Here is a 72,089-nt window from a genome sequence, read left to right as displayed (position 1 = left end):
TGTCCTCATAGATTGTAAGCTCTTGCGAGCAGGGTCCTCACTCCCCAGGTTTGAATTGTAAATGAACTTTGTCACTATGTAATGTCTGATATTGTTTGTTTCATGTTCCCTCTAAATTGTAAAGTGCTGCGTAATATGTTGGCGCTATATAAATAAAGATTATTATTATTATTATTATTATTAGGTAGTGTGCCTCAGCAGTGATCTCCAATCCCACGTAACTGTAAGTGTTCTGCCTGTCAGGCAGTTATATTACTAAATCGAAGTTTGTTTTCTTTGTGCAGATCAGGCTGCCAAAGTCAATCACATATACGTGGGAAGGGCTGAGAGGAGGTGAGCCGCGGTCAGCTGTTTGAGTGTGCTCGCAACTCAAGCATAGCTCAGCTCCGTCCCTCCATGTATTGTGACCGAGTCTGCAGCCCAACATGCGGTATTGACGTGCTTAAAGGAACACTGTCATCACAATTTTTTTTTTTAATATGTTAAAGATGTTAGTGCTTTATTAAAAACGTTTATATTTATTTGTGTGTTTGTGTTTTACTTTTTCTTATTTTTACACTTTTTCTTCCCTATGGGGGCTGCCATTTTTTTTCCCATTTCTGTATGTGTCGATTAACGACACATACAGACATGGAATACGGCAGCCACAGTCCCATAGGGACTGCGAACGGGGCCCGTTCCATCCACTAACATGTACGCCGTCTGTGTGGGAACGGCGCATGCGCCGCTCCCACACAGTCCAATTTGAAATGCGCGCCGTCCGGCGCCATTTTCCTGTGGACCGGAAGTCGCGGCCGGACAGTAAGATTACTACTTCCGGTCGCGGCTTCCGGACTTGTGCACTTGGACCAGCGGCAGCAGACGGAGCGGACGGGCCGGAGGGAGCCGCGGCGGCAGGAGATGGTAAGAGATTTCTATGTATGTTCGTGTTTGTGTACGTTTACTACTGTATGTAAACCTACTACACTGTGTGTTAGCTCAAAAAATGGCGACACACAGTGTAGGAGGTTAGACCGTTCAAACCCCTCGTTTATCCCGGCACTAGCCAGGATAAAGGAGGGGAGGGATGCTGAGAGCTCACTAGAGCGAGGGCTTTTTACCCAATTTTGCAATGCTGCAATTTTGGGAATAGCTCCATCTAGTGACCAGCAATGGGAAATATTATAAATTAGAATTAATTTATAATATTTCCTGACTCGTGAAAAAAATAAAAAAAATTTGAACAATGTTTAATCACCCACACACTAAATGTTTAATTAAAAAAAAACAAAACATGTTTTTCTGGCAACACATTCCCTTTAAGTCCCTGACCAGGGCAGATATTCTGCCAGATAAATGATTGAATCAAATTGTTATTTGAACAGTACGGAGCAATGTGTGACCATCTAACATTGTGATGATTTTAAAAGACACCCGACTCGCGTTTCGCCGGTATTTCCGGCTTCTTCCAGGGGTGGCGACCGCCAGAATCAGAGGCCAGATATGCTAAAAAAATCCCTGATTGACAGGGATGGTAACCAATACAAACAGTTTAAGACTAGAAACAAAATAATAGTGCAATGTGATACTTCCGGCTCGTTCCAGGAATGTATCCATGTTAAGATAACACTGCCAAGGCTCAGGATGCAACAATTTATAACAAAAAGTTCAAATTGCAGTCATGTCAGGACATTGTGCTGCACATTTAAGTGCACATATAGCACTGTCCTGCAGAAACAAAAATATATAAATGTGAGTGTAATAGTCATAGAGAAGGGAGGGGGAGGGGTAAATGTCCGTTCTGGAATAATGCCACTACACAGTCTGTGAATACAGTCCATCAATAATTCCACTGATGGATAGTAACTTGATGGAAATTAAATTAATATCTCATCACAAAAATATGAGACAAGAAGATATAATTTAATATATTCGGTTGTATGTGGCTGATCAGTTATTCCTTCCTGTAGTTGTTCTCACGTAGCAAGTTACAGCTCTGCTATGTCGAGCTATGTTTGAGTTGCGAATACACTCAAACAGCTGATCGCGGCTCACTTACTCTCTACCCTTCTCATGTGTATGTGACTGACTTTGGCAGCATAGTCTGCACAAAGAGAACACACTCTTTCCTGTAGAATTGTCCTCACGTAGCAGTTACAACTCTGCTATGCCGAGCTATGTTTGAGCTGTGAATACACTCAAACAGCTGATCGCGGCTCACCTTCTCTCAACCCTTCCCATGTGTATGTGACTGACTTCGGCAGCCTTATCTGCACAAAGTAAACACACCTCGTTACAGCTCTGCTATGTCAAGCTTATACATAGAGGACTAGCTAGCACGCAACAGTCTCAACTCTGCTGTGCCGTGTCTACTTGCATAGGACACATGCACATACAACCCATATGGTTGTATTGATGCAGGGATTTCTCCACCGCAGGGCTTTAATCACAGCCCGTTGGAGGAACCTTTAGTGTCATATGCAGGTTGACTGTCTCGTCATTGATACTGAGGGGGACAGCCATTTGCTAGTATTTAACACTTTAATCTCTGGATCAGGGACTATTGCAGAGCCTCCTCGCATATACACAGGGGGAGGCTAGACACATATATCTTTAATAAAACGGAGCAATTAATTTAGACATAATATTGTCTCAGTGTGCCAATCTAGGGGACTTTGGCACAACGTCATCATTTTTTCATCTAACATTGTTTTTAATAATTATTCAATAAAGTATTTTTTATTTTTAACATTGATGTAACACACTACTTTTCCCACTCCCCGTTCCTTTGTTCATATATCGATAATTGGTGGTGTACACCTAGTGTGAATTACTATAGCATATTATATATAAAATTGTAAGAGGGTAATACCTATCTAAATATATCACCTTCTTAATAATGATGTATACATATCTGCCATTGAAAAAGCGCTCTCGGAATATTTTTCACTAAACAATGTTGACAACATCTCTACAACCACTCTGTGGTGTGCCCACAAGGCTGTTATAAGAGGCCACTTCCTTAAAATAGCAGCGCTAGAAAAATGTAACAGATTGGTTAACGTCAAGGAAATTTCAGATAAATTGGCAATCTTAGAAATCAAAAATAAATCCACCATTTCCTCTACTCAAACTGAAGAAATCAAATCCCTTCGGCATCAATTACACCTTATACTTCAGAACAATTACGAACTACATCTTAGAAAATCTAAACTGATAAATTACTGGCAAAACAATAAAGCTTCTAAACTCTTGTCAAATAAGTTAAAGAAAAAGGCCGCCAAGTCTAGAATCCCTTACCTATATGACAAAAACAAAAACAAACTCCTCAACCCCCTCGATATAGCCAACTAATTTGCCAATTACTATTCTTCTTTGTACAATTTACAGGACGACCTTAACACTCCCCAACCCTCCATAGAGGGTATAAAAGACTTCTTGAAAGGTATGAAATTGCCTTCACTTTCCAGCGACCAACTAAAAATCCTGAACAGAGACCTATCGTATAGGGAAATCACAGAGGTGATAAAATCCTTAAAACTCAACAAATCTCCTGGACGGTCTCCCAAATGAATATTACATAAAATTCTCACACATACTATCTCCTTATCTACTACAATGTTTAAAGGGAATGTTTTGCCAGCAAAACATGATTTTTTTTTTTTAGTTAAACAATTAGTGTATAGGTGATTAAACATTGTTCTAATTTTTTTTTTTTTTTTCACGAGTCAGGAAATATTCTAAATTGGATTCAATTGGATTCTAATTTATAATATTTCCCATTGCTGGTCACTAGATGGAGCCATTCCCAAAATTGCAGCATTGCATGTGGTAAAGCAACCACATTGCTTTATGCTGCAAAATTGGGTAAAAAGCCCTCGCTCTAGTGAGCTCTCAGCATCCCCCCTCCTTTATCCTGGCTAGTGCCGGGAGAAACGCGGGGTTTGAACGGTCTAACCTCCTACACTGTGTGTCGCCATTTTTTGAGCTAACACACAGTGTAGAAGGTTTACATACAGTAGTAAACACACACTGAATACAAACATACATAGAAATCCCTTACCTGCTCCAGTCGCCGCCGCTCCCTCCGGTCCATCCGCTCCGTCTGCTGCCGCTGCTCCATGTGCACAAGTCCGGAAGCCGCGACCGGAAGTAGTAATCTTACTGTCCGGCCGCGACTTCCGGTCCACAGGAAAATGGCGCCGGACGGCGCGCATTTCAAATTGAACTGTGTGGGAGCGGCGCATGCGCCGTTCCCACACAGCGGCGTACATGTTAGTGGATGGAACGGGCCCCGTTCGCAGTCCCCATGGGACTGGAGCTGCCGTATTCCATGTCTGTATGTGTCGTTAATCGACAAATACAGAAATGGAAAAAAAAATGGCAGCCCCCATAGGGAAGAAAAAGTGTAAAAATAAGAAAAAGTAACACACAAACACACAAATTAATACAAACGTTTTTAATAAAGAACTAACATCTTTAACATATTAAAAAAAAATTTGTGGTAACACTGTTCCTTTAAGGACTATAGTATCTACCGGCTCCACTCCTACTGAGATGCTACATGCAATAATTGTCACTCTCCCCAAGCCAGGGAAATCTCCAGATACACCGGCAAATTTCAGACCAATTTCTCTACTAAACTCTGATCTTAAAATAATGGCTAAACTGATGTCGAACATACTCATAACCATTCTCCCCTCCATTGTGCACCCCGAACAAGTAGGTTTTATAAAAAGTCGCCAAACCGTTGATGGAACGAGGAGATTTGTTGACTTAATTGACATTGTGCATTCTCGTGGGACGCCTTCTCTGCTCCTATCTCTGGATGCGGAGAAGGCCTTCGACAGAGTCCACTGGGGATATTTGAAAATGGTCCTTCAGAAATTTGGCTTCAAGGGCTCCTTCTAATCAGCAATACACTCCCTTTACTCATCACCAACTGCAACTGTATACTCTTCTGGGTTTATGTCCGCTCCTTTCAAAATCACAATTGGCACCAGACAGGGATGTCCCATGTCCCCTCTTCTTTTTGCGCTATTAATGGAACCATTTGCTCAAGCCATTAGATCCTCACCTCATCTCTCTGGGATTTCAGTAGGCCAAGAAGACCACAGAATAGGGTTATTCGCAGACGATGTGATACTTGCTCTCTCAAATCCTGATTCCTCACTGCAGACAGTTACCTCAATGATAACACAATTTAGTAGTGTATCATACTACAAGATAAACACATCCAAAAGCCAAATTCTTAATCTAGGGATACCCCAAAGAACAAAAAAGCTTCTAGAAGAAAGAGTCCAATTCAAATGGGTTAAATCAGAAATGACTTACTTAGGAATTAAACTCGCATTCCCTCCATCAAAATTGTTTAACTCTAACTTTTCTCCTTTACTGAACACAATCAAGCTAGACATAGCCAACCTCCGAACACAAGGTATATCGTGGCTGGGCAAAATTGCGGCAGTAAAAATGATAATCCTTCCAAAAATCTTATATATATTTCGTAATATGCCAATCTTTATTCCCATATCGTACCTAAAACAACTCCAAAATTTGATACTCAGATTTCTTTGGAACAATAAGAAAGCTAGAATCAAAGCAGACATATTGTATTTACACCCGAAAATGGGAGGTTCAGGATGTCCCTCCATACTGCAATACTACAGAGCAGCTATCTTGGACCAATTACGTTCACTGTGGTCTAATGACAAGTCCAAACGATGGGTTCAAATAGAAATGCATTCTTTGAAAACTCCCCACCTTAAAAACTTTCTACTCGCTGTCTCGCATTTACAATATGTACCTAGATCTCTGTTGTCCACTATAAAAGCCATATTATCCTTATGGCCTATTATAACCCACCAGAAGAACCTAATTCAAATGAATATTTATAAAAGCTCTTTGGAAGTGTTGGAAATCGCAATTCCTAATCTCGATCTTACTAGCTGGAAGGAAAAACAGTTGGATAAACTACACAAATTGTGGCATAATGGTGATTTCATTCTATTATCAGAATTGCAAAATACATACAATATTCCCATCGAGGACTTTTACAAATACCTTCAGGTCAGACATGCATTACAAAAAAATCCCCCCTCCTCCGGGAGACCTTCATTCCCCATCCCCACTAGAGAGATGGATCACTTATTCAAATAGATCTGATAAAGGTCTCTCTAAGTGTTATAACATTTTGAATACTCCTATTTCGGATCAATTATGTCATATTAAAACGCTGTGGGAAGCGGATTTAGCTCTATCTTTTACTAATGACCAGTGGACCTCCGCCCTCATGGCTACTACGACACATTCTAGATGTGCCAAACATATAGAAAATGCAAGAAAAATATTTTATAGATGGCACTTTACTCCAAATAGATTGTCACAAATTTTCCCGACTATGTCCTCCAATTGTTGGATATGTGATAGTCATAGAGGTACTTTTATTCATATGTGGTGGGAGTGCAAAAAAGCCAACACAGTGTGGCTCAAAGTATTCCAATTGCTCTCTGAGCTTTATGGCTCAAATATCACACCGAAGCCGGAATTAGCACTTCTATTCATAGGTTTGAATCTATTTCCAGCCTGTTTTCACACCATTCTTCAACACTTACTGATTTCCACCAGGCGTTCAATAGACTCCACTTGGAAGGAAAAGTCCTGCTTCAAGATAGGAGATATTGTTCGGAGTATGAATGATAGTTGCTGGTTAGAATGTATGTCTGCATCCGCAGTCCAAAAATCTGCCGTGTTTCAGAAAAGATGGGATGTGTGGCTTAAAGGAACAGTGTCATGGCAAATAATTTTTTTATATGTTAAAGATGTTAGTGCTTTAATAAAAACGTTTATATTCATTTGTGTGTTTGTGTTTTACTGTTTCTTATTTTTACACTTTTTCTTCCCTATGGGGGCTGCCATTTTTTGTTCCATTTCTGTGTGTGTCGATTAACGACACACACAGACATGGAGTACGGCAGCCACAGTCCCATAGGGACTGTGAACGGCTCCCGTCCCATTCACGTCCGTGTACGGCGTCTGTGTGGGAACTGCGCATGCGCCGCTCCCACACAGTCCTATTCGAAATTGGCGCCGTCCGGCGCCATTTTCCTGTGGACCGGAAGTCGCGGCCGGACAGTAATATTACTACTTCCGGTCGCGGCCGGACAGTAATATTACTACTTCCGGTCGCGGCTTCCGGACTTGTGCACATGGAACAGCGGCAGCAAAGGGAGCGGACGGGCCGGAGGGAGCCGCGGCGGCAGGAGCAGGTAAGAGATTTCAATGTATGTTAGTGTTTGTGTGTGTTTACTACTGTATGTAAACCTACTACACTGTGGGTTACCTCAAAAAATGGCGACACACAGTGTAGGAGGTTAAACCTTTCAAACCCCTCGTTTATCCCGGCACTAGCCAGGATAAAGGAGGGGGGATGCTGAGAGCTCACTAGAGCGAGAGCTTTTAACCCAATGTTGCAATGCTGCAATTTTGGGAACTAGCTCCATCTACTGACCAAAAATGGGTAGTATTATAAATTAGAAAAAATTTATAATATTTCCTGACTCGCGAAAAAAATAAAAAAAATTTGAACAATGTTTAATCACCCACACACTAAATGTTTAAATTTTAAAAAAAAAACATGTTTTTCGGGCAACACCATGCCTTTAAGAGCAAATATAACCAATCTACCATTTCTCACAAGATCTGATAGCATAAAACTCACACTAACACCTCCTATAGATGTTAAAAATTCTATAAGTCAGTGGAACTGACATCTCAGGTTTATTTCACATTACCAGGGTTTATAGATTTCGGTTTTCTTGTTCTCTTTTGTTTTTGTTCCAGTCCAACTAAATGTACGATACTGCTTGCACCACATGCAATGTTTCTTCTTTTTGATGTCAATAAAGCTGATACTGTATAGGCTTGCCTAACCTTTGCTTGTGAATCAATCGTTACTCAATTGTATCAATTGTATCTGTACATTTTCATGGAAAATGTATTTTCAATAAAAATTTAATGTTTAAAAAAAAAAAAAAGACTATCATATGGTAGACTTAGATGCAGGGTCCAACAATCAGTATCACATATGCACATGGGCCCTGTATCTAAGGCTCTGTTCACGTCAATATTGCCCTACCATTGAGGCGTTCCGTCTGAGGATTCTGTCGGATTAATCCCTCAACGGAAAGGCAAATGGAAACCTTAGCTTCCGTTTGCATCACCATTGATCTCCATGGTGACGGAATTGTTGGCTAAAGGTGTTCGCTTGTCACCGTTGGGAACAGGTTCCGTTGCTTTGGCGGAATCAATAGTTCAGTCGATAATGCAAAATAACGGAACCTTGTCACAACGGTGAGAAACGGAAACCATTAGCAACGTTTCCGTAACCATTGAGATCAATGGTGAGAGAAACGGAAGCTGAGGTTTCATTTTGCCTTTCTGTTGAGGGGTTACCTGACGGAAACCACCGACAGAACCCCTCAACGGAAGGGCAGTGGTGATGTGAACAGGCCCTTACTAATGTTTTTCTTTTTTGTGTTTGTGTTTTTTTACAGGTTCGGTTGTTAAACTTCGTCTGATTCGAGGACTACTTGATGATGGCTTTTTTTTATTATCAATAAAATGTTTAATGAGGGTTGTGTGGTGGCTTTTTATTGCAATAAACCAATTTTTTCTATGGCTTTGTATTTTTTTTAAACTTTATTGCTACCGCCTTAGTAATATCTGCTGGCAGATTGACAGCATCCATTTCTAAGGCGGGGCTTAGCGTTAGCTGGTGAAAAGGCTAACACTAACCCCCATTATTACCCTGGTACCCACCACCATTAGGGGTGCAGGGAAGAGTCGGGTATGATCCAGTATCCGACCATCTGTACTGATGGTAAGGTACTGGGGCAGCCGCAGGCTGGTATTATTAGGCTGGGAAAGGCCTAAAACACTGGCCCTTCCCACCCTTATAATGCTAACCAGCTGCTGCTTTATTGTATCTGGCTGGTTATGAAAGATTGGGGGAATCCCACATTATGTTTTGTTAAGAGTAAATAAATAATTGGAAAGAACGATGTGGGGTTCCCCCATTTTTATAATTAGCCAGATACAACACAGCAGCAGCAGGCTAGCATTACCAGGGTGGGAAGGGCCACTGTTTTGGGGCTTTCCCGGCCTAATAATAATAAGCCTGCGGCCGCGCCAGTACCTCACCATCACTACAGATCATGTCAGCGAGCTGGGCCCTATATCTAATCCTATCATGTGTGATACTGTCTGCTGAGCCACTGTATCTAATCCTATCATGTGTGATACCGTCTGCTGAGCCACTGTATCTAATCCTATCATGTGTGATACTGTCTGCAGAGCCAATGTATCTAATCCTATCCATACCTATAGGGTCGTAGTGCTATAGATATGCTGTCTCATATATACACTACCGTTCAAAAGTTTAGGGTCACTTAGAAATTTCCTTATTTTTGAAAGAAAAGCAGTTTTTTTCAATGAAGATAACATTAAATTAATCAGAAATCCACTCTATACATTGTTAATGCGCTAAATGACTATTCTAGCTGCAAACGTCTGGTTTTTAATGCAATAACTACATAGGTGTATAGAGGCCCATTTCCAGCAACCATCACTGCAGTGTTCTAATGGTACATTGTGTTTGCTAACTGTGTTAGAAGGCTAATGGATGATTAGAAGACACTTGAAAACCCTTGTGCAATTATGTTAGCTCTGCTGTAAACAGTTTTGCTGTTTAGAGGAGCTATAAAACTGACCTTCCTTTGAGCTAGTTGAGAATCTGGAGCATTACATTTGTTGGTTCGATTAAACTCTCAAAATGGCTAGAAAAAGAGAGCTTTCATGTGAAACTCGACAGTCTATTCTTGTTCTTAGAAATTAAGGCTATTCCATGCGAGAAATTGCCAAGAAACTGAAGATTTCCTACAACGGTTTGTACTACTCCCTTCAGAGGACAGAACAAATAGGCTCTAACCAGAGTAGAAAGATAAGTGGGAGGCCCCGCTGCACAACTGAGCAAGAAGACAAGTACATTAGAGTCTCTAGTTTGAGAAATAAACGCCTCACAGGTCCTCAACTGGCAGCTTCATTAAATAGTACCCGCAAAACGCCAGTGTCAACGTCTACAGTGAAGAGACGACTCCGGGATGCTGGCCTTCAGGGCAGAGTGGCAAAGAAAAAGCCATATCTGAGACTGGCTGATAAAAGGAAAAGATTAATATGGGCAAAAGAACACAGACATTGGACAGATTGGAAAGATTGGAAAAAAGTGTTATGGACAGACGAATCGAAGTTTGAGGTGTTTGGATCACACAGAAGAACATTTGTGAGACGCAGAACAACTGAAAAGATGCTGGAAGAGTGCCTGACGCCATCTGTCAAGCATGGTGGAGGTAATGTGATGGTCTGGGGTTGCTTTGGAGATGGTAAAGTGGGAGATTTGTACAAGGTAAAAGGGATTTTGAATAAGGAAGGCTATAACTCCATTTTGCAACGCCATGCCATACCCTGTGGACAGCGCTTGATTGGAGCCAATTTCATCCTACAACAGGACAATGACCCAAAGCACACCTCCAAATTATGCAAGAACTATTTAGGGAAGAAGCAGGCAGCGGGTATTCTATCTGTAATGGAGTGGCCAGCGCAGTCACCAGATCTCAACCCCATAGAGCTGTTGTGGGAGCAGCTTGACCGTATGGTACGCAAGAAGTGCCCATCAAGCCAATCCAACTTGTGGGAGGGGCTTCTGGAAGCATGGGGTGAAATTTCTCCCAATTACCTCAGCAAATTAACAGCTAGAATGCCAAAGGTCTGCAATGCTGGAATTTCTGCAAATGGAGCATTGTTTGACGAAAGCAAAGTTTGAAGGAGAAAATTATTATTTAAAATAAAAATCATTATTTCTAACCTTGTCAATGTCTTGACTATATTTTCTAGTCATTTTGCAACTCATTTGATAAATATAAGTGTGAGTTTTCATGGAAAACACAAAATTGTCCGGGTGACCCCAAACTTTAGAACGGTAGTGTGTGTATATATATATATATATATATACATACACACACACACACACACACACATATACATACACATATACACGCACATATTCACACATGTACACATTTTCTTGGGGGGACATATGTATTGAGGCTATTTCCCCTGACGTTTTAAGACTTTAGTTACGCCCCTGGCTGCTAGTGCTGCATTGTTCGATCACTTAGGAGACCCAGCGATGCAGCTGAATGCTGCGGGCCATCGGCCATGAGAAGTTTTGGGGGGCCCAAGAAGGACCTTTGCATTTGGGCCCATGAGCCTTTAGCTACGCCCCTGTAAATGATCATGGCATACGATTGCATCCTCCCTATCCTGCCCGGCTTACAGTGTCGGAGAATGGAAGGATCACCATTTTAAAAGATCCGGGAGTGGCCAGACGACAACTTCTCAGAGACAATCCTGATGATATATTCTTACTGTGTGAGATGTTTGGGACGGGTCTCTCATCTCTTCTGATTCTTACAGTTTGAGATGCTGGGGGCCAGTCTCTCGTCTCTTCTGATTTTTACTGTGTGAGATGCTGGGGACGGGTCTCTGGTCTCTTCTGATTCTTACTGTGTGAGATGCTGGGGACGGGTCTCTGGTCTCTTCTGATTTTTACTGTGTGAGATGCTTGGGACAGGTCTCGCGTCTCTTCTGATTCTTACTGTGTGAGATGCTGGGGACGGGTTTCTGGTCTCTTCTGATTTTTACTGTGTGAGATGCTTGGGACAGGTCTCTCGTCTCTTCTGATTCTTACTGTGTGAGATGCTCGGGATGGGTCTCTCATCTCTTCTGATTCTTACTGTGTGAGATGCTGGGGACGGGTTTCTCGTCTCTTCTGATTCTTACTGTGTGAGATGCTCGGGACGGGTCTCGCGTCTCTTCTGATTCTTACTGTGTAGTATGCTGGGGACGGGTCTTTCGTCTCTTCTGATTCTTACTGTGTGAGATGCTGGGGACGGGTCTCTTGTCTCTTCTGATTCTTACTGTGTGAGATGCTGGGGACGTGTCTCTCGTCTCTTATGATTTTTACTGTGTGAGATGCTGGGGACCAGTCTCTCGTCTCTTCTGATTTTTACTGTGTGAGATGCTGGGGACGTGTCTCTCGTCTCTTATGATTTTTACTGTGTGAGATGCTGGGGACCAGTCTCTCGTCTCTTCTGATTCTTACTGTGTAATGCTGAACATGGGTCTCTTGTCTCTATTGATTCTTACTGTGTGAGATGCTGGGGACGGGTCTCTCGTCTCTTCTGATTCTTACTGTGTGAGATGCTGGGGACGGGTCTCTCGTCTCTTCGGATTCTTACTGTGTGTGATGCTGGGGACGGGTCTCTCGTCTCTTCTGATTCTTACTGTGTGAGATGCTGGGGACGTGTCTCTCGTCTCTTCTGATTCTTACTGTGTGAGATGCTGGGGACGTGTCTCTCGTCTCTTCTGATTCTTACTGTGTGTGATGCTGGGGACGGGACTCTCGTCTCTTCTGATTCTTACTGTGTGAGATGCTGGGGACGTGTCTCTTCTGATTCTTACTGTGTGAGATGCTGGGGACGTGTCTCTCGTCTCTTCTGATTCTTACTGTGTGAGATGCTGGGGACGTGTCTCTCGTCTCTTCGGATTCTTACTGTGTGTGATGCTGGGGACGGGTCTCTCGTCTCTTCTGATTCTTACTGTGTGAGATGCTGGGGACGGTCTCTCGTCTCTTCTGATTCTTACTGTGTGTGATGCTGGGGACGGGACTCTCGTCTCTTCTGATTCTTACTGTGTGAGATGCTGGGGACGTGTCTCTTCTGATTCTTACTGTGTGAGATGCTGGGGACGGGTCTCTCGTCTCTTCTGATTCTTACTGTGTGAGATGCTAGGGACGTGTCTCTCGTCTCTTCTGATTCTTACTGTGTGAGATGCTGGGGACTTGTCTCTCGTCTCTTCTGATTCTTACTGTGTGAGATGCTGGGGATGCGTCTCTCGTCTCTTCTGATTCTTACTGTGTGAGATGCTGGGGACGTGTCTCTCATCTCTTCTGTTTCTTACTGTGTGAGATGCTGGGGACGTGTCTCTCGTCTCTTCTGATTCTTACTGTGTGTGATGCTGGGGACAGGTCTTTCGTCTCTTCTGATTCTTACTGTGTGAGATGCTGGGGATGGGTCTCTCTCGTCTCTTCTGATTCTTAGGGTATGTGCACACGACCTATTTTCAGATCTAATGGAGGCGTTTTAGTCCTCGAATTACGCCTGAAAAGACGGCTCCAATACGTCTGCAAACATCTGCCCATTGCCTGCAATGGGTTTTACGATGTTCTGTGCAGACAGGATGTAATTTTACGCGTCGCTGTCAAAAGACGGCAAGTAAAATTACGCCCGCGTCAAAGATATGCAGGACACTTCTTGGGACGTATTTGGAGCAGTTTTTCATTGACTCCAATGAAGAACAGCTCCAATTACGTCCGTAAAAGACGCCGCGAAAAACACGAGTCCATGCAAAAATGTCTGAAATTCAGGAGCTCTTTTCTCCTGAAAATAGCTCCGTCATTTCAGACGTATTTTGCGCTGTCGTGTGAACATACCCTTACTGTGTGAGATGCTGGCGACGGGTCTCTCACTTCTTCTGATTCTTACTTTGTGAGATGCTGGGGTCGGGTCTCTCGTCTCTTCTGATTCTTACTGAGTGAGATGCTGGGGATGTGTCTCTCTCGTCTCTTCTGATGGTTTTTTCCCATTTCATGTGTTTTTTATGGGTCCCTCCAGTCCTTTATTGTTCTATGCAGCTGATTTCCATAGTCACATGATACTGGGATTGTTTTCTATGTTTGTGTTTCCCTTTTATCCCAGGTCTTTCCGTGCCCCTCTTTTGCTTGGACCCGCGTCTCTCTATCTTACTGCTACACCATAGGGCTGACTGCAGAGGGTTCCCAAGTCTCTGGGTTTCCGGTCTGCTAGGTCAATAGTGATTATCCAATCTAAGCCGTTAGCGGCTTAGTTGGATAAAGCGCCTGTCTAGTAAATAGGAGATCCTGATTTGAAATCTCAGCAGCGCCTGGTCCTTTTCATTGGTATACTATAAATGTTGTGGGTATGGGAAGAGAGGGAAATAGAGCAGGACTGATCAAAGTCGCCTGCAATTATTTTATTATTGATACCGACTGTTGTAGGGAAAGGATTTAATTGTTCAAAGTCCCCTCTTCCTTGATTGCACAATAGCTATTTTAATTTATTTAATTTTGTTGTTTATGGTATTTTTAAATTGTATTATTTTTTGTGCTTTTATTGCTTTATGTATAGCAAGTATTATTTATATTGTTCAGATCCCTTTGACAATTTTCGTCAATGGGAAAAAGGAAGGAGTGCTGGGCTTAGTATTATAACTGTGACTTAGTTCAAGATTCACACAACATAAAGCAATCAGCTGGTATACCAGGAGAGAGTGAGTCTCCTGGTTTATGACCGTGTAAAGCACGATCTTTTGTAGCTTTTAACACTGCAGGCAGTATTAAAGAGGCTCTGTCACCAGATTTTGCAACCCCTATCTGCTATTGCAGTAGATCGGCGCTGCAATGTAGATTACAGTAACGTTTTTATTTTAAAAAAACGAGCATTTTTGGCCAAGTTATGACCATTTTTGTATTTATGCAAATGAGGCTTGCAAAAGTACAACTGGGCGTGTTGAAAAGTAAAAGTACAATTGGGCGTGTATTATGTGCGTACATCGGGGCGTGTTTACTACTTTTACTAGCTGGGCGTTGTGTATAGGAGTATCATCCATTTCTCTTCAGAACGCCCAGCTTCTGGCAGTGCAGACACAGCCGTGTTCTCGAGAGATCACGCTGTGACGTCACTTCCCCAGGTCCTGCATCGTGTCAGACGAGCGAGGACACATCGGCACCAGAGGCTACAGATGATTCTGCAGCAGCATCGGCGTTTGCAGGTAAATCGATGTAGCTACTTACCTGCAAACGCTGATGCTGCTGCAGAATCAACTGTAGCCTCTGGTGCCGATGTGGCCGACACGATGCAGGACCTGTGAGTGACGTCACAGATCTGCACTGCCAGAAGCTGGGCGTTCTGAAGAGAAGTGGATGATACTTCTCATCAGAACGCCCAGCTAGTAAAAGTAGTAAACACGCCCCGATGTACGCACATAATACACGCCCCGTTGTACTTTTACTTTTCAACACGCCCAGTTGTACTTCTGCAAGCCTCATTTGCATAAATACAAAAATGGCCATAACTTGGCCAAAAATGCTCGTTTTTTAAAAATAAAAACGTTACTGTAATCTACATTGCAGCGCCTATCTGCTGCAATAGCAGATAGGGGTTGCAAAATCTGGTGACAGAGCCTCTTTAAGCAATCAGCTGGTATACCAGGAGAGAGTGAGTCTCCTAGTTTATGACCGTGTAAGGCTGGATTCACACGACCATGTTACGTCCGTAATGGACGGACGTATTTCGGCCGCAAGTCCCGGACGGAACACACTGCAGGGAGCCGGGCTCCTAGCATCGTAGTTATGTACGATACTAGGAGTCCCTGCCTCGCTGCAGGACAACTGTCCCGTACTTTAATCATGTTTTCAGTACGGGACAGTAGTTCCACGGAGAGGCAGGGACTCCTAGCATCGTACATAAGTATGATGCTAGGAGCCCGGCTCTCTGCAGTGTGTTTGGTCTGGGACTTGCGGCCGAAATACGTCCGTCTATTACGGATGTAATGTGCTCGTGTGAATCCAGCCTAAAATTGCCCTTTCTACAACTAAGACATCACCACTTCAAGATTCTTTCTGACAATACTATTTATGTCATCTGGGCCAAGGAAAATCAATCCCTCTAATTAGTCCATCTAAAAAGGATCAGAAAACACTGTTGTGGACTTCCTCAGCCGGAAACATCTAGATCTGTGCTCTTAAACCAAGAGGTTTTTTTTATGGATCTAGTATATGCCTATGTGCGGCCACCTCTGCACTCATTCTCTGCCATGATGCAGCAGCCGACTCATTAGGCAGGTCAGTAACCCCTATTTTCCAGATAGGTGCGGGTACCAGCAGCAGGACCTGCATCTACCAGAAATTTATGGCATATCATGTTTTGGGAATACTCCTTTATTCTGCTCTGTTTCCACATCGCAGCTTCCTGCTTCTCTATGATTACGAGGTGTTATGTCACCATGCCTTGTGTCCAAGGCAGCCAATCCTCACCATGTGATGTAACATCATTGCCTTGTAAACAGAGACAGACAGATAACCCCTTTTAGGTACATTGATAAAACCCAATTCAACGAACACAAACATTGTGAGAGAAGAGCACTTTATTAAAAAAAAAAATGTAACAACACAACGTTACACATAAGGTTTAGTGTAAGATGATGGGAGATCATTGCGTGGCTGTGTCAGGATAGGAGCGGTAATTTATGTAAAACCTGCTCTGTGGATGGTAACACAACTATACAAAAAATTCTTGTGTAAGGTAAAAAACAAAATGTTTTAGTCTTACGCACATTCATAAAAAGCCAAAACTGGGATCGAAAGATTTGTATGTTTTGGGGCCGTTCCTAGGTTTTGTCTTACAACTATTGATGAGAAATATGTCGAAAATATGCAAATCTGAATGAGTCTTTACAGTCTACTAGTCTCTTTTATGGGAGATTTGGTTTCCTACTCTTTCATGGGGAGCATGCAGAACCAGTTTTACACCCCCCCCCCCTCGCATCTTAAGAGATTTAGAGCTAGGCTTTGACTTGGCCATTTAAGAACCCTCCATTTCTTTACTATACCTAAATGGAGAACACCAAGAGAATCCCTAGAATACTCATTGTAAATATGCTTTTCAATTGATGTATGATGTCTGTAGGGAACCGGGCACAGAAGCCCATAGTAAACATGGTGGTAACGGTGAGACCCGCTGATTTGAAACAAAACCTAAAGATTGGAGTCTGACACACCAAAAATGAATTAAAACAATATAAATTTATTAGATCAATTAAAAAATGACAAACACATTAAAAGCAGAGATGATTGCCGCAGTGCGGATAGACGGATAGACAACCAGATACTACAGTACAATAAATGGCGCTGTGTAAACAAGAAAGGATAGAACTATAGCACATTACACCTGTATAATATATTTGTATCACAGCATAAAAGAGTAAGAAAACTTACTCAGCCTTTTGTATATGGACTATATTTGAAAGATAATTCCAGCAGCCATATGTAAATGAACATATGGTGGTTCGATGATAGATGCAATAATGATATATACACCATGTGTGTCCTCTACATGATGCATATGAGAACTTGCTCATAACAGTAGTAAATAAATTTGGTAAAGGTGTGTACACACCATATATAAAGGTCTGTTACAATGCAAGATCTCTTACCCATCACAAGAGTCACCGTATCTGGCGTCAGCCCTGACGCGCGTTTCGACACGGAAGCCTTCGTCTACAAACAGGTATAATACAGAATACATAAGTATTCCGGGGTATTATAACAACGATCCAACCGTTGGGATCTTCAAGTCCCTAGTGGGACTAATAAAAAATAAAAAAGAGAAAAGTAGAAAACATTTTTATAAAAAGTAAAAGTTACAAGTAATACAATTAAAAATCACCCTTTTTCCCTTATAAAGTCCTTTACTATTAGAAAAAAATAATCTATGCATTATTGGTATCTGTAACGGCCTGAACTATAAAAATATGTTATTTATACCGCACGGTGAACGCTGTAAAAAAAACCAGTAAAAAACAATACCAGAATCGCTATTTTTAGTCACTTCAGCTCCCAAAATATTTAATAAATAAGGATCAAAATATCGCATGTACCCAAAAATGGTCTACATTACTGTAGTTTATATTGGTACCACTACATGGCTCTTATAATATGGCGACATAAAAACTTTTTTTTTTAAACTTGATTTTATCGTGCAAACACCGTAAAACATTAAAAAAAAACTATATACATATGGTATCGCCGTAATCGCATCAACCCCGAGAATAAAATATATATGTCATTTATTGTGCACTGTGAACACCGTAAAAAAATAAAATAAACCAATAGAAGTTTTCATGGCCTAATTCCATTAAGTTCAGCAAAAAACCTGTGGGATCAAAATGCTCACTATACCCCTAGATAAATTCTTTTAGGGCGTCACTTTTGGGGGGTTTCCACTGTTTTGGTCCCTCAGGGGCTTTGCAAATGCGACATGGCACCGAAAACCAATCCAGAAAACCTGAGCTCCAAAAGCCAAATGACGTTCCTTCCCTTCAGAGCCCTGCCGTGTGTCGAAACAGCAGTTTATTACCACATATGGTTTATTGCCGTATTTAAAAGAAATTGCATTTCAAAACGCATGTAAAAATTTATAATTTCTATGTTTTATTGGAAAAAAATTTAGATTTTCATGTTCACGGTCTAATTCCACTAAGTTTAGCAAAACACCTGTGGGGTGAAAAGTACCCCTCTATAGATTCCTTAAGGAGTGTCGTTTGCCAAATGGTGTCTTTGTGGTGATGTTTCCATTGTTTTGGCCCCACAAGACTTCTTCAAAACTAACATGGTGCCTAAAATATATTCTAATATAAAGAAGGCCCCAAAATCCTATAGGTGCTCCTTTGCTACTGATACGGTGTTTCAATCCATTAGCACACTAGGGCCACATGTGGGATATTTCTAAAAACTGCAGAATTAGGGCAATAAATATTCAGTTGCTTTACTTTAATTCTTGCGAAACACCTAAAGGGTTAAGAAACTTTCTAAATGCTGTTTTGAAAACTTTAAGGGGTGCAGTTTTTAAAATTGGATGACTTATGGTTTCTAATATAGAAGGCCATTAAAGCCACTTCACAATTGAACTGGTCCACAAAAAAATAGGTTTTTGAAATTTTCTTGAAAAAGTGAGAAATTGCTGCTTAAAGGGAACCTGTCACCAGCATTTTAGCTATAAAGCCAGCAATACCTGGTGAAAGTGGGTGAAAAATCATTGTCATCTGAGCTATAAATATGTTCTAAGTAAGCTCTGTACCTTTAGTATTCCGTTTTTCAGTGGACCCACGCCGTATGCAAATGAGCAGAAAAGAGTCAAATCTTCATCTGAAAAGAGTCAGATTTTCATTCCTCCAGCGTCTGAATGGACTCCACCTCCTTCTTTTTGATTGACAGCTCCTTTAGCCAGTCAGGGCCGGACAGGTGCCGGCGGTGGGCGGGGTTAAGAAGCTGAGTCCCAGAGGGAAAACTAATTACCATAAAAGGCGGGAAGAGTTTAAACGACTACATTTACTGACAGAGGAGGACTTCAGGAAAGAACAGAACAGGAACGCACTCTGGACAGCTACGGCCATTGAGGGGTCAGGCGAGTTTGACAGGTAAGATGTTGATGACAGGATCCCTTTAACCCCTTAAGGACGCAGCCTAGTTTTTCAAATCTGACATATTTCCCTTTATGTGGTAATAACGTCGGAATGCTTAAACCTATCCAAGCGATTCTGAGATTGTTTTCTCGTGACACATTGGGCTTCATGTTTGTGGTAAAATTTGGTCGATATATTCAGTGTTTATTGGTGAAAAATTGCAAAATTTAGAGAAAATTTGGAAAAAATAGAATTTTTCAGAATTTAAATGCATCTGCTTGTAAAACAGACGGTTATACCACCCAATATAGTTACTAGTTCACATTTCCCATATGTCTACTTTAGATTGGCATTGTTTTTTGAACATTCTTTTATTTTTCTTGGACGTTGCAAGGCTTAGAACCTAAACAGCAATTTTTCATATTTTTAAGAACATTTCAAAAGCCTTTTTTTTAAGGTACTTCTTCAGTTCTGAAGAGGCTTTGAGGGGCCTATGTATTAGAAACCCTGATAAAACACCCCATTTTAAAAACTAGACCCCTCAAAGTATTCAAAACAGCATTTAGAAAGTTTTTTAACCCTTCAGGCATTTCACAAGAATTAAAGCAAAGTGGAGGTGAAATTTTCAAAATTTCATTTTTCTTGCTGAATTTCAATTTTATTCAATTTTTTTTCTGTAACACAGAAGGTTTTACCAGAGAAACACTACTAAATATGTACTGTCCAAATTCTGCAGTTTTTAGAAATGTCCCACATGTAGCTCTAGTGCGCTCATGGACTAAAACACAAGCCCTAGAAGCAAGGAAGCACCTAGTGCATTCTGAGGCCACTTTTTTATTAGAATATATTTTAGGCAGCATGCCAGGTTTGAAGAGGTGTTGAGGTGCCAAAACAGTAGGAATCCCCGAATAGTGACCCCATTTTGGAAACTACACCCCTCAAGGAATTCATTTATGGTTGTTGTTACCATTTTGACCGCACAGTTTTTTCACAGCACGTATTTGAATTGGGCTGTGAAATGAAAAAAATTTAATTTTTTCCAATAAGATGTCATTTGTGATCAAAATTTCTTATTTTCACAGGGAACAAAATACCCCATTTTGTTGCCCAATTTGTCCTTAGTGCGGCAATACCCCATTTGTGGTGATAAACTGCCGCTTGGGCCCATGTGAGGGCTCAGAATGAAAGGAGCGCTATTTGTTCTTTGGAGTCCAGATTTTGCTGGATTGGTTTTCGGGTGCCATGTCGCATTTGCAGAGCCCCAGAGGTATCAAAGCAAAGGAAACCCACCAGAAGTTACCCCATTTTGGAAACTACACCCCTCAAGGAATTCATTTATGGGTGTTGTGACCATTTTGACCCCATCGTTTTTTCACAGAACTTATTTGAATTGGGCTGGGAATTAAAACAAAATTAATTTTTTCAAATAATATGTAGTTTTGGCTGAAAATGTCTTATTTTCACAAGAAATAAAATACCCCATTATGTTGCGCAATTTGTCCTGAGTGCAGCAATACCCCGTTTTAGTGGTGATAAACTGCTGTTTGGGCCCATGGGAGGGCTCAGAACGAAAGGACCACCATTTGGCCTACTGGGGATTTTCTGGTGTGAAGTCATGTGTGCAGAAGCCCCAGTACAGTTGAAACCCGCAAGAAGTGACCCCGTTTTAAAAACTACACCCTTAAGGCATTCATCTAGAGGTGTAGTGAGCATTTTGACCGAAGAGATACACCCCATACACTGTAATGTGGGTTCTCCCGGGTATGGCAATACCCTCAATGTGGCTGTTATCAGCTGCTTGGGCACACAGCAGGGCTCAGAAGGGAAAGATAAGGGGGGATAAGCTGTGCGGAGTGCATCAGGGTAAGTAGAATTGGGGTAAATTATAAATCAGGGGATGTATGATAAATTTTAAAACACTCTTTTATACAGGGCTCTGGTTATTCGGGACACGTGTCTCATTGATATATTGTGTCCTCCCTTATACCCCTCTTATAGCAGACTTTGCACCTCTTTTGACTTTTTCCCTTCTTGCCAGTTTGGGGAACTTCTCCTGGAAAGTGTTGCCCTGGTACGATGTGTGTGGCTCCGCTTCTCTTGTCTTGTACTTGACACACAATATGTTGCTGCTAGAATGTGCCCTGCGCTCACCCCTTCTTGTTTGCCCTGCAGAGTCTTAGGGAGGCCTCTCAGATTTCTTCTAGCAGTGCCGCATGCCACAGGACTGGAAGCGAGGCAGTTGAAGAGTGGGACGCTGGTATAAAAATTATCCAGGTAGAGGCAGTTGAAGAGTGGGACGCCGGTATAAAAATTATCCAGGTAGAGGTGGTAACCCTGGTCCAGCAGTGGGTGCACCAAACCCCACACAATTTTTGCATTAACTCCCAGTAAAGGGGGGCATTCTGGGGGCTGAATACTGGTGTCCTTCCCTTCATATATCCTAAACCTGTAGGTATACCCTGATGCACTCTCACACAGCTCATACATCTTCACGCCATACCTTGCCCTCTTACCCGGCAGGTACTGGCGGAATTGAGCCTCCCTTTAAAATGTACCAAGGACTCATCAATAGAAATACACTTCTTGGGGTGTATGCTTGGGAAAACCGGGCACTGAAACGGTCTAATAGGGGTCTCCGTTTATACAAACGGTCAAAACTGGGGTCATCTCGGGGTGGGCACTGCTCATTATCAGTATAATGTAAGAAGCAAAGTATTGCCTCATTTATTTATTTTTTTAGGTTCTAGTTCAGTTCTGAAGTTGCTTTGAGGGGCCCATATATTAGAAACCCCTATGAAACACCCCATTTTAGAAACTAGACCCCTCAAAGTATTCACAACAGCATTTAGAAAGTTTATGAACCCTTTAGGTGTTTCACAGGAATTTAGAGCAAAGTAGAGGTGAAATTGAAAATTTTATTTTTGTCAGAAAATCCTTTTTATACCATTTTTTTCTATAACACAAAAAGTTTTACCAGAGAAACGCAACTCAATATTTATTGCCCAGATTCTGCAGTTTTGAGAAATATCCCACATGTGGCCCTAGTGTGATAATGGACTGAAGCACCGGCCTCAGAAGCAAAGGAGCGCCTAGTGGATTTTGAGGCCTCCTTTTTATTAGGCACCATCTCCGGTTTGAAGAGGTCTTGTGGTGCCAAAACAGTGGAAACCCCCCAAAAGTGACCCCATTTTGGAAACTAGACCCCTTGAGGAATCCATTGTAGTTTTCATGGGGTGCATGCGACTTTTTGATCAGTTTTAATTCTATTTTTAGGTGGCGTGGTGATTAAAAAACAGCAATTGTTGTTTTTTTATTCTATTTTTTTACAGCATGCACCGTGCGCTATAAATGACACATTCACTTTATTCTGCGGGGCGATACGATTACGGCGATACCAGAGGTTTATAGGTTTTTTTTTTGCGTCTAAAAATTTTTGTAAAAAATCATTTACTTTTTGTCTTACCTTATTCTAAGAGCCATAACGTTTTTTATTTTTCCATCAAGAAAGCCGTGCGAGGACTTATTTTTTGCGTAACGAACTGTAGTTTCCATCAATACCATTTTTCGGTACATGCGACTTTTTGATCTCTTTTTATTCCATTTTTTTGGGAGGTGAAGTGACCAAACAATTGTGATTGTGGTATGGTTTATTATTATTTTCTTTTACGGCGTTCACCACGCGGGATAAATAACGAAACAATTTTGTAGTTCAGGCCGTTACGGACGCGGCGATACCAATTATGTATAGTTTATTTGTTTGTTTATATATTTTTATTAATAATAAAGGACTGATAAGGGAAAAGGGGGATTTTTACTTTTATTACTTTTAAATCTTTTATTTTCTTATTTTTACACATCTTTTTTTAACTTTATTACTTTGTCCCACTAGGGGACATGAGGGCAGGAGGCCCTGATCGCTATTCTAATACACTGCACTACATGCGTAGTGCAGTGTATTAGAACTGTCAGCTACTCACTGACAGCAAGCATAGTGGGTCCTGACTTCGTCAGGACCCACTAGGCTTCCGTCGATGGCAGAGCCGGACGCCATTGTTTGGTGTCCGGTTGCCATAGTCACCATCGCCGGCCGCTATCGTGTAGCAGGCCGGCGATGGTAGCTTAACCCCTAAAAAGCCGTGATCACTATTGAACACAGCTTTTAAGGGGTTAATCAGCGGGGACACAGCGATTGGTCCCCGCTGTAGGAGCTGTGACAGCTGCTGTACGAGACAGCAGCTGTCACAGCTCCTGAATGTGTCGGGAGGACGGCCGAAATGGCCGTTACTCCCGCGACGTAATAGTCCGTAGCTGAGCGCTAACGATACAGTTAGTGCGACGGATTATTACGTCGCTGAGCGGGAAGGGGTTAAGTTCTAAGCCTTGTAATATCCTGGAAAAATAAAAGGATGTTCAAAAAACGATGCAAACACAAAGTAGACATATGGGAAATGTTAATTAGTAACTATTTTGAGTGGTATTACTATCTGTTTTGCAAGCAGATAAATTTAGAAAAATATAATTTTTTGCAAATTTTTGGTGTTTTTCACAAATAAATACTGAATTTATTGACCCAATTTTTACACTAACAAAGTACAACATGTCACGAGAAAACAATCTCAGAATTGCTTGGATAGGTAAAAGTATTCCCAAGCTATTACCACATAAAGTGAGACATCTCAGATTTGAAAAAAATCGGCTGCCAAAACAGGCTCAGTCCTGAAGGAGTTAATGGTGCATTCAGAATCCATGTGCATGCTGCAGAAACAACCCCACTTCGATGTATGGAACGATTTTGAGTTTCAGAAATTTGCTGAAGAGAATCTACCCTGAGGGTAAGAACACAGAGAGGCAGCCACAACCACCCACATAGGTGACGAGTGGACACAAGATTTAGCAGGTAAATACTGTGGTATCAGAAAAATCGTTTGGCCATTCACCACCACATATAGGCGTGATTTTGGGCGCCACACCTCATTCTAATTCTAGGTCTTTAAGGTAGTGATAAAAACACTTATGACATTTACTTTTATGAAAAAAAACAAAAGATCTGTGAATTTTTATTTTATCTAATTGCAAAGTTAATTTGTTAGTTGTGTTTTTTTGTTCAATTTCATCACCTTCATCTTTTTATACTGTTTTAATGAAAGTCAAATATAAAAATGTCCATTTATGTTAAAAACAAAATGTTTACATTGTCCTAACTGTCACTCTGGCTTCTTATTACAGTATTCATAAATTCCCCCACATTGCAGGAGAAGCGAGTTCATGGTGACAATTCAGCTACTGCTTTGTAAGTAAACAAGGCTCTTATTTTCTTTCTTATAACTACAGTACTTTTCCTTCATAGATTTCGAGCATAGTTGACCTCTGGTAAATAGAATTTGGGTGTTTGGCAGATCCAGGCTAATTCCAACCACAAAAATGAACATACACTCTTACTGGTTGTTTAAGGTCTGTGAATAACCGGATGTGTTTGAAATAATGTTTTGCTCTGTGAATTCTCTGAGTTCCAAAATTGTATTTCTTTCTAAAACATCTTCCACATATAGAACATCAAAATGGCTTTTCCACTGTGTGAATTCTCAGATGATCCCTAAGTTTGTCTTTAGCAGTAAAACATTTCCCACATTCTGAACATGAATACGCCTTCTCCCCTGTGTGACTTCTCTGATGTCTAACAAGATGTGATTTTTGTGTAAAGCATTTCCCACATTCTGAACATGAATACGGCTTCTCCCCTGTGTGAATTCTCTGATGTTTAACAAGACGTGATTTATCTATAAAACATTTCCCACATTCTGTACATACATATGGCTTCTCTCCTGTGTGACATCTCTCATGTACAACAAGATATGATTTGTGTGTAAAGCATTTCCCACATTCTGAACATGAATACGGCTTCTCCCCTATGTGACTTCTCTCATGTACAACAAGCCGTGATTTATCGGTATAACATTTCCCACATTCTGAACATGAATACGGCTTCTCTGTGTGATTTCTCTTATGTTTAACCAGATTTGAATTATCTGCAAAACAATTCCCACATTCTGAACATGAATACGGCTTCTCTCCGGTGTGAATTCTCTCATGTATAACAAGTCTTGATTTATCGGTAAAACATTTCCCACATTCTAAACATGAATACGGCTTCTCTCCGATGTGACTTCTCTCATGTAAAACAAGATGTGATTTTTGTGTAAAACATTTCCCACATTCTGAACATGAATACGGCTTCTCCCCTGTGTGAATTCTCTGATGTCTAACAAGACGTGATTTATCTATAAAACATTTCCCACATTCTGTACACACATATGGCTTCTCTCCTGTGTGACTTCTCTCATGTATAACAAGATGTAATTTGTGTGTAAAGCATTTCCCACATTCTGAACATGAATACGGCTTCTCCCCTATGTGAATTCTCTCATGATCCCTAAGTCTGTCTTTAGCAGTAAAACATTTCCCACATTCTGAACATGAATACGCCTTCTCCCCTGTGTGACTTCTCTGATGTCTAACAAGATGTGATTTTTGTGTAAAACATTTCCCACATTCTGAACATGAATATGGCTTCTCCCCTGTGTGAATTCTCTCATGTATAACAAGTCTTGATTTATCGGTAAAACATTTCCCACATTCTAAACATGAATACGGCTTCTCTCCGATGTGACTTCTCTCATGTATAACAAGATGTGATTTGTGTGTAAAGCATTTCCCACATTCTGAACATGAATACGGCTTCTCCCCTATGTGAATTCTCTCATGATCCCTAAGTCTGTCTTTAGCAGTAAAACATTTCCCACATTCTGAACATGAATACGCCTTCTCCCCTGTGTGACTTCTCTGATGTCTAACAAGATGTGATTTTTGTGTAAAACATTTCCCACATTCTGAACATGAATATGGCTTCTCCCCTGTGTGAATTCTCTCATGTATAACAAGTCTTGATTTATCGGTAAAACATTTCCCACATTCTAAACATGAATACGGCTTCTCTCCGATGTGACTTCTCTCATGTATAACAAGATCTGATTTATATGTAAAACTTTTCCCACATTCTGAACATGAATACGGCTTCACTGCTGTGTGAATTCTTCTATTTGTAAAATGCCCTGAGCAGTTTGTGAACTGTTCACCAGGTTGAAACATTTTACCCCCATTCTGAGGTGTACTTGTGGTAACAATCTGAGATTGGTCAGGAGAAGGTTCCCCATGATTAGTGGAATTATATAACAGATCTGTACAGTGAAGTCCTGGATGTACATTAATGGTAATCAGGTTTTCTCCTGAAGAGTGCTGGATGATATCTTCATCTTCTACTTTATAATTGATCGATAACATTAAGTTTCCCTCAGAATTCGTACTGGGATTTTCTGTTAGGATTAAAAATGTATTGTGTGATTTTGTTACAAAACACAAAAGTTGACAAATGTATAACATTCATATTAGGCTGGAAACACACGTGCAGTGTTTTGAGAGAAGGGAGATGTGTAAGCCATGCCTTTTGAATCCACTCCTGGATTCAGCTAAAAAACGGTGTGCGATTCCACCGTTCTTATAAGGCTATGTGGAACACTTTAAAATATATCGATGACAAAATCCAGGATTCTTGTCTACACCCAGTCCTCCACTTTTATTACAAAAAACTTTTTTCACAAGCAGAACCTTGTCTGGAAATAAAGTCTGCCCTCTGCCAACACATTTGGCCTTTTAACCCCTTAGTGACCATCAATACGCCTTTTCACAGCGGTCCCTAAGGTTTTTTAGGCTAGAGAGACGATTTTCACGGCAGCACTTTAACGTAAAGTAGCGCCAAAGTATTTCATTTAAGCTGCGCTCCCTCAACTACAGGAGACCATAACGTTTGGTCTCTGGTCAGGAGATCGCCGTGATTCATTAAATTGCGGCGGTCACCGCAAGTTGCCAGTTCCTCACCCTTTCTCCTCTCATGGAATAACTTCTGAGAGAGGAGAAAGGGTAATAAATGCTAAACGAAGCCCCCCTGACAGGAAATCCCCCCTCCCACCAAATTATTAAATAAAAGATGCTAAGATATAAAGCGGTGCCCAAGCTGCCTGTGGCAGCAGCTGGCACAGCAACCTCTAGGGACCATTCTGACTGGTCCCTGATCACAAAAAGTTATTTTTATAACACAGCTAGGACTTGGGCTGTGTTTCTCTCCCCTCTCATTGCAGTTGTTTTCTGAGAAGAGAAATCAGTCTGAGTCCTGTGTTGTGAAAAAAAGATTTTAAAAAACACCCCCGATTAGGGTCAGTGCTAGATTAGGGTTAGGATTTAGGCCTGTAATAGCAGTAATAGCTGAAGGGCTAAATTAGGGCTTTATTTTTTTCATTTTATTTAAGAAAATACAAAAAAAATTACAAACAATGTTCTGGTGTTACTCTTAGGGTATGTGCACACACACTAATTACGTCCGTAATTGACGGACGTATTTCGGCCGCAAGTCCCGGACCGAACACCGTGCAGGGAGCCGGGCTCCTAGCATCATACTTATGTACGATGCTAGGAGTCCCTGCCTCGCTGCAGGACAACTGTCCCGTACTGTAATCATGTTTTCAGTACGAGACAGTAGTTCCACGGAGAGGCAGGGACTCCTAGCATCGTACATAACTATGATGCTAGGAGCCCGGCTCCCTGCACTGTGTTCAGTCCGGGACTTGCGGCCGAAATACGTCCGTCAATTACGGACGTAATTAGTGTGTGTGCACATACCCTTAGGTTTACTTTAGGTTCTTGAAACTGATAAAAGTAATAATACATTTTAATTTACTGAAAATCAACTAATGTAAATCAGACTTTTTGCTTTTGAATTGTGGTTCAACAGAATTAAAAAAAAAACAAAAAAACTAATGAAACTGGCATGGACGAAAATGATGGTCCCCTTAACATAATATTTTGTTGCACAACCTTTTGGGGCAATTACTGCAAACAAACGATTTGTGTAACTTTAAATGAGACTTCTGCACCTGTCCACAGGTATTTTGGCCACCCCTCGTGAGGACACTGCTCCAGCTGCCTCAGGTTTGAGGGTTGCCTTCTCCAGACTACAGGTTTCAGCTCCTTCCACAGATGTTCAATAGGATTTAGATCAGGGCTCATAGAAGCCACTTCACAATAGTCCAATGCATTGCTCTTAGCCATTCTTGGATGTTTTTAGCTTTGTGTTTTGGGTCATTATCCTGTTGGAGGACCCATGACCTGCGACTAAGACCAAGCTTTCTGACACTGGGCAACACATTTCGCTCCAGAATGCCTTGATAGTCTTGAGATTTCATTTTACCCTGAACAAATTCAAGACACCCTGTGCCAGATGCAGAAAAGCAGCCCCAAAACATAACCCAGCCTCCTCCATGTTTCACAGAAGGTACAATGTTCTTTTCTTTGTTTGCTTTATTTTTGTGTCTGTGAACATAGAGCTGATGATAAAAAAGCGAGACTGGAATTTTCCAAAATGCATATTGACAAGTCACAAAGCTTCTGGTAGAATGCCCTTTAGACAGATGAGGCAAAACTGGAGCTTTTTGGCAAGTCACATCAGCTCTATGTTCACAGACGCAAAAATGAAGCATACAGTGAAGGAAATAAGTATTTGATCCCTTGCTGATTTTGTACGTTTTCCTACTGTCAAAGACATGAACAGTCTAGAATTTTTAGGCTAGGTTAATTTTACCAGTGAGAGATAGATTATATTAAAAGAAAAAAACAGAAAATCACATTGTCAAAATTATATATAGGTGACAGTGGGCAAACTTACAAAATCAGCAAGGGATCAAATACTTATTTCCTTCACTGTACAAAGAATGCTTTTGGGAATGCACTGGACTTGTAGTGCGGTCCACGCTATCCCTGTATTTGTAGCAGTGATGTCCAGAAACCGCTATGAAGCCCTAATGTGATTCATGTATTTTACTGATAATTCCCAAGTCCCCCCAAGAAGTAACCCAGGCTATGATTGGCTTAATAAATTAAGGCCATTAATCGCCCTTTTATAGGGATTTATTTCTAAATTTGTATACCCCTGACCAAAATTTATCTGTAGATGAATGCTTTATGAGCTTTAAAGGCTGTCTTTCTTTTCAACATTTCATCCCTTCCAAACGAGCCAGATATGGGGTAAAACTAAACAAAGTGTGCGAGAGCACAACGGGGACCGCCAAATTCATCCCCCAGGATGCCAAGAAACTATTGGCATCTCTGGCAAAATAGTGTGGAACCTAATGGAGCCATTCCTGCACAAAAGGTTCCACGTCTATACAGACAACTTTTATACAAGTGTTGCCCTTTATAAAGCCCTCCTTGCTGCAAATACAGGGGCCTGAGGGACAGTACGGAAAAACAGAGAGGTATTCCCACAACAGTGAGTGTCCAGGTGTTTGGAAAAAGGAATTACTTGCAGTGAAGTGGACAGACAGAAAGCATGTCTACATGCTGTCCACTCTGCATGCGGACAACACAGTGACAATTAGAGAGAGAGGGGCTACCACTGGAAAGCAGAAACCTGTCTGTGTAACAGACTACAACTAATTTATGGGTTGTGTAGATATTTCCGACCAGCTGCTTCAACCTTACCTAGTGAAGCGAAAAAATAAAGGCCTGCTACAAAAAGGTACCAACCTACCTAATTCAGATTGCTACTAGAACAGTTTTGTTCTTTTCAAAAAGGTCCAAGGAATGGTCAATTTTTTTCAGGAGCAGGTCATTGAGCTTCTCCTTTTTGATTCCACTATACCTGCAAGTCTGAATATGTGTGCAGAGTTTCAGAGTGCCACATTTTACACCCCATCCCTTCCACCGAGACACAAAGGTATCCCCAAAAAAGGTGCTTGTTATGTTGTAATTATGGAAGGAGGAGGTATACCTGGTTTTACTGCCCCATGTGTCCATCAAAACCAGGACTTTGCAACTACCCCTATCACACAGTTTCCAATGACTAATATTAACACCAAAAATAGGGGATGGGAGGCTTTTTAGGGAGTCAATTTCTTTATATTTTATTTTTAATTTCTGGGCTTTCCAAATAGGGATGATTTCTTTTGGGACAGGTTGTAAAGCATATTTTTTTCAGACCAGGAAACAAATTTACCCTTTATGATTTTCTTTATTTATTGTGGGTGATCAGGTCCTGGAATTAATTGTCCAGTACAAAAGCCCACTGCAATTAATTACAGATAATGGACCCCCAATGTCCCTGAACTAAAAAACATTGCGGAATTACATTACTAATGAGGTTTGTTAAAAAAAACAAAAAAATCTGTCCGCTCCTACTGGACTACTATACTAGTGCGGTCTACGCTGCCTCTGGATTTCCAACAGTCATGTTGAAGTGCCACCGAGAAAAGCCAGATGACTGCCAGAATAAATTGAGGCCATTGTTCACAATCCTGAATTGATAATTTCTCATTTCCTCATTTTTAGGACACGAATCAAAAAGTGTTATTGAATGAAGCTGCACATTTTTTACTTTTGTAACTATAGACATGATATAAAACACATGTATTGGATATACCACAATTTCTTTCATTTGACTGTTCTTATGACTGTGAGGCCATACAACTGCTATTTCCATTCATATTACTGTATGGTGATGCGGGCGTGATCTTGTTTTATTTGGAAGATCTCTAATAATAGAGCTGTTCCTTATCAATACACTGTGGGCTTTATTACAGTTTTGTTCGGGTTTTTGATGGATCTCTTACACCCGACATTGCTTCCAGAAATACTGACATTATTTTGGTATTCCCGGAATCACATTCACTCGCAGAATAAAGATAAAATATCATGGTTACCTCATGGTGGTTACTGTAAAAACATAACCCTGAAATGTATGGTTTTTTTTCCCCATTTCAAGCCACAAAGAAATGTATTTCAGTTTCCCAGTACATTATTTGGTACAATAAATGAGGCCGTGGAAACTACAACTCTTTCCGCAAAAATCAAGCCCTCATACAGCTAAATCGGTGGAAAAATAAAAAAGTTATGGCCGGGTGGGAAGGAAAAAAACGTAAATCTTAAAAATGCCTGCGGCAGGAAGGGGTTAACACATATCGAAGGTAGAACAGGCATTACTACATGGGGCCTTTGACCCCTTAATGACCAGCTCAAGTTTTTCAGTTTTGCCTCTGCCTTTCAGCAGCTATAACTTTTTTTTTTTCATTGATGCAGCTGTATGAGGCCTTGTTTTATGGGGGAGAAATTATTTATTTTTTTCCTGCACGGTTTTGAGGGTAGAAAACATTTACTGTGTCTGTTATACAATGTATTTTTGCAGCATTGTTTGTTTTGTTTATTTATTATTGCGTTCACGTTTTACGCTAAATGACCTGTTAAATTAATTCTTCAGGTTCTTACGGTCATGTAGATACCTAATATGTGTAGGATTTGTATGTAAGGTACGCATGGGCAATAAAATGTACTTTATGCCAAAGACTTTTTTTTTTTTAGCTTTTTAATTTCATATTTTATTTCTAATCCCATGAAGGGATAACTTTATTTACAACATTTTATTTAACTTACAATGTATTAGCATTCTCCTGTATACTAATACATTATTCTGTGTCACTAGGACATCGCATAGTGTACCCTAAAAGCAGGCATACTGAACAGACAGCACTGGGGTCTTTTCTATGTCCCCAGTGCTGACGAACGAAGAGTGGAGTCCGCTTTGATCATGTTGTGGTCACGAACTGCGGAAATCAAAGGGTTAAACAGCTGGGGTTGGAGTTTTTCCGATCCCAGCTTTATTCAGGAGGCTGCTCTTAGTTCAGGAGCTGTTAGTTACAGCTCATGCTTAGAGGATGAGCGCTTACAGAAACGCTCATCAACCTCTTTTACAGCGATGCTAAAAGACGTCGCTGTAGACTGGGGACGTGCCCGCCACAAAAAGACAGTGGGCAGTCGTTAAGGGGCTAATAGGCCATGAGCTGTCAGTGTAAATGCATCAGCCTTATGCCTTATTCAAACGAGCGTATGTCAAATTGGCCGTGAAAAACTGTCATTTTGTACGGAAGATATGCCCCGCTGCGGGACACAGTTTCACGGATCCCTCATAGACATGTCCTATTTTTTTCTTGGGCCCTTCACACCGTCCGTTAAAACGACCGCTATGTGAACAGCCCCATAGAAATACATGCAGCCGTGTGACGGCCATTAAAAAAACGCTCGACTGAATAAGGCATTACAGTGTCAGGGCTGGAGAACAAATGTCAAATGGCGCCCCTATCAGAATTAATTGCGATGCTTAACCTCTTCCCGCATTATCATGTACATCTTGGAAAGGGTCCCCTTCCCGTATTGTGATGTGCACGTACGTGATCGCAACGGCACAGAAGGCTGTGCTCTTGTGTTCACCACGAGTGCTCGGCTGGCAATGGCGACCGCTGCGTTTAAGTCGTTTGACAAAGGGTGGGGCTCCCACGATGACCCATCAACGGCATGAGAACACGAACACCAGCCGCCTAACAAAGTCCCCCAGGCCTGCCATGACTATATTCCTATTAGGCCGTGCCAGAAACATTATAGTGGGACTTAAAAAATAAAAAAAAAAAGGTTTATAAAAATTATTATGTTTTCCATAAAAAGTTTTTTTATTTCGTAGAAGTGTAAACAAAATAAATAAATAATACACATGTATGGTATCACCACGATCATAACGTTTGAACAATAAAGTTTACATGTTATTTAAACCGCATGGTGAATGCAAAAGCCACATTGAAATAGTGGGTTTTTTCCCACATACCACCCAAAAAAAGTTAATCAAGTCCCATGTACCCCAAATTACGCCAATGTAAACTACACCTCGCCCTGCAAACAACAAGCCCCCATATGGCCACAGACGGAAAAATACAAAAAAGTTATGGATCGTGGAAAGCGGAGATGCAAAAACAAAGAATTTTGTTTGAAATGGTTTGAATTGTGCAAACAATTTATTGTAGATTTTTTATTCTATTTTCTGTTCATGATTATGGGGGCAGCCATCTTGCCTGAACTGCTGCTTTACAGCAGCCACATGGGTCGTAGGTAACGATAGTCTGGAGCTGAGCCATTGACTCATACGGAACAGATTTCCAGGCGTGGTCGGTGACCTGTGCAGAGAGGGGGAGGAGGGGAGCGATGTCCATCACCTATTGTCAATGGTGGATCCTGTGTTATTTATATATAGTTGTTAGGCTTCGTCAGGGCTCCGTTCAAAGGGTACTGACAGAGCTTTCCATCAGGGGAACCCATGAACGGAACCATGACTGAAACAAACGGAAACCATGTTTCCATTTGCATCATTATTGATTTCAATGGTGACTGATCCGGTGGAAATGGTTTCCGTTTGTCACCATTGTTTAAGGGTTCCGTAGTTTTGACGGAATAAATAGCGTAGTCGACTACGGTATTGATAGTTTCCATTTGTTTCAGTCAGGCTTCCGTTCGTGGGTTCCCCTGATGGAAAACTCTGACGGAACTTATAAACGGAGTCCCAGCACAGACGTGAACAAAGCCTTATCTGTCATGTGTAATCCAACCTGTGATGATACTGAGATGTATGATGAGAAGTGATCTCTACAGAACAGGAAGGATCACTATTATGAGACTCTGTGGCCAGAGGGAAATTTTGAATCTAGATAATGACATACAAAATAATAAAAAAAAAACACCACCAAAAACGTTTAACAAAAACTTAATTTAAACAACAGGTCATTTTCTGATGACACATGCCCTGTAAGAGGATAAACTTATGTTTTCTCAGATCCCAGCTGTTAATGGCAGCTGGTGCCCCCCAAAATCTGATACTAAGCCTACTACATGACCGGATTCATAGATCACCTTGTAGAGAACTTCTATGTGCAGTCACAGCTCCCTCAGGTCCTCCACTATGTATAACACATTGTCTGAAGTGTTACTGTAAGTAGAACTAAGGAGGAACCTCACCTTAACAAACCTCCCAATTCACTTTCTAAATTCATTATTACTGACCTGTGGTAACCCCTCCTGGAATTTCCTCCTCCACTTCACTCTTACACGGTTGATCGTCCCTCACCCGCTCTTCTTCTGCTTCATCCTCCCCTTTAATATTAGTCAGATCTTCCCCCTGATTTCACATATGTAACAATTCAGTACAATACAGCAGAGAGTGCGAAGAATCTAACAGATCAACATAAGAAACCACCAAAATCTATGACCACATCTATAACCGCAGGAACAAAAAGCTCCACACCCCCTATATAGATCTGGTATAGGTCTCAGCTTCATCTACCTGATGATTCTCTGGGACATTGTGATTTTCCTCTGGACATTCCTGGGAATACAGAGGACTGGGACATCTCCCTGGTGTATTTCTCCTACTGGATCCATCTGTAGGAAACACACAGTGACTGAATACATGACTACTGTATATCAGTCTATATATCACACACAGGGGAGGAATAGATTGCTTACATGTGATGGGGAGATGATGGGAGTAGTATTTAAAACAGGTTTTTCTTTACAACTAATGAACGTCCCCCCCTCCTTACACTGCTGATCAGCCATTAAATCCGTCTCCTCTTCTGCTTCATCTTTAATCTCAAACTGCTCTTCTTCATCCTCCGCTGTAATATTAGTCAGATCTTCCTCCTGATTTCACATATGTAACAATTTAGTACAATACAGTAGAGAGTGCGAAGAATCTAACAGATCAACATAAGAAACCACCAAAATCTATAACCACATCTATGACCGCAGGACCAAAAAGCTCCACACCCCCCTATATAGATCTGGTATACGGCTCAGCTTCATCTACCTGATGATTCTCTGGGACATTGTGATTTTCCTCTGGACAGTCCTGGGAATACAGAGGACTGGGACATCTCTCTGGTGGATTTCTCCTACTGGATCCATCTGTAGGAAACACACAGTGACTGAATACATGACTACTGTATATCTGTCTATATATCAGACACTTCTCTCTACACTTCTATGTTTACTGATCAGAGCCGAAATTACAATGTTGAGGTCCTCAATACCGGTGTCGATGTTCCTGCATCTAAAGTAGACTGTCGCCTACCAAAGCGAACGGCGGGACGCCAACGGCTCCCTGCTCCGCCATAGTATTTAACTGTATCTGCGTTCTGTGGACATGGAAACACATGAAAATAGCTGGACACAGTGCGCCCCAATTTTGAGAGTTCCCTGCCAACCAAAAAATTGTCAAGACGTCACCTGCTTTTTAATGAATGCCCATAACTGTACGTGTGGACATGTCACACATCCAAAAAGGAGAAAATACAACAAGTACACATTTGTACCTTGTAATAATAACAATACTTTATTGAAATGCACATAAAAACATGTTGGCCATTGGCCAACTTTGAGATGTTAATTTTCGTTTTTTCCTCTCCACCTTCCAAAATCCATAACTTTTTTATTTTTCCGTCGATATAGTCCTATGAGGGCTTGATTTTTGCAGGACGAGTTGTAGTTTTTCGTAGCACCATTTATTGTGCCATATAATGTACCAGGAAATGGGGAAAAAAAATATTTGTGGGGTAGGACAATGAAAAAAACCAGTGATTCCTCCATTGTGTTCTGCGCTTCATTTTTACGGAATTCACTGTGCAATTAAAACAACATATTAACTTTATTCCGTGGGTCAATACGATTACGGCGATACCAAATATATATAGTTTTTCTATATTTTACTACTTTTACAAGTAAAAACCTAAGTGTAAAGAATTGAATTTATTTTGTGTCGCCAAATTCTGAGAGCCATAACTTTTTTATTTTTCCGTCGATTAAGTGGTATGAGGGAAAATTTTTTGCGGGATAAGCTGTAGTTTTTAATGATACCATTTTGGGGTACATGTGAGGTCTCGATCACTTTCATTCCATTTTTTGTGGGAGATGAGGTGTCCAAAAAATAGCGATTCTGGCGTTTACGAATTATTTTTTTTACAGCGTTCACCGTGCGGGTTAAATTATGATATTTTGAAATAGTTCAGACTTTTACGGATTTGGCGATACCAATTAGGTCTATTTTTTTTTTTACTATGCTCTAGGGGGAAAATGGGCTTTTTTTTTTTAAACTTTTTAAATAAAAACAACAATTTTATTTTACTCATTTTTACTTTTTTTATTAGTCCCCCTAGGGGACTTCAACCAGCGATCATTGGATCGCTTGCAGGATATACTGCAATATTAATGTGTTGCAGTATATCGTCTTTCTGACAGGCTTATATTAAGCCTTGCCCCAGGCTGCCATAGCAACAATCGCCACCCTGCGATTGCATTGCGGGGGGCGTGAGGAGTTGCTAGAGGGGGTCACCCCCCTCTTTCGAACGATTTAAATGCCACGGTCGCTATTGACCGCGGCATTTAACGGGCTAAACCAACAGAATCACGCTCAAGCGTGATCCCGTTCGATAGTGTGAAGTGATGGATGTAACATACAGCCGACACCTGCATCGCATGGAGTGGTTTCACTCCGTGAGCCCGTTCCATACTTCCCCCTACCCGGCTATAATATATATATATATATATATATATATATATATATATATATATTGGTTTTAGGTGATTAAACATTGTTATTATATTGACATATTAAAAGTTTTTATGATGCAGCTGTTACGTATCTTCTATACACAGAAGCTATACTCTATATTCTATACTCATTCACTATCCGCCGAATCCATAAGTGAAATGAACGGACGACTCGGTAGAGAGCGGGTCCTGTGTATCCATGTTCATCACCTTAGATGTGATCGATATTATTGTGATCCTGTGTGTTGGATATACAGGACTCGCTCTCAGCCGAGTTGTCAGTTCACTTGACTTACAGATTTGGCTGATGGCGAATGATCCAGCTTCTGTGTATAGAGGAGACATAACACTTGTATCGTAAAAAGAAAAATTTTCTTTTTAATTACAGTCAAGTGAAAAAAACTAAATCAAATATGTGATGAGAAAAATAAAGAAATGCCTACAGAAGGTGTACATAGCCCACTGGGAACAGAACGCCGTTTTTTCCCATTGAAATCAATGGGCAGATGTGTGGAGGCGTTCTGCTACCGATTTTTTTTCGGCCGCTTACGGCCCAAAAAACGGCCAGAAACAAGCCGTGTGAACATACCCTAATGCAGAGTTATGGGTAGCCAGCAGCACGAAACGTAGGGATCTAACGTGATGTAAAAGGAGCCGAAATTGTGGAGCTCCTACATTACACGTCATTGTACACACATGTATATGTACTGCACATGACGGTATTAAGACTTCAACATGACCGCCAGTGCCAGCCTGTGTCCACAGTAATGCAAAACATATATATATCGGTCTCTTCTCACCTTGTGATGTGCGCGGCCGGTAGTTCTCCATCATGACCTCCTCGTACAGATCTTTGTGTCCTTCTAGATACTCCCACTCCTCCATGGAGAAATAGACAGTGACATCCTGACACCTTATAGGAACCTGACACACACAATGATACAGTCATCACCCAGACACCTCCAGTGCTGTTACTGTAGAATTTACCAGCAGTGTCACCTCTCCAGTCAGCAGCTCAGTCATCTTGTAGATCAGTTCTAAGATCTTCTTCTCATGTATCCGGGAGTGGGGGGGAGGCTCTGTGATGGGACTACTGCTCCATCCTCCTGACTCATGGATGATGGGAGTCCTACAGTCACCCGATGTCTTCTTCACTATTGTGTACTCCTGTGTATGGAGAGAGACACTTAGAGAACTGAACACAGTATTCCCCCCTCAGTAGAAAGAGGGAGATTGTGACCCCGCTGTATAGAGCTCTAGTGACCCCACATTTGTAATACTGGAGACCTCACCTACAAAAAGACATTGAGAAAATAGAACGAGGCCAAAACTAAAAAGGAAATAATATTCGGGGATTAGATGGACCATGTGTTCTCCTCCTGCCGTCATCTCCTATGTTTCTATATAGAGGTCATCCTGATCCTCCTGGTTCCTTGTCATTCTCATTGCTCTACAACATTACTATTGCTGCATTTGTGACATGACACATAACTGACCATATTGGTGGCTGATCTTCAGCTTTTCTGCTGTTGGCTTCTTGACGTCACTTGGAAGGTCTGGACGCTGTTATACAGGACACTGGATTCTTCATATTATGTTGTAAAGGATCTGCCAGACACAGCTTCTGTGTCGACGCCCGTGGTTAGTCAGTCTGCACCTGCTCCTAAGTCTGATAGAGTGACTCCTTCCTCGACCAGTCAGGCTGGGAGGCTGAGGAGTGGGAGAGCCTATCACAGCCTGGCCAGACAGAGCTAGCTCCCGCCCTCTGTCTATTTGTACCTTCATTTCCTGCTCCTCCTTTACTTGTGATTCTGTCTGTTTCCTGGCTCTGCTGCTGCTGCTTGTATTACTTGTCCTCTGCTTCATATTGACCCTGGCTTGACTGACTGCTCTCCTGCTCTGCGTTTTGTACCTCGTACACTCCTGGTTTGACTCGGCTCGTTCACCACTCTGTTGCTCGCGGGGTTGCCGTGGGCAACCGCCCCTTTTCCCTTAGCTTCTGTGTACCCTTGTCTGTTTGTCGTGCACATAGTGAGCGTAGGGACCGTCGCCCAGTTGTACGCCGTCGCCTAGGATGGGCCATTGCAAGTAGGCAGGGACTGAGTGGCGGGTAGATTAGGGCTCACTTGTCTGTCTCCCTACCCCGGCATTACATATGTATTGTCCCTTCCCTATGTGTGACTTGTTCTATAATGTAGAAAAGTTTACCTCTCCGCTCAACAGGTAGATGATCTCCAAAGTGAAGTCTAATATTCTTCTGCTCATCTCATTCCTGTCCTTGTCCATCCTTGGTGGGTCATTCAGGAGAAGGAACGTTGTAGAGGAGAAGATGAGAAAACTGGAGGAACTGGAGGATCTAGTACTGCAGACGTCTTTATGAAGAAAGGAGAAGATGGAAATCATACAAGGAACAACATCATGTGTGACATACAGAACCTCACTTATTGATCATTGAGAGAAACATCTTCTCAGAGCCGTCACCACATGGAATAAAGGGGTATTCCCAACACGGACATTTCTCCCCAGGATATGCCAGAAATGTCTGATAGATGCGGCTCCCACCTCTGGGTGGCCTTGTTAGGTGGTTTCTGTAACTCCTATACAAGTGAATGGAGAGACACAATCTGCTCAGGTCCTCCTGCTATATAATATGCTGCCAACAGATCAGACTAGTGGTCAATGTGACAGATGCCCTTTATGAATTACAAGACCACTAATATAAGTTTTTACAGATATTAGAAGTTACCCCAGAGATCCTGGATCTTCAGAGGCATCTACAATTCTTATTTATTACAGTATTCCCCTATTCCTTGTAGATTGTTTTACCGGAGAGTAACTTTGGTCACATCTGAATGACATAGAAAAACAACCCCAGTACTAAAGATGAACGTAGAGATAAAAGTGGAGTTATCAAAATGCTTTTGTTTCCAAAGTATAAATGGATTGTTCTGAAACGATTCTTTTAGGAGGTTTCGGCCTATCCCAGGCCTCTGTCACAATGACTTTAATGATATAAAGAAAAGATATATATCAGTATTACATACATATAATGAATAGTGGCTCATGTTGGCATAGGTATGATACAGCGGTATGACACAGAAACTGACGTCAATGTAAAATAGAGTAAGACGCGTAAGAAGAAAGCATCGATGACCATTAAATGCCACGTGGAAAACGGGGATCTATCTGCTCTCAGTATTAGGGAGAATGTTCTAAATTAATAACTATATTTTTGCAGGATTATATCTTATTTTTGTTACTTTGATCTTGTAGCTTGACACATTCTTGACATTATTAATCTGACTTATTCATCTAATATGCTTCTATATACACAGGGTGAACCTTCATTCTAAATACTATGTTGACTTTAATCATAATCTCATTCTTCTGTATAACAAACAATTTTCTTCTGGCCTCCATTTAAATTCCCATAAATTGTGACGACACCCGCTCACTAATACGGAGAGCAGATAGATCCCCGCTTTCCACGTGTCATTTAATGGTCAACGATTACGCTTTTTTGTTACGCGTCATAAGGGCCGTTCACAAAAGCCCGGCGTCCGCTTCAGTTTACCTCCGACGTGTTGAACAAATGCAGGAAGCACACTGATGCTAGAACGGATCCCATAGTTTCTATGGGATCTGTTCTGGCACGGAGTACATCAGTTGTGGCGCCGGACCTCTCTGGGAGCCGGATCTAAAAACGTTACCTGCAGCGTTTTTGGTTCTGGCGCCGTATCCTATTTATTTTAATGGTGGCCGGATGAACACTGAGTGCTGCCACATCTACCTTCCGGCAGCTCCCGGCGAGAAGGTGGACGAGAGCTAGGAGCTGAATCCCCGGTCATAGCATTGCCGGGGATTCCGCTCCAGGCGGAGACCCTGACGACTACCCTCCCACCCAGGGCCGGCCTTAGGGGTGTGCAACCTGTGCCATTGCACATGGCGCATCACCCCAGCAGATGGAAGGGGGCACTGCGCTGGCTCCCTTCCCCTGCTTGTTTCAGAAGCGCCTGGGCCCGGCGACTCAGCAGTCGCCTTTCCGCCTGGCCGCTTCTTCACTCAGTGGTGTCGATGTCGCTGTAGAAGCCATAACGGCTGCTAGCGGCGAAACCGGGCATGAGGGCACCCGTTGGGACGGGGGAAACCCATGGCCAGCGGCACCACTGCGCTATTGATTCCGTCATTAAAACGGAAACCTTCCGGAATGGTGGTGACGAAAGGAGACCATTAGCAATGTTTCCGTCACTATTGATATCAATGGTGACGGAAACGGAAGCTGTGGTTTCAGTTTGACTTTCCTTTGCGGGGTTCACCCGACGGAAACCTTCAAAGGAACCCCGGAACGGATAGCCAACGCTGATGAGAACAGGCCCTTACTCTGTTACATTACAGTCAGTTTCTGTGTAATACCGCTGTATCATACCCATGCCAACATGAGCCACTATTCATTATATGTATGTATTACTGATATATATCTTTTCTTAATATCACTAAAGCCATTGTGACAAAAGGCCTGGGATAGGCTGAAACGTCCTAAAAGAATCGCCTGTTTCAGAATAAACCATTTATACTCTAGAAATAAAAGCATTTTGAAAAATCCACGTTTATCTCTATGTTCATATTTACCACTGAATGCTAGGTCAGAGCATCTCCAAAACGGCCGGTCTTGTGTGGTGTTCCCGATATGCAGTTGTTAGTACCTACAAAAAGTGGTCCAAGGAAGGACAATTGGCGAACTGGCGTCAGGGTCGTGGGCGCCCAACACACATTGATGCGCATGGGGAACGAAGACTAGTCCATATGGACCGATCCCACAAAAGAGCTACTGTAGCACAAATTGCTGAATAAGTTACTGCTGGCTATGATAGAAAGGTGTCAGATCACGTAGAGCATCGCAGCTTACTGCAGTTGGGGCTGACATGCCGACCCCTGTCCACCGCCAAAAGCGCCTACAATGGGCACATGCATCAGAACTGGACCATGGAGTAATAGATGTTGGCCTGGTCTGATGGATCACGTTTTCTTTTACATCTCGTGGACGGCTGGCTGCGTGTGCATCACTTACCTGGGGAAGAGTAAGAACCGGGATGTATTTAAACGAAAATGGTTCCTAAAAAAATATACAACTCGTCCCAGCAAATAACAAGGCCTCAAATAACTATGTAAGACATCCAGAGTGATGGGAAGAAAGCAGGAATAGATTGGCCGCTGTCACCGTTGTGTAGATGGGTATAAAAAGATTTATTAGGAACGTACAACGCATTTCAAGGTCGATATGACCTCTATCTCAGGTAAATTGTACCCGATACTAGAGGCCTGCAGAGGGAGCAGCGGTCACAGACACTACTTGAATCCGCAAAAAAACTTATCCTATTGTTGTGCCTGCTGCACAACTGATTCTGGTGAGCATTACTGTGTAGCCTTAAAAATAAAATGTTATGGCTGATGGAATGTGAGGAGGCAAAAACAAAAAAATTATCTTGGTCCTTATGGCAAAAATAAGCAGGTGATGCCTTGAAATTTTTTGGGCTAGCAAGGCACTCTTAAAAGAGATGCGTCCTGCCACTTTCAAGTGTGTATGTTGAATATTATAGCCGAGTAAAAAGTCGTCTATCCCCTGCGACGTCATTAGCTCTCATTTGCCCATCAGCCACATCAGGCCTGCGATCTACCAAGTGCTAGGACCCAAGCACAGTTAGTGAGTATATAGACAGATATACAGTAGTCATGTATTCAGTCATTGTGTTTTTCGTTTAGATGGATCCAGTAGGAGAAATCCACCAGGGAGATGTCCCAGTCCTCTGTATTCCCAGGACTGTCCAGAGGAAAATCACAATGTCCTAGAGAATCATCAGGTAGATAAAGCTGAGCCCTATACCAGATCTATATAGGGGGGTGTGGAGATTTTTGGTCCTGCGGTCATAGATGTGGTTATAGATTTTGGTGGTTTCTTATCTTGATCTGTTCGATTCTACGCACTCTCTGCTTTATTGTACTGAATTGTTACGTATGTGAAATCAGGGGGAAGATCTGACTAATAATAAAGCGGAGGATGAAGAATAAGAGCATTTTGAGATTAAAGATGAAGCAGAAGAGGAGACGGATTTAATGGCTGATCAGCAGTGCAAGGAGGGGGGGACGTTCATTAGTTGTAAAGAAAAACCTGTTTTAAATACTACTCCCATCATCTCACCATCACATGTAAACAATCTATTCCGCCGCTGTGTGTGATATATAGACGAATATACAGTAGTCATGTATTCAGTCACTGTGTGTTTCCTACAGATGGATCCCGTAGGAGAAATCCACCAGGGAGATGTCCCAGTCCTCTGTATTCCCAGGACTGTCCAGAGGAAAATCACAATGTCCCAGAGAATCATCAGGTAGATGAAGCTGATCCCTATACCAGATCTATATAGGGGGGTGTGGAGCTTTTTGTTCCTGCGGTCATAGATGTGGTCATAGATTTTGGTGCGGAGGATGAAGAAGAAGAGCTGATGAGGGGCGGTCATCCTTGTAATAGTGAAGTGGAGGAGGAAATTCCAGGAAGTGTTAGCACAGGTAAGTAAAAATTAATTTAGAAAGTCACTTCCGAGGTTTCTTGCAGTTTAACTTTTATTTCAACACTTATCAGACTCCTCTTCTCATCCTCCTCTTACTTCTGCTCTGAGTTGACTCATAAAATCCATACACAGGAGTCTGTACACTGAGCTATCAGGCTAGAACTACTGCCCATGGAGGTATATGGAGATGGTGGAGGAAGGAGCTTCTGTAAAGAGAGAGAGACACAGATGCTGATTCTAGTAATGCTATATCTCACCCTAGTGCTGAATTCATAGCTACACTGCCCATTACTGTTTTGTAATGTCCTTCATGCTGCCGCTGCTTGTAGTGAGTGTTTTATATCACCCCAGTGATTGATTTACTGCTACACTATTCAATACTGCTGCATAATGTTCTCCATGCTGCTTCTGAATGTGAGAGAGAGGAGCACGATCCTCTCTTCTTTCTGTGTGCTGTGTATGGGAGAGGACATAGCAAATAGTCTCTGCATTATCTGACCCTATCTGAATAATAATATTCCACAGTAGGGAAAGACAACAGCTTGGCAGCAGATCAAATGCACAGGAAAGGTAAACATGCTGATCCCAGGATAGACTAGATCTCTCAGAGAGCCAATAGGTCTCACACTACAAAACAAAAACATAGACAAGAACAACATCACCAACTAAAATCTGGAAAGAATTTAGCACATGCCAGAAACAGTATAACCAGCACCTGAGTAATCTAGGCCTGAAGTATATATAGGCCCAAGAAAAGTACTCCACCCTAATTAACCAGGCAAAGATAAATGATGACTAAATCTAGACGCAGACCAAAGGCGTTGCCTAGCAACGCCAAAACAGTGATAACAGAAATCATTGATTAGCAGCAGACCTGCTGCTAATCGTAACATTAGCCTCCCCTTTCGAGGAGGACTGACGAGCTCTTAATCCTGGAGTTAAAATTTTGATTGCCTGCATGAAAGGCTCTTATCAATCTATCAGCATGGATGTCTCTAGCCATTTCCAGGACTTTCCCTCTGGGCCATTGCTCCGCCAATCAACAAGGTAATGTGGTTGTCTGCGACGCCATTCAGAATCAAGGATCCTCTGGACCACATACTCAGCCTGACCATGGACCAAAACAGAAGTAGTTCTACGGATCGCCCTTCTAAAAGTAGACACAGGTTTATATAAAGAGATCAATGAAAAGTCCTGGATATTCTTATGCTTTGTTGTAAATCCAACACCAATGAAACTGGATTAATTTGTTTTATCATTTCAAAAGGACCAATAAATCTAGTCCCAACTTGCCACATGGTTGTCTTAACAGGATGTTTTTAGTGGACAACCACACTCTATCTTCCACTTTGAACTTATGTGGCCTGCGGTGGCGACCAAGCTTGCGTTTAGCACGAAGCCCCAAGCCCCATGGATCTTACTCCACACTGATTTCAACATGTTAATCCTCAGTCTTAGCAGTGGAATGTCAAAACCCACACTGTCGGTAAATGAAGATGCCTTTGGGTGAAAACCATAATTACAGAAAAACGCAGTGACGTTAGTGGCAAAAACTGGACCCAATCATCATGTAGTTCTGAAACATTACACAGGAGATATTGCTCTAATGTCTGGTTCACTATCTGTCTGACCATTGGTCTGTGGATGATAGGCGGTGGAGAAACCCAAATCAATACCTAAATTTGCACGAAAGGCCTTCCAAAATCTATCCACGAACTGTGAACCCCTGTCTGATACAATATTTTCAGGAATACCATGTGTAGCGCCCATGGCCGCGGTCCGTCGGGTTTACTCAACTCCCGACGCCCGCCCCCATGGATCTGTGAGCGCTGGTCTCCGTCCTCCTCCTAGCAGATGCCAGCGCTCACTTCCGCTCCGTTCGGCTGGGTCCCGTAGGGTGCGCGCGCACGCTCGCGCCCCGCCTTAAAGGGCCAGCGCGCGCAATTAGGAAATCGTCATCACCATCAACTGCCACGATTTCCTGGTCTATAAGAAGGCCCCTGGCCTTCTAATCCTTGCCTGAGCGTTGTTAGTCTTTCCCAGTCTGTCTCGCAAATGGTTCCGTAGTGTCTCCCGTTCCAGCTGTTACCCGTGCCCTGTTACCGTTCCTGTATTCCGTGTTGTTCCTGTTCCTACCCGCGTCAAGTGCCATCTGCCACGTCAAGTGCCATCTGCCACGTCAAGTGCCATCTGCCACGTCAAGTGTCTTCTGCCACGTCAAGTGCCATCTGCCACGTCAAGTGCCATCTGCCACGTCAAGTGCCATCTGCCACGTCAAGTGTCATCGGATACTGCCCGCCACGTCTGGCGCCACTTGCCGCACCTGCCTCCATCCGTGCTGAAGCCACAGCAAGTGAGTAGCCAGCTTATCAGCAGGGGGCCAGCTAGACAAGGCTATTACATGGGCCATTTTACTGAACCTGTCTACAACAACCCAAATGGTATCTCTCCTCCCGGATCTGGGCAACTCGACAATAAAGTCCATGGAGATGTGTGTCCATGGTTTCCTGGTAGTGGGCAAAGGTTTTAACTGACCAAAGGTAATACTGTAGAAGTCTTATTGCAAGCACAGATGTCACATTCCCCAGCAAACCTTTCTACTTCTCTCCTTATATTTGGCCATCAAACAGATCGAGACAAGGTCTTTCACATCTTAGTGATACCTGAATGACCCACCAACTTACTGCCATGATACTCTAAAAGAACAGCGGGTCTAAGGTTACTAGGAACAAACAACCGTTGGGCGGGTTTCTCTGGAGTGTGTCTGAGATTGAGCCTGCAGAAGTAAATCAGAAATATTCTGTGTTCACCCTGTCACCATTTTATCAGGAGGAATGAAGAAAGAAGGTACAGGTGTCTCCACATGTTGCTGTAGAAAACTGCGAGAGCTTTAAGGTTTTTGGAAAAGTGGAACTAGATCAATGGAGCAGTCATACTCTCTATGAGGGGGAAGAACATCAGCAGATTTTTCACACAAAACATTCACAAATCCTCTATACTCAACAGGCCCACCCTGGAGACTGGTGACTGCGACTAGAATCGGGGAAGTAAAACATCTCCCTGAACAATACTGCCCCACTGCACTAATTCTCCTGAAGTCCAATCAAACACTGGATTATGGTGGAACAGTCAAGGATACCCCAAAATAATTCTATAGGAGGGATTTAGAACTTAGAGAAGAGAAATAGTCTCACAGTGGATACTTCCTTCTGAAAACTTCAGACCAGCAGTACAGGATCTTACCGATCTTCCAGGCACACGAGTATCGTCCAATGAACAAATGTCAACGGGTTTCTCCAGAGGTGCAGGGATAATCCCCAACATTGTGGCCAAATCTAAATCTAGAAAATCTGCTGCAGCACCAAAATGAATAAAGGCCTGCATAGAAGAGTACATAGGAAGAGAGAACTACAACTTCCAACATCTCCATGATGCTATTATGAGATATCAGGAGGGAGGAGATATGACCAGAAAACTATATCTCCCAGCATGTCCAGGCTGCTATTATGGGATATCAGAGGACATTACAGGGAGGAGTTTAAGAGGAAAGAACTACATCTCCCAGCATGTTCAGGCTGTTATAATATGATATAATTACAGGGTGTAGGTATATGAGGAGAGAACTACAACTCCCAGCATATCCATGTTCTTATTGGATATCAGAGAAAAGTACAGGGAGGTGTAGTTCTCCCCTCTTATACAACTCCCAGCAATCCCAGACTGTTATTGGATATTAGAGGACATTACAGGGAGAGATATAAGAGGAGGGGACTACAACTACCAGCATTTCCCTTGCTCCAGCTCTCACACTATTACTGACAAACTACTAGTCCTTCTAAATGAATGAGAATATCATCAAAAAAGTAATTTATTTCAGTAATCCAATTCAAAAAGTGAAACTCATATATTATATAGATTCATTACACACAGAGGGATCTATTTCCAGCATTTTTTCTTTTAATGTAGATGATTATGGTAATCGTTAATGAAAATCCAAAATGTAGTGTCTCAAAAAATTTGAAGTTCAATTTCAAAAATAATTTTTAATACCGAAATGTTGGCCTACTGAAAAGTCTGTCCAGTATCTGCCCTCAATACCTTAATTCAAGAGGAAGATGAGAGACACCAGACACAACAATGCAGACGAGCTGAAGGCCGCTATCACAGCAACCTCGGCTTCCATAACACCTCAGCAGTGCCACAGGATGATCGCCTCCATGACATGCCGCAGTGATGCAGTAATTCATGCAAAAGGAGCCCCGATCAAGTATTGAGTGCATATACTGTACATACTTTTCAGTAGGCCAACATTTCGGTATTAAAAATAATTTTTTAAATTGGGCTTATTATTAAAATTTTCTGAGACACTAAATTTTGTATTTTCATTAACTTTTACCATAATCATCAATATTAAAAGAAAAAAATGCTGGAAATAGATCACCCTGTGTGTAATGTATCGATCTAATATATGGGTATGTTCACACGGCCTAATTTCGGCCGTTTTTTCGGGCCGTACCAGCCTCCAAACATCTGCCCATTGATTTCAATGGAAAAAACTGCATTTTGTTCTGATGTGCTGTTTTTTTACGCGGGCGTTTTAAAAAACGGCCGCGTAAAAAAATCGGCCGTGAAAAAGAAGTGCAGGAAACTTCTTGGGACATTTTTGGAGCGGTTTTTCATAGACTCTATTGTAAAAAGCTCCAAAAACGGCCGTAAAACACGCTGCGAAAATCGCAAGTGGCACAAAAAACTTCTGAAAATCAGGAGCTCTATTCCCTTGAAAGCAGCTCCGTATTTTGAGACGTTTTTGACTCTGTGTGTGAACATACCCTATGAGTTTCACTTTTTGAATTGAATTACTGAAATAAATTTAACTTTTTGATGATATTCTAATTCATTGAGAAGGACTAGTGTAGAAGAAGAAAACACTAAATCTATCACTTCTCCACACAGCACAGGAGCCCCGTCCCCTCACAGAGCTCCTCCCTACGAGCTCTGACACTCGCCAAGCCCCACCCCTCACGTCATGTGATCGTCACAGGTCCTTTATCCAGCACTTCTCTCCGCTGATAAGCTCCGACCCTCCTGCCTTGGTCACATGGTCGGTGACATCATCACAGGTCTTTTATCCACAAACTTATATTTTGCACTGCTTAGCTCCGACCACTCCTGCATCGGTCACATGATCCTCTTGACTCCCTCATGTCACGGGATCATCATCATCACAGGTCCTTCATTCATCATTCATTCTTTCCACTTCAAAGCTCCGCCCCCAGATGCATCGGTCACACGATCTTCATATCGTCACAGGTTCTTCATCCACTACTCTATATTGCTGAGCTCTGCCCCTCCTGCGCCGGTCACAGGGTGATGACATCAGCATAGGCCCTTTAGCGATTGCAGCTTAAGAGGTAGAGAGCAGGCACTGGTCGGGTGTTCTCTCTGTTATTAGTCATCCTTCCCTGTATGACATGGAAGAGACGCATGCCGGGTGTACAGTTCCTGTGCCCCATGCCTATCCTGCACGCCTCCTATTACAGGGGTTGTACCAGGAAGGACATTTATCAGCCATCCACTGGAGAAGTCACTGGGGTCTATCACTCGCTTCTTATCTGTCCTGCAGGTGTGAACAGAGCCTTAGTTACACGGGACATACAATTACTATCAGCTACATAAGGAGAGAGGGTCCTGATCACAATCTACAAGGAATAGGAGAACACAAACACAATATGAGTAAGGAGCTTCTTATATTACCACTACTGTAATAAATAAGAATGTTACACGTCTCTGAAGTTCCGGCTTCTCTGACGTTTAATATCTCATCATTTTTATATTCCCAGGATATTCCAAAAATGTCTGATATATGTGGGTCCTTCCTCTATGTGGAGAACGGGCATCCCCCGATCTGCCTGGTGAGGTGATGACTACATCCAGGTGGAGAATGGAGAGGTGACCACACATGTGCACGACTCTATTCACTGGTATGTGAGTTCCAGAAACAGCCAAGCATGGCCAGAGGTGGAGCCGCATCTATCAGACATTTCTGCCATATCCTGGGGAGAAATGTTTGTGTTGGGAATACCCCTTTATTCCATGTGGTGACGGCTCTGAGAAGATGTTTCTCTCAATGCTCAATAAGTGATGTTCTGTTTGTCACACATGATGTTGTCCCCTGTATTATTTCCATCTTCATAAAGACGTCTGCAGTACTAGATCCTCCAGTTTTCTCATCTTCTCTTCCACAACGTTCCTTCTCCTGAATGTCCCACCAAGGATGGACAAGTACAGGAATGAGATGAGAAGATATTAATCTTCCCCTTGGAGATCATCTACCTGTTGAGCGGAGAGGTAAACTTTTCTACATTATAGAACCAGTCACACATAGGGAAGGGACAACATATAATAGGAAGAATCCAGTGTCCTGTATAACAGCGTCCAGACCTTCCAACTGACGTCAAGAAGCCAACAGCAGAAAAGCTGAAGATAAGCCACCAATATGGTCAGTTATGTGTCATGATCAGGATGATGTATATATAGAAACATAGAAGATGACTGCAGGAGGAGATCACATAGTCCATCTAGTCCCCCCAATGTTATTTCCTTTTTAGTTTTGGCCTCGTTCTATTTTCTCAATGTCTTTTTGTAGGTGAGGTCTCCAGTATTACAGATGTGGGGTCACTAGAGCTCTGTACAGCTACTGAGAGGATAATACTGTGTTCAGTTCTCTAAGTGTCTCTCTCCATACACAGGAGTACACAATAGTGAAGAAGACATCGGGTGACTGTACGACTCCCATCATCCATGAGTCAGGAGGATGGAGCAGTAGTCGGAGCCCAGTCACAGAACCTCCCGCTCACTCCCTGATAAATAAGAAGGACAATAAGAAGTTGATCTTAGAACTGATCTACAAGATGACTGAGCTGCTGACTGGAGAGGTGACACTGCTGGGAAATTATCCAGTAACAGCACTGGATGTGTCTGGGTGATGACTGACTGTATCATTGTGTGTGTCAGATTCCTATAAGGTGTCAGGATGTTATAAGTCTATTTCTCCATGGAGGAGTGGGAGTATCTAGAAGGACACCAAGATCTGTGCGAGGAGCTCATTATGGATACCTACCGGCCGCGCATATCACAAGGTAAGAGAGATATGTATTGGCCATTACTGTGCACAGGCTGGAATGGCGGACAAGTTAAAATTTTAATACCATGTGCAGTACATATACACGTGTGCAATGACATAGGAGGTCCACAATTTCGTCTCCTTTTACATTACCTTGGATCCCTACGTTTCATGCTGCCGACTGCTCATAATTCTGCATTAGAGGTCACATTACATTGTACAGTGCTGGCGGCCGTTCTGGATACATGGAGACAAGCAGGACGCTCTGCTTCCTAATGCAGAGTTATGAGCAGCTGGCAGCGCAGACTACTGGCAGTCTGTGTTGTAGTTAAAAGTAAACATGGTAATACAAGTCATTTAGAAAGACGATTATTGGCACACTCCTGCACTATAATAGTTTCCTATATAATGTCAGTATAACCGTTGGTACTCTTTAATATTACAAGTTCTGGGTACTAGATTCTGGAGATGGGACATTGATTGTGATTTCCAGATTTGGAGTGGGGGAGGAGTTTTCCCCTAATGAGACAATTGTCATCCACCTCATGGGGTGCTTTGTCTTCCTCTGGATTAACACGGTCCGATTATAGGATGGACTTTTGTCTTCTTTCATCCTTATTAACTACGTAATACATAACTAGAATGAAGTGCAATGTGCTCTGAAAAAACAATCACTTGGATAAAAAAAAGCTAATTCCCACTTATGTACATCTTTTATAGGCATTTTTTTTTAATCAAATATTTGATTTTGTTTTTTTCATTTGACTTTGATTGAACATTTTTAATATTTATTTTTTCGTTTTTAGCCGATAGCGAATAGTTTCCCTTCCGACTTCCGTCATACATATGCGGATGTCGGTAAGGGGTTAGCATTGCCTGTGAATTTTATATGACATCACATTACACGACCATGACGTTCCTCATTGGCACAAATAAAAATGTGTAACTGATTAAAAATACCATTTAAAAAATATCTATGGAAAACAAAACATACATAATATTAATATTTATCTCATAAGACAGTGATCAGTGGAGAACATACACATACTTGTATTCCCATACTCACATCTAACTATACAATAAATATCACATAAGACAGTGATCAGTAGAGAACATACGTATACTTGTATTCCTGTACTCACATTTAACTATACAATAAATATCACATAAGACATTGATCAATAGAGAACATACACATACTTGTATTCCCGTACTCCTCACTAACTATACAATAGATGACACAAGGCAATGATCATTAGAGAACATGCACATACTTGTATTCCTGTACTCACATCTAACTACAATAAATATCACATTAGACCAGGGGTCTCAAACTCGGCCAGGTAAGTGGGCCGCATATAGAAAAAATGGGAAGTTGACGGGCCGCATTACTTTCAAATTTGATACAATACAAAATTATTGTTAATCAATTTGTTATTTGAACTACTATAACACTACATTACTATAATAATATTATTACAATACTATAGTAATACTACATTACTATAATAATAGCGCTAGGTTTAAAATTTGAGATATTTCTCCACGTGCTTATTTCAACAATCCAGTTTTCCAGTTTAAGTGTCGCTAAATACAGTCTGGCAGCTCAGTTAGCAGTGTTTGGCAGACACACATGTCAAGGTTGGGCAGCCCCTTTTTAGCTAGCGCCACAGTGCCCTCGGTGGATGCTGCCGCAGTTCCCTCTGTGGATGCTGCCGCAGTGCCCTCTGTGGATACTGCCGCAGTGCCCTCTGGATGCTGCCGCTGTGCCCTCTGTGGATGCTGCTGCGGTGCCCTCTGTGGATGCTGCCGCGGTGCCCTCTGTGGATGCTGCCGCGGTGGCCTCTGTGGATGCTGCCGCGGTTCCCTCCGTAGATGCTGCCGCGGTTCCCTCCGTAGATGCTGCCACGGTTGCCTCCGTAGATGCTGCCAAAGTTCCCTCCGTAGATGCTGCCAAAGTTCCCTCCGTAGATGCTGCCACAGTGCCCTCCGTAGATGCTGCCACAGTGCCCTCCGTAGATGCTGCCACAGTGCCCTCCACAGATGCTGCCACCGTGCCCTTCGCAGATGCTTCCACAGTGATGTCAGGGGCTTGCCCAGAGCTGGAGTCCCGGAGCAGAGCCACTTCTAGGACTCTGCCTGGGATTCCATCTCTGCTCCTGACATCACTGTCTATATATGGACAGAGATGTCAGGGGCAACCCCAGAGTCCCAGAGCAGAGCCTATACTAGTGTTCTTCCCAGGACTCCGGCTCTGGGGAAGCCCCAGACATTGTGTGTCCAAACATGGACACCGATGTCAGGGAATACCACAGAGTCCTGGAGCAGAGCCGATACTAACGCTCTGCCCGGGACTACGCTCTGGAGAAGCCCCAGACATCGCTGTTCATATGTATACAGCGATGTCAGGGAATTCCAGAGTCTCGGAGCAGAGCCTATACTAGCGGCTCTGTTTGCCGCAGGCCGAAGATGACAGCCTCAGGGGCCGAATGCGGGCCGCGTGCTTGAGACCCCTGCATTAGACAGTGTTCAGCAGAGAACATGCACATACTTGTATTCCTGTACTCACATCTAACTGTACAATAAATATCACATAAGAAAGTGATCAGTAGAGAACATACACATATTTGTATTTGTCAAGATCTAGGGGTATGTGGCCCCACTAGGCCGCTGCGCTGTAGCGGAGAGGCAGCTGGCCAAGTCACAGTCTATGCAAAAGTCTATACGAGTTCGTAGCACAAGGGTACCTGAAATAGTCCAGATCGTGGCAGGGGCTCTGGCACGGATGGTAGTAGGTGCAGCAGGTTGTGGCGGATGACAGCATGTGCAGTAGGTTGCGCCAGACGTGGTGGATGACAATTGGTGCAGTAGGTTGCTGACCTGCTGGAGGCAGGTAAGTGGAGGTCACGGCCGTAACAGTACCCCCCTTATGCCCCCTCTTCTTGGGTCCAGAGCGAGAGAGGAATTTTTACTGAGGGTAGGGGCATTGAGGTTCTCCTCTGAATCTCAGGATCTCTCCTCAGAACCAAACCCTCTCCAGTCCACCAAATAGAAAGTCCTTCATCCTACCCTCTTGCAATCCAGGATTTTTACAGGCATTTTACTGTACAGGACCACAGGTTTAAGGAGGGACACGTGGAAAGAGTTGGGAATCTTGAGCGTAGGAGGAAACCGAAGTTCATAGGATACAGGGTATATTCTTTGCAGGATTTCGGTAGGACCGAGGAACCTGGAAGAGAATTTGTGAGAAGGCATCTTGAGTCTAATGTTTCTCGAGGACGGCCAGACTTTGACTCATGGAGAGAATTGAGGGTGAACTTTTCTTTTTTTGTCAGCTGCTTTTTCATGCGGGCCACAGATTGAAGAATGGCAGCCTTCTTTTGCTGCCAGATGTGAACAAAAGTCCCAAATGAAGAGTAAGCTGCCGGTACTTGAGTCATGGCTGGTGCAGAAAGAGGAACTTGAGGATGCTGACTGTACACATTGTAGAAGGGAAACAAAGTAGTAGACTCACTAGTGTGATCGTTGTATGAGAATTCCGCCCAAGGCAGAAGTTGTCTCCATTTGTCATGTTGGTCGGAAACAAAGTGACGAAGATCGTTCTCCAAAATTTGATTGGTCCTCTCCACCTGACCATTGGACTGTGGGTGGTAGGCGGAGGAGAAGTCCAGCTTAGCACCTAGCAGGTTGCACAGGGATCTCCAGAACTTGGACGTGAACTGTACACCCTGATCCGAGACAACGTGCAGAGGGAGTCCGTGCAGACAGAAAATGTGAAGAGTAAATAGGTTTGCCAGGCGAGGAGCAGACGGAAGACCAGTCAACGGAATAAAATGTGCCATTTTAGACAAACGATCCACTACTACGCAGACCAAAGTTTATCCAGCTGAGGGGGGAATGTCTGTAATAAAGTCCATAGCGATATGCTGCCAAGGGGCTTCAGGGACAGGCAGGGGTAGGAGCAGACCAGCAGGTTTGGAGTGGGTGGACTTGTTCGAGGCAAAGCGTGGGCCACCAGTAATGATGACCTACCATATCCTGAAAACGAAAAGATTCCACAGCACTGGACTGCAAGTGGGTGCACGCCTCAATAAGACCTGGTCCGCAGTCCTGGATATCAAGCAGACAAAGAATGGACAGAGGCAGCACTTCCAAAAAGAGCAAGAGCTATTTATTCACCCATGCGACGTTTCAGTCCAACTGGACTTTTTTCAAGCATGCTTGAAAAAAGTCCAGTTGGACTGAAACGTCGAATTGGTGAATAAATAGCTCTTGTTCTTTTTGGAAGTGCTGCCTCTGTCCATTCTTTGTCTACCATATCCTGAGTCTTTCGAACACCACAGTGCCTCGCCAGTTTGGAGCTGTGTCCCCAGCGGAGAATTCTCCTGTCTGCAAGCCGAACAAAAGTCTTTCCGGGTGGAATGTCTCTAATCTGCAGAGGGTTAGTGGTAATAATCTCAGAAGGATCTATAATATATTAAGGGTTGTCTCTACTACCAATCCTAGGCATTGGAGTTTTTTGGCTTCTGAGACACAAACGAACAACATGGCCTACGAGGCTGCAATACAGACAAAGTCCCGAATTGCGTCTGCATTGTTTCTCCTGGGCTGACCATTTGAGCCGGTCCACCTGCATAGGCTCCTCTGGTGGAACAACTGGTGAGGGCAACAGGGATTGCTGGAAAGTCGAAACCAGCCTAGGGTATATTCTCTCCTGATTAACCTCTTGGGATCATTCCTGGATCCTCATGTCAATCCGGGTGGTAAGAAGAATTAGGTCATCCAGGGTAGGTGGCAGACCACGAGCAGCAAGTTTGTCTTTAATCTCGGAAGACAGTCTCTGACAGAATGTAGCCACAAAGGTTTCGTTGTTCCAGGACCGCTCTGCCGTCAGGGTGCAAAACTGAATGGCGTACTCGCCCATGGAGATGTCTCCCTAACGAAAGGTCAGCAGAAATGCAGCTACTGACGAGACTCAACCCCTTGAAAAAGCTACACGCGAAACACGCGTCGGGGCGCTACCTTATCCTCTGGGTCATACCACTACACTACGGAAATATGGGTAAGCACACCATGGAGGCTATGTCAGGTCATTTAGACACTATTTACGTTGCTTATGCTTATTAGGTGTAGACTTCAATTCTACTGCTTGTTTTACCTGACATATACTTTCTATTTTTGAATACCTTGCATACCTTGCGATAAAATATAGATGTGTTCCTTGGTATACTATACATTGTTTACCTATCTGTGATATACTGTGTCATACTGTGATCCAGTTATAAAGACCTGTTTTAGATTCTCATGTTTCTGACTTGTAATAAAGATTTTCTACTTTCAACTTCTTTTGATATTCATGGACTTCTTGCTTCTCTTGTTTATATAGTAATGATTTGGAGTCTTTATCTTCAATAAAGTGGGTGGTTGCTACTTTTGTTTCCCACCCTTACATTCATATGTTCTGTGAGACTGTTTTGTCTAATAACAGGAGGTGTAGTAGCAGGAACAACTGGAGCAACAAGAACAGGTGCCGCGATGGCTGCAGCTTGCGCATCCAGTCACTGTGCAATGGAGATCACTGCCAGGAGAAGTTGGTCTTGTCGTGATCGTCGCAGGTCTGCCTGCATGGCAGACGTCGTTATGGTCTTGGGTTGGCCAGCAGGGCCTATGGCCTGAGCGTACTGTCATGATCCATGGGTGTGTGGACCCACTAGCCTGCAGTGACGTAGCAGAGTAGCAGCTGGCCAATCAACCGTCTTCGTACAAGAGTACCTATGATAGTCCAGACAGTAACAGAGGCTCGGCACAGATGAACTTACAGACAGCAGATGTAGTGTATATCAGCAGGCGTGACCGGTAGCTCAACACGACTCCAACACTCTAGGACACCGGAACAAATATAGCAGGGCACGGTAACAACGGGAACAGGATAACACTAAGGAACCATTTGCTATGACTAACATGGGTAAACACAATACCCAGGCAATGAGTAAAAGGGCAGAGCCCTTTTCATAGTCCAGGGTGATCATGGGCTATTTACGGATTTTCCTCATGTGCGTGCACTTCCCCTTTAAGGCCGGGCACAAGCGCGCTCACCCTACGGGGACCAGTGCAGCGATGCGGAAGTGAGTGCTGGCATCTCTCAGGAAGAAGATGGTCACAGGGGATCAAGAGAAGGCAGAGTTACTAAATGGGTTCTTTATCTCTGTATATACAGCAGCAGAAAGAGCAGCTGATATAGCCTTTGCCAGTGCTGTTAATATATCAGTTGATATACTGAATTGGATGAATGTAGATATGGTCCAAGCTAAATTAAATAAAATAAATGTACACAAGGCCCCCGGGACCAGATGGGTTACACCCTAGAGTTCTTAAAGAGCTTAGCCCAGTAATTTCAGTCCCCCTCTTCATAATACTTAGAGATTCTCTAGTGACTGGTATAGTGCCAAGGGAACGGTCACAGGCCAAATGTGGTGCCTATTTTCAAAAACGGCTATAGGTCTTCCCCGGGTAATTATAGACCAGTAAGCTTAACATCCATCGTGGGGGAAAATGTTTGAGGGACTATATACAGGTTTATGTGACAAAAAATAGTATAAATAACAGTCAGCACGGTTTTACTAAGGACAGAAGTTGTCAAACTAACCTGATTTATTTTTATGAATAGGTGAGCAGAAGCCTAGACCGAGGGGCCGCTGTGGATATAGTGTTTTTGGACTTTGCAAAGGCATTTGAAACTGTCCCTCATAGACGTCTAATGGGTAAATTAAGGACTATAGGTTTAGATAGTATAGTTTGTAATTGGATTGAGAATTGGCTCAAGGACCGTATACAGTGAGTTGTGGTCAATGATTCCTACTCTGAATGGTCCCCGGTTATAAGTGGTGTACCCCAGGGTTCAGTGCTGGGACCACTATTATTCAACTTATTTATTAATGATATAGAGGATGGGATTAATAGCACTATTTCTATTTTTGCAGATGACACATAGCTATATGGTATTGTTCAGTCTATTGAAGATATTCGTGAATTGCAAGCGGATTTAAACAAACTAAGTGTTTGGGCATCCAGTTGGCAAATGAAGATTAATGTAGATAAATGTAAAGTTATGCATCTGGGTACCAACAGCCTGCATTCATCATATGTCCTAGGGGGAGCTACACTGGGGGATTCACTTGTTGAGAAGGATCTGGGTGTACTTGTAAATCATAAACGAAATAACAGCATGCAATGTCAATCAGCTGCTTCAAAGGCCATCAAGATATTGTCGTGAATTAAGAGGCCTGGACTCGCGGGACAGCGATGTAATATTACCACTTTACAAAGCATTAGTGCAGCCTCCTCTAGAATATGCAGTTCAGTTCTGGGCTCCATTTCATAGAAAAGATGCCCTGGAGTTGGAAAAAATACAAAGAAGAGCAACGAAGCTAATAAGGGTATCGTGGAAGTCAATGGCTCAAAATATATTAGACTGAAATTCAGAAGAGTCCAACAGACTCTCAGGCCAGGCACTTTATCCAGCATCCTAATCAGGATATTTCATACCGATATATATCGAGAGAGAAGAAAACACACAGACGCTGCTGATATGCTCAAAATACTCCTCTGAAGGTTTATTTCCAAACTCAAACTATTATACTATCATTCAGAAGGGGTGTAGGCTTGAGGTTAACCAATCAGAGACAATGTGACAATATTTGTTATTCAGTAAAAAGCAGACCATAACGTACATCCCAGATACATCATTATAATTCTTCACACATCAGGTTTGTAGGTGGCCTTATCTCTCTTGGGCAGAATGTTCCCGTAAGATGGGGGAGGCATTCCCACACACATATTTGCCACCCTCCCTTCTCACTCCCTGAGCCTTTACAGCAAGCTTCGTATGGGAGCCAAGGTCAAAGATAAAACTTACGAAATCAAAAGGAACAATGTCTTTCTTATTCACTACAAAAGAACCAAGATGGGAACTCCAGACAAGATGGCTGCTACACGAAACTAAATCATTTAAACATTATTATAATCACTTTCACATAGTAATTCGGCATTCTGCTTGATCATTCATAATGTAATGTCATACAGAGAATATAAGCAAATAAACCATCCTTCACAAGGGGCATGGAGAATCTAAGTTATGAGGAAAGAATAAAATAATTAAACCTATTTAGCCTTGAAAAAAGACGACTAAGGGGGGACATGATTAACTTATATAAATATATTAATGGCACATACAAAAAATATGGTGAAATCCTGTTCCATGTAAAACCCCCCCCAAAAAAACAAGGGGGCACTCCCCTCCGTCTGGAGAAAAAAAAGGTTCCAACTTGCAGAGGCGACAAGCCTTCTTTACTGTGAGAACTGTGAATCTATGGAATAGTCTACTGCAGGAGTTGGTCGCAGCAGGGACAGTAGATGGCTTTAAAGAAGGCTTAGATAATTTCCTAGAACAAAAAAATATTAGCTCCTGTGTAGAAATGTTTTCCTTCCCTTTTCTCACCCCTTCATTGAACTTGATGGACATGTGTCTTTTTTTCAACCGTACTAACTATGTTACTATGTAAGATGCCGCCCGGCACTCACTCGTCTATGGCCACGGCCGTCGGGGGAGGTAAGAAAGATGGTCCTTTGCTGTGGACGTTCCATGTGTGATATTTATTGTATAGTGTAGCAGTTTGGGGAATGTTGTTAGGCAAAAAGACTTTCTCAGCACAGTATTCTTGTTAAACAGGACTTTAGAAGCTTTGTTAATCAGCATACACAAAGTTTAGAACAGAAAGAAACGTTTCAAGCAACAAAAGTCCAAGTATAAAGTGTAACGTCTATGGCCACGGCCCGTCGATAGGTCGTTAACACCGACGGCCGTGGCCATGGACAACTTACCTCCCTGCAGCGTCGTCCCCCAGTCAGGCGCCGGCCCTCACTTCCGGATTCCGAGTGTCTCCGGCGAGTGCGCACGCCCTTAAAGGGCCAGTGCGCGCGTTTTTGCAGTAAAACTGCAATCTGGCCCAGGATGCCCTGGGCTATAAAAAGGGCTCTGCCCTCTTGCCCTTTGCCAGAGCATTGTTAGTTTTCCATTGTTCGTTTTGCTTATGGTCTCCCAGTGTCCTCCAGCCTCCCAGTGTACCTTGCTCCTGTATCCCGTATCCTGTCTCCGTGCTACCTAGTGCTATTGCCCTGCTGTGCTAACTTCCGTGCTGTGCTACAGCCTACGCTGCCCTGCTACGCCTCACCGAACGACTTCCCGCCGCCTGGTCCTGGACGTGTCCGCCTCGCCACTGCCTACGATTGCCTCATGTACTCTCGCTGAACAATTGAACTGTGTACTCACCGGTTTGGCCAGCTGCCATCCCGCTACGCGGTACAGCCCAGTGGGTTCACACCTCGCACCATGACATAAAGCATACAATTCAGTCCCTATTCAGGGGTTAGCTCTCACCCCTCTATAAATATCAGGTCTGTTCAGCAGCAGACCAGTCTTGCTTCCCTCTACACACACTCCCAGCAGTGCTTTTCTCTTATTTAATCACACTGCACCTGTGTGGAAGGAAGATACTATGTTAACCTCTTAATAGGCGTCTAGGAATATATTTCCCTTGGCAGATTAACCCCCTCAACCTGTTACACATCCCCCCCCCCTTTGCTCCAGACCGCAGGTCTGGACACTTACTCCTAACAGGCAATGTATCCTTGAGAGGGCATCCACATTCTGATGTTCTCTCCCAGCCTGGTGTTCTACTATAAATTTATACTCCTGCAGAGCTAGGAACCACCTTGCTACTCGGGAATTGCAGTCCTTAATTTGTGCCATCCAAGTGAGGGGGGCATGGTCTGAGACCAGCCTAAATGGCCTACCTATCAAATAGTAACTAAGGGCATCTCATGCCCACTTTACGGCTAGGCACTCCTCCACAATCAAGTAATTTCTCTCTGCTGGTGACAGCTTTCTACTCAAGTAAATCACCGGATGTTCTTCTCCGTTCACTACCTGTGACAACACTTCACCCAGTCCTACATCTGAAGCATCGGTCTGAACAATAAACTCTTTCTTAAAATCCGGAGCTATCATAACCGGTTGTTGACACAATGCCAATACTAATACTGTAAAGGTTTTTTCCAAGTCAGGAGTCCAGTGTACTGCAGTAGCCCTAGAACCTTTTCTTAGGTCAGTAAGTGGTGCTGCAAGGGTGTCAAAATTTATACAAACCGCCGATGGTAGCCCACAATTCCCAAAAATGTTCTCACCTCTTTTTTGAAGTGGGGCGTGGCCACTTTTGAATTGTCTCAACCTTGTTTAACTTGGGTTTAATCATTCCTCTGCCCACAATATATTCAAGATACTTGACTTCCTCTAAGCCTATGGCACATTTTTCAGGATTAGCTGTGAATCCAGCCTTTCTGAGGGAGTTGATCACATTCTGAACCTTGCTTAAGTGGCTGTCCCAGTCTGTACTACAAACCTCGATGTCCTCTAAATACGCAGCTGTGTATTCTCTATGAGGCCTCAGGACCCTGTCCATAGCTCGTTAAAATGTGTCCGGGGCTCCCTGTAGACCAAATGGTATGTTGACATACAAAAATGAGCCATCTGGGGTAGAGAAGGCCGTCTTCCCTTTGGACTTCTTAGACAAAGGAATTTGCCAATAACCTTTGGTGAGATCTAGGGTTGTAATATACCGTGCTGGGCAAATTCTTTCAATTAATTTATCAACCCTGGGCATGGGGTATGCATCAAATGTAATTAGCTTCCTGAGGTCATTGCAGAATGTCCAAGTACCGTTGGGTTTTGGAACCAGGACTATAGGACTGGACCACCCGCTGGAGGATACTTTAATGCCACCAAGCTCCAGCATTTTCCTTATTCCTACTGTGACAGCCTGTCGTCGAGCTTCTGGGATTCACTAAGGACGTTGTAGCGTCCATGGCCGCGGGCCGTCGGGTTTACTCACCTCCCGACGCCCGCAGCCATGGATCTGTGAGCGCTGGTCTCCGTCCTCCTCCTAGGAGATGCCAGCGCTCACTTCGGCTCCGTTCGGCTGGGTCCCGTAGCGTGCGCGCGCACGCTCGCGCCCAGCCTTAAAGGGCCAGCACGCGCAATTAGGAAATCGTCATCACTATCAACTGCCACAATTTCCTGGTCTACAAGAAGGCCCCTGGCCTTCTAATCCTTGCCTGAGCGTTGTTAGTCTTTCCCAGTCTGTCTCGCAATGGTCCCTTAGTGTCTCCCGTTCAAGCTGTTACCCGTGCCCTGTTACCGTTCCTGTATTCCGTATTGTTCTAGTTCCTGTGCCTACCAGCGTTGGAGTGTCTTCTGCCACGTCAAGTGTCTTCTGCCAAGCCAAGTGTCATCTGCCACGTCAAGTGTCTTCTGCTACGCCAAGTGTCATTTGCCACGTCAGGTGTCTTCCGCTTCATCGGATACTGCCCGCCACGTCTGGCGCCACCTGCCGCTCCTGCCTCCATCCGTGCTGAAGCCACAGCCACCGCCCGGACTATTTCAGGTACCCAAGCATTACTCTCTGCCATTGACTTCCGCATAGACTGTGACCTGGTCAGCTGCCTCCCCGCTACAGCGGAGCGGCCTAGTGGGTCCACATACCCTGTGTCCGTGACAGTACGCTCAGGCCATGGAACCCGCTGGCCAGCCCAAGACCCCAGTACAGAAGATTCAGACAGAGATGCATGACCTACTCACACGTCAGGATCAACTCCTTGAGGCGGTGAATTCTATCCTGGTCCACCTGGATCTACTCGCTGTTCCACCCCCGGTTCTTCCTCCTGAAGCTGTTGCCGTGCCACTGCCTGTTGCTCCCCCTGTTTGTTCTGGATCCTCAGTTCCTCTGCCTCTTCCTCCTCGCTACGACGGTGACCCCAGAGCATGTAGAGGATTTCTCAATCAATGCAGTGCATTTTAGGCTACGACCTCATCTCTTCCCCTCCGAGGAGGCCAAAGTAGCGTTCATTATCTCCCTCCTCGCTGGCAAGGCCCTCGCATGGGCGAACCCAATCTTGGGGCAACAAGGACCTGTCTCCGCGGACCTAGCCTTGTTCCTGCAGTCCTTTCGTGCCTTGTTCCAGGAGCCGGGTCGAACATCCTCTGCCGCAGCTACTCTGTTGACCCTCAAGCAAGAGGGCTCCACAGTAGGGGAGTATGCTATCTCCTTCCGTACCCTAGCAGCCGAGCTGGCATGGAACAATGAGGCACTGGTGGCGACCTTCTGACAGGGACTGTCCTCTCACATCAAGGACGAACTGGCAGCCCGCGACCTTCCTTCTACCTTGGATGCCCTCATCCTGTTAGCCACCCGGGTTGATATGAGAATCCGGGAGCGCTCTCAAGAGGTTCGTCAGGAGAGCCGGGCCCACAGACCAGCACCCTCTGCCCAGAGACCACTATTGTCCACTCCTATTGCGCTACCTGAAGAACCCATGCAGGTAGACAGAGTCCGGTTATCTGAACAGGAGAAGCAGCGCAGACGCTCCTCTGGACTTTGTATGTATTGTGGCCTCAAGGGTCATTTTGTGCGCCAATGCCCACAGAAACTGGGAAACCCAAGTACCTAGGGTTGGTTGGAGAGGCAACTCTAGGTGGAACGTCTCCAAACGTTAAAACCTCTTACAAATTATCGATACCTGTGGCCATCGTCACCGGACAGACATCACACCCTTCTTCCGCCTATCTTGACTCTGGAGCGGCTGCTAATTTTATCCACCAGGATCTAGTGGATCGGTTTCAACTACCCACAGTCCGTCTGGAGAGACCCCTGGCAGTTGCCTCTGTGAGTGGTCTACCGTTGCCTGATCCGATCATGCTCATCACTGAGCCGTTGACACTATGGGTTGGAGCTCTTCACTCGGAACAGATCTCCTTCCTGGTACTACCTAAGGCTATCAATCCTATCCTGCTGGGTCTGCCATGGCTCCGTCTACACGCCCCGACACTCGACTGGAATTCTGGAGAGGTTCTTCAATGGGGATCCAGATGCCATAGCAATTGTCTGTCACAAGTCCGTCCTGTTGTGCCCCCTCTGCCTCAGTCACTCTCCGATCTACCTTCTCAGTATGCCAGTTTTGCGGATGTCTTTTGCAAACGAGAGGCTGAGACGTTGCCTCCACAACGGAATTATGACTGTCCCATTGAACTAGTTCCCAATGCTTCTCTTCCCCGTGGACGAGTATATCCTCTCTCCTTGCCAGAGACTTTATCGATGTCAGCCTATATCAAGGAGAACTTGGAGAGGGGTTTTATTCTAAAATCTTCCTCCCCGGCCGGGGCAGGCTTCTTCTTCGTTAAAAAGAGAGATGGATCTCTCCGACCCTGCATTGACTACCGTGGTCTCAATCAGATCACGGTCAAGAACAAATACCCGTTGCCACTCATTTCCGAGCTGTTTGATCGCATACGAGGAGCCAAAATTTTTTCCAAGCTAGATCTGCGGGGGGCCTATAATCTAATCCGGATTCGCCGGGGTGACGAATGGAAGACGGCATTTAACACCCGCGATGGGCACTACGAATACCTAGTGATGCCCTTCGGCCTGTGTAACGCTCCTGCAGTATTTCAGGAGTTCGTTAATGATATCTTCCGAGATCTCCTCTATATGTGTGTTGTAGTTTATCTCGATGATATTCTAATTTTCTCCCCAGATCTGATGACCCATCGGAGGCATGTTCGTCAAGTTCTTCTGCAACTAAGAGAGAATCGCTTGTATGCCAAGTTAGAGAAATGCACCTTTGAAAAGAGGTCTTTGCCCTTCCTGGGCTATGTCATCTCGGATCAAGGCCTTAAGATGGACCCTGAGAAATTAAAGTCTGTCCTGGAATGGCCACATCCTCAAGGCCTAAGGGCCATACAGCGGTTCCTGTGTTTCGCCAATTTCTACCGCCAGTTTATTCCGAACTTTTCTTCTCTGACGGCCCCCATCTCGACCCTTACCAAGAAGGGTGTGAACGCCAAGGTATGGACTCCAGAGGCAGAGTCCGCATTCATTAGCCTCAAGAAAGCCTTCAGTTCAGCTTCAATCCTCCATCACCCTGACGTATCTCGACAGTTCTCACTAGAAGTGGACGCTTCCTCTGTTGCTGCAGGCGCACTTCTGTTCCAGAGGAGCTCCAAAGGAAAGGCAGTTGTATGTGGCTACTATTCAAGACTGTTTTCTTCTGCTGAGCGCAATTACTCCATTGGAGATCGGGAGCTACTGGCTATCAAATTGGCCCTGGAGGAGTGGAGACATCTTCTGGAGGGCGCTGCTCACCCCATCCTGATCTTCACCAACCTCAAGAACCTCACCTACCTTCAGTCCGCTCAAAGACTGAATCCTCGTCAAGCCAGGTGGTCACTGTTCTTCACCCGTTTCCAATTTCTGCTCCACTACCGTCCCGCTGACAAGAATGTGAGGGCCAATGCCCTGTCCAGATCATTTGAGACGGAGGACACGGTGGAGTCCCTTCAGACGATCATAGACCCATCCTGCGTTGTCACCGCCAATCCTCTGCAGCTTAGAAATATCCCTCCGGGGAGAACTTTTGTTTGGTTGGCAGACAGAAAAAGAATTCTCCGCTTGGGACTCAGTTCTAAACTAGCTGGGCACGCCGGTGTCCGTAAAACCCAAGACCTGATTGCTCGTCACTTTTGGTGGCCCACGCTACCTAAGGATGTTCTGGACTTTGTCTCTGCTTGCACGGTCTGTGCCTCTAATAAAGTGACTCACTCCAAGCTTGCCGGCCTGCTTCAACCTCTGCCTGTACCCAGTGCCCCCTGGCAGCACATCGCAATGGACTTCGTCACAGACCTTCCTCTATCAGCAGGATGCAACACCATCTGGGTGGTGGTGGACCGGTTTTCTAAGATGGCACATTTTATCCCGCTGACCGGCCTACCCTCTGCTCCCCAACTGGCGAGTCTCTTCATTCAGCACATCTTTCGCTTGCATGGCTTGCCTCTTCACATTGTGTTCGACCGGGGGGTTCAGTTTACCTCTAAGTTCTGGAGAGCCCTCTGTAAACTCCTGGATGTGAGTTTGGACTTTTCCTCTGCCTATCACCCCCAGTCCAATGGGCAAGTTGAGAGGATCAACCAGATCATGGAAAATTATCTCCGCCACTTCATCTCTTCTCAGCACGATAACTGGGTACAGCTTCTTCCATGGGCCGAGTTTTCTTACAACAACCACACAAGTGAGTCCACCACTTCCACTCCGTTTCACATCGTGTACAGTCAACATCCCAGAGTTCCTCTTCCTGTATCAACTTCATCTTAGGTACCCGCTGCTGACTCTGCATATGGGGACTTCCTGCAAATCTGGCAACAGACCCGGTCCTCTATTTTGCTGGCGGTAGATCGCATGAAGCGAAAGGCAGATACCAAGAGAAGAGAGCCGCCTCAGTATCTTCCTGGGACTAAAGTCTGTCTGTCCTCTCGGAACATTCGCTTGAGGGTGCCTTCATACAAGTTTGCTCCCAGGTTCCTTGGTCCTTTCGAGACCCTGCAACAAATTAACCCTGTCTCCTATAAGCTGCGGCTGCCTCCTACCCTCAGAATCCCTAACTCCTTCCATGTGTCCCTCCTGAAACCAGTGGTCCTGAACCGCTACTGCAAGACTTCTAGTTCCACAGTTGCTCCCAGCGGTCCTTCTGATGTATTTGAGGTAAAGGAGATCCTGGACTGCAAAAGGGTAGGAGGAAGGACTTTCTATTTGGTGGACTGGAGAGGGTTTGGTCCTAAGGAGAGGTCCTGGGAGCCAGAAGAGAACCTCAGTGCCCCTGCTCTTATTAAAAAGTTCCTCTCTCACTCTGGCCCCAATAAGAGGGGGCGTAAGAGGGGGGATACTGTAGCGTCCATGGCCGCGTGCCGTCGGGTTTACTCACCTCCCGACGCCCGCATCCATGGATCTGTGAGCGCTGGTCTCCGTCCTCCTCCTAGCAGATGCCAGCGCTCACTTCCGCTCCGTTCGGCTGGGTCCCGTAGGGTGCGCGCGCACGCAATTAGGAAATAGTCATCACTTTCAACTGCCACAATTTCCTGGTCTATAAGAAGGCCCCTGGCCTTCTAATCCTTGCCTGAGCATTGTTAGTCTTTCCAAGTCTGTCTCGCAATGGTCCCTTAGTGTCTCCCGTTCCAGCTGTTACCCGTGCCCTGTTACCGTTCCTGTATTCCGTATTGTTCTAGTTCCTGTGCCTACCAGCGTTGGAGTGTCTTCTGCCACGTCAAGTGTCATCTGCCACGCCAAGTGTCATCTGCCACGTCAAGTGTCTTCCGCTTCATCGGATACTGCCCGCCACGTCTGGCGCCACCTGCCGCACCTGCCTCCATCCGTGCTGAAGCCACAGCCACCGCCCGGACTATTTCAGGTACCCAAGCATTACTGTCTGCCATTGACTTCCGCATAGACTGTGACCTGGTCAGCTGCCTCCCCGCTACGGCGGAGCGACCTAGTGGGTCCACATACCCTGTGTCCGTGACTGACGTTCATTAACTCTGACATGGGGATCTGTAAGGGTATGTTCACACGGCCTATTTACGGACGTAAATCGGGCGTTTTTGCCCCGAATTACGCCCGAAAATAGCGCCTCAATAGCGCTGACAAACATCTGCCCATTGAAAGCAATGGGCAGACGTTTGTCTGTTCACACGAGGCGTATATTTACGCGCCGCTGTCAAAAGATGGCGCGTAAATAGACGCCCGCGTCAAAGAAGTGACATGTCACTTCTTTGGCCGTAATTAGAGCCGTTATTCATTGACTCCAATGAATAGCAGCGCTAATTACGCCCGTAATTGACGCGGCCTTCAAGCGCCTGCACATGCCGGTACGGCTGAAATTACGGGGATGTTTTCAGGCTGAAACATCCCCGTAATTTCAGCCGTAACGGACGCCCTCATGTGAACATACCCTAAGAATCTCATGTTGTATTCCATTAGTTTTACCTGGTACCTCAGTAAGAAATCCCTATTTCCTTGAAGAAACTCCTTTACCACTTTTTTTGGGGTTGGGACAAGGTAGCCGCCACTTTCACTTTGTTTATCTTATTGTCACCACCTTTTTTGGGCACTATCCCTGTGGACAATAACTCCCTCTCCTTCCAGGGCTTAAAGAGGCTCTGTCACCACATTATAAGTGCCCTATCTCCTACATAATGTGATCGGCGCTGTAATGTAGAATACAGCAGTGGTTTTTATTTTGAAAAACGATCATTTTTTAGCAAGTTCTGAGCAATTTTACATTTATGCTAATGACTTTCTCAATAGACAACTGGGCGCGTTTTACTTTTTTACCAACTGGGCGTTGTACAGAGGCGTGTTGGACGCCGACCAATCAGTGACCAATCAGCGTCATACACTTCTCATTGTTCCAGCCCATTGTTACAGTGTGATTGTACAGTGAAAGAAGCTGGGCTGGAACAATGAGAAGTCTATGACACTGATGGGTCAGCGTCATACACTACTCAATACAACACCCAAGCTCTCTACCAATGGGATGAGCACTAAGACGCGGTCACCAGGGCTGAACTCACGGATTTGAGTAGGTTGATTGTATACCCTGCACTGAGCTTCCTGTGCTTGGAGCAAGTGCTGTCTGACTACGAGCATTCTGTCCTGCATCTGGGACACATGTTCCACCACAGTTTTATAAGGACTGACCTCTTGTTCCCAGGCTTCCTTAACCACATCAAGCAGTCCATGTGAATTACCATAGACCAATTCAAACCGTGAGAACCCAGTGGAGGCCTGTGGTACTTCACGGACAGCAAAAAGTAAATAAGGCAACAGCATTTCCCAATCTCGTCCATCTTTCTCCACCACCTTTTTTAACATGCCTTTGAGGGTCTTGTTAAACCTCTCGACCAGGCCGTCTGTTTGAGGGTGGTAGACCGAAGTGCGCAACTGTCTAATCCTAAACAATTTATACAATTCTTTCATTATTTTTTATCAAATGGGGTACCATGGTCAGTCAGAAGTTCCTTTGGTAAGCCTGTTCTAGTAAATACCTGAAATAACTCTCTTGCAATTACTTTTGAAGAGGAGTTCCTCAATGGTTTAGCCTCTGGGTTCCGAGTTGCATAATCCAGGATCACCATGATATACTGGTGCCCTCTGGCCGATTTGACCCGGCGACCCACAAGATCCATCGCTATGCGCTCAAAGTGGGTATCGATGATTAGGAGTGCGACTAAGGGGCTGCGGACATGAGGCATTTGGGGCGCTCAGCTGGCATGTGGGACAGGAACCACAGAAGTCTTTAACTTCTCTGTATACTCCGGGCCAAAAGAACCGCTGCAAGATGTGCTACTGTGTTTTTTCCACCCCTTAATGTCCTCCTAAAACGTGTGTGTGGGCCAGTTCCAGGACCTTGCGCCTTTAAGTTTGCGCCACCCCTAACTGTTCAGTAACCTCCTCGTTTGCCTTATCCACTCTATACAGTAGATCATTGACCAACACAAGTCAGAGTGAGAGGGAACCAGCCGCCTCGATGCGCGTTTCACAGTGTATTCCTCAGGAGGCGTGATCAATATGGAGAGGCAGGGAGCTAATGAATAGGACAGCAACCAATAGAAGTGGTTATAAAAGAGTCATGTGATCTTTTACCTTATTGGAGACTAGCCACACCTATTTGGATGTGAGTCATGTTACCAGAACAACTGGAACTAGCGTGATTAGTGGCAGTGCTCTACTGAAGGTCATGTATTGAGCAGCGATCCCCCAGACCTAAGAGAACAGCTGGCGCGTGCGCAGTTGTCCGCCCACGTTGGAATGTGCATGTCACCGTCATGCGAGGAAGGAACGTGGAGGGGTCGAGTCCCTACCCCTGCTAAAGCCAGGGAATAGAGACAAAAAACCCCCACACGTCCCCCTCCGTGCAAACGGAGCAGCATACGATATCAGGAAGAAACTGTCAGTCACGGAGAGATCATGGAACTGGACCCAGACAATAAGAAAGAAATTAGGTATATGTATCTATCAAATGTAAAGAAAATAAATTATATATATATATATATATATATATATATATAAATATATATATATCACAGTGTTACAAAATATAAAGTTGTGGGTGGAAAAAATAGGGGGTGAATAAAACCATATGTGCATAAAGTAAAATAAATAATGGAAAGGATGTGCAAATTTATAAACACAATTAGACATGATTATGCATGCAATATATGTGCATTGTAAAACCAAGTGACACATAGATATAATCAAAATGTAATAATTTGATAGTTAAAGGGAATGTGACGCTAGAAAAAAATTTTTTTTTTTTAGTTAAACAATTAGTGTGTAGGTGATTAAACATTGTTCTAATTTTTTTTATTTTTTTCACGAGTCAGGAAATATTATAAATTAGATTCTAATTTATAATATTTCCCAGTGCTGGTCACTAGATGGAGCAATTCCCAAAATTGCAGCATTGCATGTGGTAAAGCAACCACATTGCTTTATGCTGCAAAATTTGAGAAAACTCACTCGCTCTAGTGAGCTCTCAGAATCCCCCCCCCTCCTGTATCCTGGCTAGTGCCGGGAGAAACGAGGGGATTGAACGGTCAAACCTCCTACACTGTGTGTCGCCATTTTTTGAGCTAACACACAGTGTAGTAGGTTAACATACACTAGTAAACACACAGTAAAACACTTACATACACAGAAATAACTTACCTGTTCCAGCCGCCGCCGGTCCCTCCGGTCCGTCCGCTCAGTCTGCTGCCGCGGCTCCAAGTGCACAAGTCCGGAAGCCGTGACCGGAAGTAGTAATCTTACTGTCCGGCCGCGACTTCCGGTCCACAGGAAAATGGCGCCGGACGGCGCACAGTTCAACTTGGACTGTGTGGGAGCGGCGCATGCGCCGTTCCCACACAGACGGCGTACACCATAGTGGATGGAACGGGCCCCGTTCGCATTCACTATGGGACTGTATGTGCCGTATTCCATGTGTGTATGTGTCGTTAATCGACACATACAGAAAAGGAAAAAAAAATGGCAGCCCCCATAGGGAAGAAAAACTTCAAAAATAAAAAAAAGTAATATACAAACACACAAATAAATATAAACGTTTTTAATAAAACACTAAAATCAAACTGATGTAAAAAAAAATTTTGGGGTGACACTGTTCCTTTAATGTAAGACCTAGGGTCCTAGGAATAGAAATACAGTACAATTCATACAATAAAGTGCCTAGTGTACATAATCTTTAACATATTAGTGCCAATAATATGCCATGACTGGCAAATGATTACAAATATCAAATATAATGAATATAATATCAGGTGACATGTGAACAAAACTAAAGTTTAATATTTAAATAAAGACCTAGGATCCAGGGAATAAAAATACAATACAATCTATACAATAAAGTGCATGGTGCAAAGTATACAAAATTCTTTACATATTACTAGCAATAATGTGCCACAACTAGCTAATAATAATGAACTTGAATAATACAAAATGTTTTTTCTTTGATATCCTCTTTGACTTTCTTGAATATCTTAATAGTTTAAAAAAGGAAATATGGTGACTTGACATCTTGCTGGCCCAAACATGCGCTGCTGAGCTCTAATAAAAAAAAAAAAATACAGAAAACTATACAGCAATAATTTCAATTAAAACAAGGAGTACAATGATAATAAGATAAAATAATGACAATAATGTACTTGGAATAGAGTACCTAATTGCCCCCTCCCCTTTTTTTTTTTTTTTTTAAATTAAAAAACGTGAGGATAACACAGCTATAGTCTATCACAGAAAGGCATTGAAACCAAAACTTTCATTACGGCCCGAGGGTGCCAGGGTGCCCAATTTGTGAATCCATTTACTTTCCAATTGCGCCAGTTTCTTACCCCAGTCACCTCCTCTTGATCCCAGATGCAGTCTGTCAATTCCACGGAAGCGGAGGAACTTAGAATTACTTTGATGAAATGATCAATGGTATAGCCTCTGGATTCCGCATAATCCAGGATCACCCTCTGGCCGAATTGACCCGGGGACCCACAAGATCCATCGTTATGCGCTCAAAGGGGTCTCAATTGGGAGTGGGACTAAGGGGCTGTGGAAATGAGGCATTGGGGCGCTCAGCTGGCATGTGGGACAGGAACCACAGAAGTCTTTCACTTCTCTGTATACTCCGAGCCAGAAGAACCGCTGCAAGATTCGCTCCTGTGTTTTTTCCACCCTAAATGTCCTCCTAAAACATGTGTGTGGGCCAGTTCCAGGACCTTGCGCCTGTAAGGTTGTGGCACCACTAACTTTTCAGTAACCTCCTCGTTTTCCTTATCCACTCTATACAATAGATCATTGACTAACACAAAATATGGATACTGCATATTTTCCACAGGCTTCTGGGCCACACCATTCACAATTTTCAAATGCTTTTTTTAGACTTGGGTCTCTCAACTGAGCAGGGCCACAGTTTATCCTAGAAATTCCCAAGTCAGGGATTTCCTGCTCAGAGAGAGAATCCTCAGGCTCATCATCAGCTAAAACACAAAGGGGAAACACCTTATTCCCAATGCTATCAGCAGTAGCATTATCATCATT

General features: G+C 43.5%; 2 protein-coding genes across 2 annotated transcripts; both read right to left on the bottom strand.

Moving 5' to 3' along the window:
• Positions 1-24,411: 24,411 nt before the first annotated feature.
• LOC142660049 (uncharacterized) lies at positions 24,412-34,978 on the bottom strand. The gene is made up of 4 exons (XM_075836729.1): positions 34,875-34,978; positions 34,616-34,713; positions 34,336-34,450; positions 24,412-26,726 (listed from the first exon to the last, which is right to left on the bottom strand). Exons 1-4 carry the CDS (start codon positions 34,888-34,890, stop codon positions 24,910-24,912), a joined length of 2,046 nt encoding a protein of 681 aa, XP_075692844.1. The 5' UTR covers positions 34,891-34,978; the 3' UTR covers positions 24,412-24,909.
• Positions 34,979-35,519: 541 nt separating this feature from the next.
• Positions 35,520-39,247, bottom strand: LOC142674586 (gastrula zinc finger protein XlCGF66.1-like). The gene is made up of 4 exons (XM_075847195.1): positions 39,088-39,247; positions 37,879-38,046; positions 37,680-37,803; positions 35,520-35,950 (listed from the first exon to the last, which is right to left on the bottom strand). The coding sequence occupies exons 1-4, from the start codon at positions 39,163-39,165 to the stop codon at positions 35,835-35,837; spliced, it is 486 nt and encodes a 161-aa protein (XP_075703310.1). The 5' UTR covers positions 39,166-39,247; the 3' UTR covers positions 35,520-35,834.
• Between the last annotated feature and the right edge of the window lie 32,842 nt (positions 39,248-72,089).

Source organism: Rhinoderma darwinii, chromosome 1 (genome assembly GCF_050947455.1).
Source record: "Rhinoderma darwinii isolate aRhiDar2 chromosome 1, aRhiDar2.hap1, whole genome shotgun sequence".
Taxonomy (NCBI): Eukaryota; Metazoa; Chordata; class Amphibia; order Anura; family Rhinodermatidae; genus Rhinoderma; species Rhinoderma darwinii.
Note: the sequence above shows the minus strand (reverse complement) of the source record. Positions and strands in the feature narration are given on the sequence as shown.

What these genes read in the sequence shown, in the direction of transcription:
- LOC142660049 (XM_075836729.1), bottom strand. An exon ending in ATGTCCCAGAGAATCATCAG is followed by an intron (nt 34,451 to 34,615) that starts GTAGATGAAGCT and finishes ATGTGAAATCAG; the next exon opens with GGGGAAGATCTGACTAATAT. An exon ending in TCCAGGAGGGGTTACCACAG is followed by an intron (nt 26,727 to 34,335) that starts GTCAGTAATAAT and finishes TAATCCTAACAG; the next exon opens with AAAATCCCAGTACGAATTCT.
- LOC142674586 (XM_075847195.1), bottom strand. Translation starts at nt 39,165, where the DNA reads ATGGACAAGGACAGGAATGAGATGAGCAGAAGAATATTAGACTTCACT. An exon ending in TCTACCTGTTGAGCGGAGAG is followed by an intron (nt 38,047 to 39,087) that starts GTAAACTTTTCT and finishes CTCCATACACAG; the next exon opens with GAGTACACAATAGTGAAGAA. An exon ending in CTGAGCTGCTGACTGGAGAG is followed by an intron (nt 37,804 to 37,878) that starts GTGACACTGCTG and finishes TGTGTGTGTCAG; the next exon opens with GTTCCTATAAGGTGTCAGGA.